Source organism: Euleptes europaea, chromosome 2, assembly GCF_029931775.1.
Source record: "Euleptes europaea isolate rEulEur1 chromosome 2, rEulEur1.hap1, whole genome shotgun sequence".
In the NCBI taxonomy this organism is placed as follows: domain Eukaryota; kingdom Metazoa; phylum Chordata; class Lepidosauria; order Squamata; family Sphaerodactylidae; genus Euleptes; species Euleptes europaea.
The window spans coordinates 113,735,903-113,807,197 of NC_079313.1; the positions used below are offsets into that span (position 1 = coordinate 113,735,903).

At 43.4% G+C, this 71,295-nt stretch overlaps 3 protein-coding genes across 4 annotated transcripts in view; 2 read left to right on the forward strand and 1 right to left on the reverse strand.

Annotated features, from left to right (window-relative positions):
• The first annotated feature begins 11,085 nt into the window (after positions 1-11,085).
• On the forward strand, positions 11,086-42,822 carry RPN2 (ribophorin II). 2 transcript variants are annotated; one of them, XM_056844536.1, is made up of 18 exons: positions 11,086-11,171; positions 13,965-14,158; positions 16,007-16,102; positions 16,684-16,859; positions 18,712-18,787; positions 18,992-19,126; positions 23,776-23,952; positions 25,019-25,137; positions 25,748-25,853; positions 28,175-28,266; positions 29,706-29,820; positions 32,760-32,954; positions 34,679-34,765; positions 35,321-35,416; positions 36,128-36,203; positions 36,995-37,124; positions 40,143-40,229; positions 42,685-42,818. In XM_056844536.1, exons 1-17 carry the CDS (start codon positions 11,159-11,161, stop codon positions 40,192-40,194), a joined length of 1,935 nt encoding a protein of 644 aa, XP_056700514.1. In that variant the 5' UTR covers positions 11,086-11,158; the 3' UTR covers positions 40,195-40,229; positions 42,685-42,818. The 2 variants fall into 2 exon arrangements, with proteins under 2 accessions (XP_056700514.1, XP_056700515.1); XM_056844537.1 differs by lacking the exon at positions 40,143-40,229 and having other exon boundaries at positions 42,685-42,822.
• Positions 42,823-44,671: 1,849 nt separating this feature from the next.
• GHRH (growth hormone releasing hormone) lies at positions 44,672-50,129 on the reverse strand. The gene is made up of 5 exons (XM_056845463.1): positions 50,029-50,129; positions 48,738-48,869; positions 47,543-47,647; positions 46,371-46,502; positions 44,672-44,760 (listed from the first exon to the last, which is right to left on the reverse strand). The coding sequence occupies exons 1-5, from the start codon at positions 50,106-50,108 to the stop codon at positions 44,691-44,693; spliced, it is 519 nt and encodes a 172-aa protein (XP_056701441.1). The 5' UTR covers positions 50,109-50,129; the 3' UTR covers positions 44,672-44,690.
• Positions 50,130-67,861: 17,732 nt separating this feature from the next.
• The window catches only part of MANBAL (mannosidase beta like), an 8,687-nt gene continuing 5,253 nt past the window's right edge, over positions 67,862-71,295 (forward strand). Inside the window, exon 1 of the mRNA XM_056845384.1 lies at positions 67,862-68,030. Coding sequence (XP_056701362.1) covers positions 67,881-68,030 — 150 coding nt within the window. The 5' untranslated portion in view covers positions 67,862-67,880. The remainder of the gene's footprint in view (positions 68,031-71,295) is intronic.

A 71,295-nucleotide genomic window follows, 5' to 3' on the forward strand; every position in this document is an offset into this window, starting at 1 on the left:
GGTCCTTCACATCACCTACTTGCCTAGTCCCTTTAACTGGAGATGCCGGGTGTTAAGTCCTTATACCACTGTTAAGTCTGCGTCGGAGGGACACACGAGGTCGGAGACGGAGTTCAAACAGCAACCGCTTTATTGAAGTACAGAACAGAACTGGGCAACTGTGTAAACCGGCCCCGCTTATATGCCCCCCTGGCCGCCTGCGGCCACTCCCCCCTCCATGAGAGGGGGGGGAACAACCCCCGGGTCGCCAATGGCGCGTCCCGGCTTAGGGCCAATGGGGCGCGCTGGCTGGGGCCAATGGCACGAGCAGGGCCTAGGAGCCTTCGTTGGGGACTCGAGCTCCTATGTTTTCCCCTGCTTACTTGCCTAACTATTGACATACATAACACCGGGGATTGAACCTGGGACCTTCTGCATGCCAAGAAGATGCTCTACCATTGAGCACCAGCCCCTCCCATTGAATAACATGGGAACTTACTTCTGAATAGATCTCCTTAGGATTGGTCCCATGATTTTTGCAATGTGTTTTAACCCCAAAATGATGGTAATAGGCTGAATTTCTCACTGACAGGTGTGATTTTTCAGGGTGTCCATCAAACCACTTAGCACAGCAGATTGAACCAGCATTTAATTAGTGAGGGACCATGGCTCAGTGGTAGTGCCAGAAAGTCCCTGGTTCAATCCCTGGCATCTCCAGTTAAAGGATCAGACAGCAGGTGATGTGGAAGATCACTGCTTGAGACACTGGAGAGCTGCTTCCAGTCTGAGTTGATGGCACTGAACTTAATAGAACAATGGTTTGATTCATTATAAGGCAGCTTCATGCGTGATCAGTGATTTTTAAAATTGTATATAAATACCAGGCTAGCCTGATCTCGTCAGATCTCAGAAGCTGACCAGGGTCAGCCCTGGTTAGTATTTGGATGGGAGACCACCAAGGAAGACCAGGGTTGCTGTGCAGAGGAAGGCACTGGCAAACCACCTCTGTTAGTCTCTTGCCATGAAAACCCCAAAAAGTGGTCACCATAAGTCGGCTGCCACTTTACACACACGCACAGCTGTAACAAAACTATTTATTTTTGAAAAGACCATTAACCAAACCAGTGACTAGTTATGCCTCAAGTCTGTATATGCCGAACAGACTTCATCTGTGTTTATTATCTTAGCAAACTGATGTAAGCCTTTAGAGATGAAAAATATTTAGTTTCTGCGTCAGGAGCCTTGCGCTGTTAAGTGGGCAAAGGCGAAAACAACAACAACATACAATTCCATCACCCTCTGCAGGACAAATCCAGAATTGCAATTAAGAATTGGGTTTTGGTTTGTTGCCGCGCTGGCAGGCACACAAAGATCGAAAAACCCATTTCTCACAGAGATGTTTTATTAAGACGATAAGCCTGTAAGTTTACAATGCTATTAATTTTTAAGTATTATTACATTCACTGAGGCCTTGATACGCGCCAAGTTAAAAAATCTAAGGCCGCAATCACAAGTGCGCTTATTAGGGAAAATGCAAACACAGAGTAGGAGCCAAGCTACATGCTTCGTGGGAGATCCATAATCAGATCTCCCAATGTTTCCTTTAAGACCAAAAGCAGCTGCTTTTTTGGATGGGAGACACATTGCTAAAGGAATGGGATTAATCCCTCCCCCTGCACTGTCTCCTCCAATAGACACCGTCGCCTACCAGAGCTGTTATGAGCTACTCAGGGGGAGAGGAGAAGTAGTACAAACTGGATACCCATCTTTTTTTCTCCACTGAAGCTATTAATGACTTTGATGGTGGGGAGATGGAGGAGGACAATGTCTATCGGGTAAATAGTGTAGGGTAGGGTTGCCAACCTCCAGGTACTTAAGGGAACAAACAGCACCACAGCTCAATTCATAAGAAGCTATTATGTAATAATCATAACATGGGGAAAACAATCAAAGCATACACGCAGGTATGAAGACAGTCCGGAACCCCAAATATAATAGAATAGAACAGGGGTGTGTCCACAGGTAAGTTCCGTTTAGAAACACAGTAGGTGAGAAGACCAGCTGTCTCACTGTCGGGTATCCTCCCGAAACTCCAAAGTAAATAAACACAGGTTACTTCACCGTATTCTAAATGACGAAAAATTATGGATGATGTTTCCAAGATAATTCAAAATAAATGTTCAAATTGAAATGAAACGATCTTTCCGGATAATGGAATCGTTTCGCAGTCAGTCGCTTCTTCAGTCAAAGTCTTTGTATTTTTTCGGGTACAGCGTCCTCTGCAATGAATAATACAACCCCACAATAATCTCTAATAATACAAAAAATTCAAAAAATATTCAAATATCTACAAATATGCGTATATATCTTACCCAGAGGTGACCAGCGACCCATAGGGCTTCTTATTATCTCTGATGGCTGGTACCAAGTCACGCCTGAGTCCTCATTATAACCAAAATAGTCTACCTGCACAGCTGAAACGGATTGAAGCCTTAAAGGAAGCTTGTCAAGTCGAACTCACTATTAAGTCCTAAAGGTGCTAAAGATTTAAATAAGTGGATGTATCTCATCTCCTGTTGGTGTAAAATCTTCATAACGTCTTGATGTTGATATGGGCGAGGTCTATACTGCCAAAGGACAAAAAACAACATATCATTTTCAGAGTGGCCCTGTTGGATGTAGTGCTCAGTGAGCGGAGCCTCCAGAATTTTTGAACGGATCCTTGTTCTATGCTCGCTAATGCGTATTTTTAATTGGCGAGAGGTGGAGCCTATGTAAATTTTTAAACAGGGACATAGGACCGCGTATATAACATTTTTAGAAAGACAATTAGTAAATTGCTGTAAGGAATATTTAAAATTGAAACTGGAGGAACTGACCTCCTTAATGGGCAGACTATACGGGCACATTGCGCACGTGCCGCATTTGTGATGTCCCCGGATATTAACCCTAGGAAGGCTCCTGACTCTGTCGGTTTGAACCAAAAAATTACGTATAGACTTGGTCTTCCTCAGACCAAAAATAGGTTTAGAACAGCCTGGAATATTAAACAAGACGTGCCAGTGGCGTCTGATGATGCGTTGGAGTTCATATGTAAGGTGATTAAATTGTAAAGAGGCAAATACCCCCTTAGATTGCTCATCTGAATGAGAGGAAGATTCCAGGAGCCCCTTTCTGTCCCTGTCTATTACTCTGTCAAGTGCTGAAGCCAGAACAGAGTCTTCATAACCCCTACGCTTTAGCACACCACAAAGCTCCCGTGCTGCCGGGTGAAAGTCCGAAGGGAACGTAGAGTTCCGTTTGAGCCTTAGAAGTTGGCTGAATGGTAGATTGCGGCGCAGGTGCAGAGGATGATTCGAGGTGAAATGCAAACCTGCGCCCACATCAGTGGGTTTACGATAGGGCTTTACAGCAATGGTATCCTCCAGGGTCCTAAAGACCCACATATCTAAGAATGCAACGGCTTGTTTATCACATGAACCAGTGAACTTAAGACTGGAATTCAACGAATTGAGAGTCCTGGACACATTGTCAAAAGAGTCGGCAGAGTCTAATATACAAAATAAATAATCAATATAACGAAAATAGTGAAGAATGTGCCTAGAATAAACCGGATGCTTAGTGTTTCTAAACGGAACTTACCTGTGGACACACCCCTGTTCTATTCTATTATATTTGGGGTTCCGGACTGTCTTCATACCTGCGTGTATGCTTTGAGTTTTTTTCCCATGTTATGATTATTACATAATAGCTTCTTATGAATTGAGCTGTGGTGCTGTTTGTTCCCTTAACCTCCAGGTACTAGCTGGCGATCTCCTGCTATTACAACTGATCTCCAGCTGATAGAGATTAGTTCGCCTGGAGAAAATGGCCACTTTGGCAATTGTACTCTATGGCAATGAAGTCCCTCCCCTCCTCAAACCCTGCCCTCCTCAGGCTCCACCCCACAAGCCTCCCACCAATAGCGAAGAGGGACCCAGCAACCCTAGTATAGGGGAAAGCTAACCCCCCCTTCCCCCAGCACTGTAGCTGTACAGCTTTGTCCACTTAGGATATTGTCACCTGTACAGTAGTGCTGGCAACCAAGATCAAGTTAATTCATGCCATCGTATTCCCTATTGCTATGTACAGGTGTGAAAGTTGGACAATGAAGAAAGCTGATAAGAAGAAATTAGAATCCTTTGAAATGCGGTGTTGGAGGAGAGTGATACGGATACCATGGACTGCCAAAAAAACAAATCAGTGGGTTATAGATCAAATAAAGCCTAAACGGACCCTAAAATAGGATTGCCAACCTCTAGGTACTAATACAACAAAGGGACCTATGCTGAACACAACGTAGTTATAATAACAACAGCACGAGGCTCATAAAGAAGAATTTACTGATATGCAATATTTATAACCAAAGTTTTCTTACAACCACATCAAACCAAAATAATGTACAGTAAAGATACTCAATCAGTCCCCACAGGGAGCTTTCAAATAAAGTCCAAGGTAGATGAAAACCGTAACTAGGAAGTCCAAGTCGCTTTCAGTTTCCGGAAGGTAAGTGGCGTCGGGTTGCGTCACCTCTAGGTACTAGCTGGAGATCTCCTGCAATTACAACTGATCTAGATAGAGTTCAGATCACCTGGAGAAAATGGCCACTTTGGCCATTGGATTCTATGGCTCTGAAGTCCCTCCCCTCCCCAAACCCCACTCTCCCCAGGCTCCACCCCAAAAACCTCCCACCAGTGGTGAAGAGGGACCTTGGTAACCCTACCCTAGAAGCTAAAATGACTAAACTGAGGTTGTCGTTGTGGTCACATTATGAGAAGACAAGAGTCACTGGAAAAGACAGTCATGCTAGGAAAAGCAGAGGGCAGCAGGAAAAGAGGAAGACCCAACAAGAGATGGGTTGACTCTAGAAAGGAAGCCACAGCCCTCAATTTGCAAGACCTGAGCAAGGCTGTTAAAGATAGGACGTTTTGGAGGACATTGATTCATAGGGTTGCCATGAGTCGAAAGCGACTTGACAGTACTTAACACACACGCACACAAACACACAGTAGTACTACATACATTAAAAAATCTGCCTTATTTCACAGTGTGTTTTCAAGTTCTAGATGTTCTAGTACTGTGAAACAATGACTTCTGCCACCCCAAGCAAGAATGTTTTTGTGGGAAATATCCTTCCCCAAGATACTTAAGGAATTTGGCTTAGGGTAGAAATATACACCAAATGCAATGTTGATACATTTTTTTACAGGGTTGCTTAAAGATTAAAGACTAACAAAATCAGTGGTTGCCCTGTCTGCCTTGGGAGTATGTTCCCAAAGTGCTCCACTAAGCTTTAATTCTCCAGTGATCTCTCTCACCCAAAGAAAACTGAACTGTGATGCTACCCCTTAACTTTTCACCTTCAGGAACGTGAGGACCACTTAACAAGTGCCTTTATTGGGACAAACTAAAAATCCCCAAACACTGTAAAATGCCTTTGGCCGTTAGCGCATGGCTCGGTTCTCCTTATTTTGTCCCTGTTAAGTCTCACGTTTTTTGATCCCGCATTCTAAAAACATAACGCATGGTGTGAAGGAGTGCCGATAGGAGCCGGAGCCACTCTGTGCTCCTCCACCCCACTGTCCCCCGGGTGGAGGCGAGGGGAAGCCAGCCGCAGGTAGAGGCAGCAACAACTGGTGGAAGGAGCCACCGCCGCTCCGCTGTCCCCCAGGTGGGGGCGGGTGGAAGCCGGCAGCAGGCGGAAGCATGGGAGAGGGGGAAAGAGAATTAGCAGGGTCTGGGGCGGAAAGGTGCCGCTGCTGCTGCTGCCAGTGGGGCCGGCCAGTCTCCCGGCGGGGAGTCAACTCGGGCACTGAAATGCACCGGCAAACTCTTGGAACTGCCACGAACCTTACTTTTAAATTGGGTCAACGCAGGAATGGGAAAACCTGGAAAAGTTCCGAAAGGAGGTAGGTTGATCATGCGGGCAGGAAACGATCATGCATGTTGACTGCAGAGATTCGCAACATTTGCGGGAGAATCGCCTTACAAAACGGCCATGCGTTTTCGGCCTTTTGAGCTTCACAAAACTCCATTGGTGCCAGCGGAAGTCATGATGGAAGACCACCATGAAATATTCTACAGTCTAGGGACTAAATCAGAAGCATCCTGGAAAATATGCATTCTCAAAGACACATTTGTTGACATAACATGAATTAAAATGGCATTTGCAGGGGATGATCCTCATGATGATGGAGACATTGTCAACTCCTGCTGGGCCTGATTAGAGAGGGTGTTTACTGGAGAGAGCTGGATGGTAGGAAAGGAATTCCTCAGAAATCCTGTTTCCTTTTAACCCGTCATTCCACCTTCAAGATGGTGATTCAGAAAGCTCAGTTTTTGGATGACTTAATAAGGATTAAAATCTATGGAATGTAAAGGGGATTACTTTTGAATAAGCATTGGAAACAGCAAGATTCTAACATAATATAACACTCACCAGACTTTAATCAATTTCAAGAGATTACATATTAGAGAAAACATGTGGAATTAAGATTATAGTCAAAAAAGTAATGCTGCATTTTTAACGCCATCATTTATTTTGTGGTTAACAATGGATGTAAAACAAAACTACCAAAGGGGTGGGAATATACACTGGAAAGCATTAATTGCATTTCTGCATATAGCCTTCTTGCAAGATTTAGAAAAAGCTTCCCACAATCTTCAGTGGAAGTTTCTTGGGAAGGCAAATTATACCGCTGTTTTGGAATGTTACCTCCTGAATGAACCAGAGGATTTTGGTATTACTCTCACTGAATAAAGCCAGGACATTAAGAGCAGGTGTTGTGAAAAGATTTCCAATTCACTAACATTAAGGGAATCCCTGAGGCAGACAACATGTGTGGCCTTTTTCTATCCCAAGCGCATGTAAATTTATCATGCACTGGCCACAAACAATATTATTGCTCTGCTTTGGGGTGGGGGGAGAACTCATTCAAAAACGAAACCAGAGACAACTTGCAAACAATGAATGTATGACTAAAAGTATCTGACTAACAAATGCACAGACCCCCAAGGAATTGCAGAGTTCAGACTGATGATCTCACATGATGTTCCATCTTTTACAGCCCCTATGGCTTGCAGTGAAATGAAGTTACATCAGAATTAAAGGAATTAGTAATCTGTGGTTTGATTCAGAATTTCAGATTGAACTCCCAGTTCCAAATAAGTGAAAGATTTCATCAAACAATACCAGGACAAAGGCTTTTTTTTTTTTAGCACCTTCCTTTAGGAATTTGAACAAATGAAAAGCAGGAGGAAAACTGATACCCTATAAACCCATATGCAGAATGCATCTTGCCCAGCTAGCAATGATCTGTCCTGCAGGTCAACACAATGTTACAGTGAGTGGTCAGAAGACAGTTGTTAGTGTGATTGTGGCCCACTTTCCAGTTTGAGCTCCAAATTCATACCAAAACAGCCTGAACATGAGGAAGCCACCTTCCTTTCACTGTTTTTTTTTTCCACTCTGATTTTGCTGGTTTAAAATTTACACTGGTGCCCAAGTCTGGGCAGTAAATCATGCAGCAGAAGTGTGAAATCTTCAGGACCCCTCTACCAGCTTGGAAAGAATACCGAGAACCGATTAATAGAAACCTTGTTGAGGGGGATAACACTGAGCCGTGGAATTTGCAATCTCAGGCAGTCAACATAATCAATAATAATACCCAATACCAGAAGCCCAGGCATTTTAAGCATCCAAGCGCTGCTCAAGTTACTCTACTCCAGAGGAGAGGGAGAATCAGAGACAGCATGAGAGGGAAAGCAAGAAGACAATGTAGGAATTCCAGGTTCCCCCTTGCCACCGGTGGGGGTAGGGGTAGGGTTGCCAGATCCAAGTTGGGAAACTGCTGGAGATCTGGGGGTGGAGCCTGGGGTGGACAGGGACCTCAGTGGGGTACAATGTCATAGAGTCCAACCTCCAAGGCATCCATTTTCTCGGGGGAACTGATCTCTGTAGTCTGGAGATGAGCAGTAGTTCCAGGGGATCCCCAGGTCCCACCTGGAGGCTGGCATCCCTAGGGGCTGTGGTTCAGAGGCAGAACCTGCACTTTGCATGTAGAGGGTCCCAGGTTCAATTTTCCTGCGTGCAGGGCATATACACTGACACTGCACCATGTACCCACCACACTTAACACTTAGCTAGACCTATCGCAGTGTTCATTGCCATATGCTGCCTGACTGCAGTTTTATATTCTGTACTCCACTAGGAGTCTCAGCAAAAAAAGGCAGACTATAAATAAATAAATCAGATACTGGACTTCCAGGGAATCTTGTCTATGTCATTAATCTTATTGAGAAACCTCCAGCAAGCTTCCAAATAACCAAAGGGTTTCCAGAGTACAATTTGAAAAAACCAATGATGCAAAGAATATCTGGTTGCTATCTCCAAAAGGTGGGATTCAAAACCAAACAAAACATTACATGGCAAACATGTGTAATAGTGTCTTGATTTTTTTAACGTAATGACAAACAGATGCAAGAAGTTGCATGTTTGATCCCAGGAGCAATGGAACAGCAGAAGGTCCTTTCTCCCCAATCCTTGAATCCTTTCTCCCCAATCGAAGTTGCCCTTCCCCGTACTGTTTTGCTCACTGCGGAATCAGGTAGGAGGAACAGTTGTAAAAAGCCTTAGAAAAGTGTAGAATTATGAAGTCTGATACAGGGCGCAATTATACATTTTTGTGTATGTAAGACAGTGTGGTGCAGTGGTTGCAAGTGGTGGACTCTGATCTGGAGAACCGGGTTCGATTCCCCACTCCTCAACATGAAGCCAGCTGGGTGACCTCGGGCTAGTCACAGTTCTCTCAGAACTCTCTCAACCCACACGGAGGCGAGCAACGGCAAACCACCTCCGAACGTCTCTTGCCTTGAAAACCCTACCGGATAGCCGTAAGTCAGCTGTGACTTGACCACACACACAAAGTCTGTTGCTTGGCGTGATTATACGTTTCTGTGCATGTGTGTTAATGGTTGTGTGTGTGTAAAGTGCCTTCAAGTCGCAGCCGACTTATGGCGACCTCTTTTTTGGGGTTTTCATGGCGAGAGACTAACAGAGGTGGTTTGCCAGTGCCTTCCTCTGCACAGCAACCCTGGTCTTCCTTGGTGGTCTCCCATCCAAATACTAACCAGGGCTGACCCTGCTTAGCTTCTGAGATCTGACGAGATCAGGCTAACCTGGGCCATCCAGGTCAGGGTGTTAATGGTTAGCTATCCTTAATATTTAGATGTCCACCCTTCTATACTAGCTTCCTCTGCGCATGCAATGTTTTTTTTTAATGCAAAACAACACTCTGAAGTCCATTCACACCACTTTGTTCTTCTGCATGGAAAAAAGTAGATTGCAAAAAGATACACAGCTGGCTCGGGGCATCGAGGTATTAGGTCTCTGCCTGAGAATCACTCGCCAGCCGCCTCTCACATGAACACATGAAGCTGCCTTATACTGAAACAGACCACCAAAGTCAGTATTGTCTACTCAGACCGGCAGTGGCTCTCCAGGGTCTCAGGCAGAGGTATTTCACATCACCTACCTGCCTAGTCTCTCTTTTTTTAAATAACAATTTTTTATTTTTCTTCATTTAATATATCAACAAAAATAATATAATGACAACAATAAAAAGAAAAACAAATAATATTTCTAGTTTATCAAATGACTTCCCCCTCTGCCATCTAAAATTAAATTGTATAAACTTTTGCTAACAGAACTAATCCCAATATTATTTTAATTAACCTGTTCTTGTCGTATCTAACATTATTAAATCAATACCTAATATAAAAATTAATACAAAGTATGAATAAGGGATTAGATCAAAGAGTATCCTTTAAATGGTCCCGTTAAAAAAAAAAAAATAATTTTCACAGTACATTCTCCAAGCCTCCCATTCCCCCCAAAATTGTACGTTATCATTCTGATTTATCAAAGCTGTAAGCTTCGCCATCTCGGTCAGTTCCAGCATCTTTTTTATCCAGTCCTGCCTTGTCTCTTTAGCTGGAGATGCTGGGGATGGAACCTAGGACCTTCTGCACGCCAAGCAGACGCTCTACCACTGAGCCACGGTCCCTCCATCACTAGGTGAGCTTCCATGGCAGAGTGGGGATTCAAACCTGCGTTTCCCCAGATGTTCGCCTGGAAGTCTAATGACAACATACTCTGTATCAAAGACCATAAGACTCCCAAACCATGTATCTCTCACATGAACACATGGAGCTGCCTTCTACTGAATCAGACCCTGGGTCCATCAAAGTCAGTATTGTCTACTCAGACCGGCAGCGGCTCTCCAGGGTTTCAGATAGTGGTCTTTCACATCACCTACCTGCTTAGTCCCTTTAACTGGAGATGCCGGGGATTGAACCTGGGACCTTCTGAATGCCAAGCAGATGCTCTACCACTGAGCCACAGCCCCTCCCCTAAGCGGCTCTCCAGGGTCTCAGGCAGGGGTCTTTCACATCACCTACTTGCCTAGTCCCTTCAGCTGGAGATGCTGGGGATTGAACCTGGGGCCTTCTGCATGCCGAGCAGAGGCTCTACCACTGAGCCACGGCCCCTCCCCTAAGCGGCTCTCCAGGGTCTCAGGCGGGGGTCTTTCACATCACCTACTTACCTAGTCCCTTTAACTGGAAAGGCCAGGGATTGAACCTGGAACCTTCTGCATGCCAGGCAGATGCTCTGCCACTGAGCCACGGCCCCTCTCCTTCTAAGCAGGGGGAGCTACTCTGCAAACTCCACTCTTTACTACCTAGGGCGCTTTTGCCCCCTTTCTCCTCCACACCACCGTACCCGCCTTTCTCTTTGAATGTGCCCCCTTCCCCATGAATGATTCGGCCCCCAGCCAATCAGAGGAGGCCACATCCGTGCGCGAGACTCTCCCTTCACCCGCGGCATCCGAACTGGAACGTACCACTTGTGCTCGTCGGCGAGGGGGCGGCCCAATCGGGCCCCGGCGCTCCCGTGGGCCTCAGCGTCGCCTCCTTCTGCCTGACGCGCCGTTCCCTCGAGCACGGGGAGAGCCCGTCGATTCGCCGCCGCCGCGGGTCGAGCTTTTACCTTGGGACGGCCTCGGCTCTTGTCGAATGGTACGTCCCGGAGCTCCGGGCGGAAGTGGACCCTTCTCCCCTTGGTGAGGAGGCGAGGGCGACAATGGCGGCTCCGGGTAAGCCGTTGAGGCGGTTGAAGTGTTGAGGCGGCGGCAGCAGCTGGAGCCGCCTGCCGAGCGCGAGCTGTTTCTTGGCCTACCTATGGGGACGGAGGGATAAAAGGGGGGGGGTTCTTGTTCCAGGGCTGGAGAGCGAGGTCCTCCTTAGAGGGGCCTAGGCAGGAGCCTCGCTGGGTCCGCCACGGGCCAGCTGTTCTTCTGCACCACTGTTCATCATAAACGCGAAGTTTTTATGTGGCGTTTCCGAGGATTCAAAGCGTCCCGCGTGCATTGTGTCCTACGGTGTCACGTGTGAAGGCACATGAGGCCGTGTTAAGAGTGTCAAAGCCCCATTCTGCCGTAGACACCGTTATTCTAACCTGCCTCGCATAGAGGGCCCTGACCTGGATAGCCCAGGCTAGCCTGATCTCGTCAGATCTCGGAAGCTAAGCAGGGTCGGCCCTGGTTAGTATTTGGATGGGAGACCACCAAGGAAGACCAGGGTTGCTGTGCAGAGGAAGGCACTGGCAAACCACCTCTGTTAGTCTCTTGCCATGAAAACCCCAAAAAGGGGTCGCCATAAGTCGGCTGCGACTTGACGGCACTTTACACACACACACACCCTCGCATAGAGGAGGGGAGAATGGTGGTCTAACCTGCTAGGGAGAAAAATCAGGTATAAATAAATAAAAAGATGCAGTCGCTTTTTCTGAATCTTGACAAAAGTCAGAACGCCATAGGCTAGGCCAGGTGATGCCCCCCCCCCTCTGAACCCTTCACATATGCTGTCAGGAATTCAATGATTTCAAAAGGATCTAATGTAAATGATGCAAGAAATACAGTAAGTGGGACTGTAAATGATGCACGAAATACAGTAAGTGGGACTGTAAATGATGTAAGAAATACAGTAAGCAGTCCTGACAACAGCCTTGTATGGTAGGCCTGCAGTGCTCTCTCCATGTTGCAGATGGGGGGAGCACTGAGTCATTAGGTTAGCTCAGTGGTTCCCATAGTGGGCAGTACCACCCCCTGGGGGGGATTACCGGGGGGGCACTAAGAGGCAAGGGGGCACTAGAGGTGGGCCCCTTCAACTGTGTTGCTGGGTAGGGTGGGGGGCATTGGGGTTGAGTTTGTGGAACCAAGGAGGCGGCGGCCTGAAACGTTTGGGAACCACTGGGTTAGCTGGTGCCTATAGGGCTCTCTGCAGGCAATCCCTTCCCCTTATGTAAGTTGACTGCATGAAGGTTTGCATGGGGCTAGGGTTTATGGCAGGGGCATACTGGGGGCTTCCTGATTCCCGTCCTGTGTATAGGTTCCACATGTGATTGTATACTGTTATAATTGTTTATCTGTCAGCCCAGGAAAATCAGTGAGGTGAATGATTATGATAGCACAACATCTAAGCATGAGTGGATCCAGTCACTTAGCTGCTAATCTTATCCCTCTCAAGTGGTCGTTTCATCATTCCCAGCATTTTTGGAATATGGGGTTGCCACTTCATTTCTGGCAATGCTTCCATGCCTTATTTGACAGGTAGAACTTCAGCTGCTGAAGCTTTCTGTGACATGTCAACATAACAGGAATAGTGGCTGTTATCGCACTAGGTATTCCCAGCGATGTATTAAGAGTTTGAAACTGTTATAAAAAATACTGTTCGCACTTTGTTTTTCCCCTTCCAACCATTTTTTAGCCGTGGCATCCAAAAACCCTTTTAAAGCGATGTTTTTTATAACATTTCCAAACTCTTGATACATCGCTGGGAATACCTAGTGCGGTAATAGCCAGTGTCGCTTGTTGAAACTGCTTAAGACGGTTTCCAAATTTAAATATATGGCAAGGTTTCAATTGTTCTTGGGTTCTTTCTGATTGTGTAAAAACTGCTCTGTGTTTCAGAAAGCAATTGAAGGTTAACTTTTTGAGGGTATGAAGTGTTATCTGCTGCTGCTTTCATGTTTTTATATTATTTTATTTTATTTTTTCTGCTACCTGCCCCATAGATGGTTATTGTTTTTGTTGATTGGAGTTTTAGATGTTTTACTGATTTATTACAAGCTGCCTTTGACATTTGATAGGAACAGGTAGGACACAAAGCTTTAAAAATAAATACTACACAAGCTTAATTACCACACATTAATTTCTGATTTAATTTAAGATTAACATGTTGATCCTAAACACATGTACTTGGAAATAGTTTTCTTAGTTTCATTGGACACACAGAAATTTACGGTAGTTTAAGGCATGCTGGTTGCCGCTTAGCACGCTTCAGTCACACATGGTGTGTGCCTCTGTATGGGACCTTGTATTGTATGTTAACTGCATATTTATATGTTAATGTGAATTCTAATTCATAAGGATTATGAAATCAGAGTGGCACAGAGGGTGATGATTCTAAATTAATGTATGAGTCAAAAGTATGATCTTGTTCACTGGGCAAGAGAGAAGCAATCAATGTGACTTTTGAATTTGCTTCTTAGGTTACTAGAAAAACATGGAGATTTTAAAAAAAGAGAAACTGACATTAAATTAACATAATTGATTTGGTTTGTGTTAACTTGGTTTTGAGATCTTAAGGTATGTCTTGATTAAAAGGAATTCTGGTAGCCTGCTGAGGTTACGTTTTAATATGAGGTTACTCATATTAAATTGGTAACTTTTCATGCCTAATGGTATGTTTTATTTATCCCATAGTAGGTATTTGCATTTGAAGTGTATAACTGAGGTAGTTTTATATGAATTTGCAAAATATACACTCTATGGAGACATTCATAGAGCATTTATTAAGATCTTTTCCCTTGTCCCTTTAATTTCCAGGTTTTCTTTCACTTTTCATCTTGGCCTTAGTATTGGTAGCCAGCATACAGGCTCTGACTCCTAGCCATTCTCTAACAAAACATGATGTTCAGAGGCTACAAGCTTCCCTGGAGCGTCCATTTGTTGATTTGGAAGGAAGTTATTACTCCGTTGTAGGACTCAGCAAATTAGGAGTGAAAATCACTGATGAACAGGTGAGGACACATCACAGTGAAGTGTTAAGAGATTTCAAAGAACAAGTTGCAACATCACTGACAATGCATCGTAAATAGAATTATACCCTTCTACCATTTAAATCAATGGACTTAGAAAGATGGAGCTCAGGCTAGTACTATCCAGTTCTTCAGCCTGTTGTTTGGTACTTGCTTTAGCTGCATGCTATTTGCCCCGAGGTGAGCACCTGTCCAAAACCTTTTCTCTGCTGTGTGTGTGCAATTTTTTGAATTGCAGTGCTGTCTTTGGACCATGTCCTGGACATTTAAAGCCAAGACTGGGAAATGTAGCCCAGTGCTACGATGATTGCTCTTAGGATTCCCCTGCTAAAACATTGTTTGGTGCCCCTAGGTACTTGCCTATGGATCTTTCCAGGGCAAGAAGGAGGAGGAGCTAGACACAGCCCTGTGCTGTGTTGCATATACATATATTTTTTTCTGAAGGCACGCTGCTGCCTGGACTCAAGCAAGCAGAAGCCGATGCAGTCAGATTCTGCATTGACAGTTCCATTCATTACAGTGATACAGATTTCAGTTCTTTTGTTTTTACATTCCATTTCCTTAAAGCAGATTTTAAGTTAATTCATTAGATGGGTTTTTCTATTTCAAACAGATTATTCTTTTGCTCTACGCTGTTAAAAGGATTTAGCTGCTCATTTTTGTTCTTTTTAAGTGTTGTAAGAGAACTGTTCCAATAGATGGAGCCAAAATGTAACCTGCTGTCTACTTTTTGTTTTGTTCTAAGACAGGCTAACCTGCATGTTATACAAATTATTTTAGTTATGCAGATCACATACATTAATTTGAGATTTTGTTCCAATTGCACTTAGTATATCTGCTGCTGGCAAATAGCAGAAAAAACTGGAGAAGGAGCAGACACTTTGCTGAATGGGATGGCAGGGTATGGCCATTGGAATTTTGCTTCTTCAGAAATGTGCATGGTCACCTTAATTTTCAAGTGAGGTTGCCATCCTATGCACACTTGGAATATGCCCTGCTCAACTCAGTGAGACAGCTTCTCAGTACAACACATAGCATTAAGGCTGTACAAAGAACATTCCTGATGTGAAGGTGAAATTGTGAATGTGCATCAAGCTAATATTTGAAACTTAAATTTGTTTTTAAAAAAATTATGGAGCATGTGAAGTAACAATAAAGATCGTTACAGAATTCATTTTTGTCATCGCTGAGATCTACCTCTTTCCCCTACAGAATTCGTTTTTTAAATAGGTGTAAGTCCTGGCACCCTTTTATAAACTATCACTTACAGTTCTTGATGGCAACAAACTTGTCATTTTTATTAAAATATGTTAATGTGCCCAACCCATCTTATAACACAAAGGTTGAATGTTACCACACAGAAAAAGAAGTCCCCACAAGTAGGGGGGAAAAGCACATGATAGAAGCAGGGTCACCAGTAAAGAGCTGAGGCTCAGCGGTAGAAGACATGCTTGGCACACAGAAGGTCTCAGTTTAACCCATTGAATCTCCAGTTGAAAGGTCTCAGGGAGTTGATGGAAAAGGCCTCTCCCTGATGCTGTTGCCAGTCAGAGAAGGTGGTGGGCCAAGACTCTGACTCTGTATAAAATGGCTTCAGACCACCTCAGACAAGCCAGTCAGTTTGGCGTTGTAGATCTGTTTTAAAGGAGCCAGCCAACCAGAATTGTATCCTCTTGGCCAGCTGCGAGAACTTCAGGTGCGAAGCTAAACCAAATTGCATCTGAGCAGTTTAGCTTGTCATACTGGATTATGCAGCTTCATGGAGTATCAGCCAGGTGGTGATAGGGGTGGCTGATTTGCTTTAATTGATTGTTTCTTTGTTTGCCTTAGGCCGCATGTAACTTCATCAGATCCAAGGTGGACCCCAACAGTGTGGATTCCCTTTTCTATGCTGCACAGGCCAGCCAAGCACTGTCTGGATGTGAGGTGAGCTCAGCCCTTGGTAGAGGAAATTATATGGAACCCTTATAGGAAGAATGCTTTCTGTAGCCACTGTGACACTGGGTTAGTATGAAAATCACTATCCTGCAGGCACTAAGAGTGGCCAAGTGTGCCTACAACTTCTTGTATTTGCTGGATTTCCTGCTAGCGTTAGAGTCAGGAGCCTTTATAGGCTCCATATGAATATTTCTTTTCCCTTAAGATGTTGATCGGTTCTTATCAGAGCCATTGCCTCCCTAGATTTGGGGGCTCATATAAGCGCTGAAACCTGTTCTTTTGCTGCATACATTTGGTAACTCCCGCTACCTCTCCTTGCAAGTTGCCATTAAAGTGTGGGACCAGCCTACACTCCATGGAGGGAAGCTCACACCTCCTGGCTCCTTCTGCATGCTTCTCAAATTGAAGTTACTTATTACTGGATTTGATAAATTTGCCAAGGGTCTTTTGCCCCCATCGGATAGTACTGCTTAAGTGAAATGCTGAGCATTTCTGGTGGTAGTTGATGGAAACTGTATAACTAGGAGAAAAAAATTAAGCCTTACATCCCATCCCTTTTTCTTTCTTAGATTGCCATTTCGAATGAGACCAGGGAGCTGCTGCTTGCCTCTGTCAGTGAGGATTCCTCAGTTACCCAGATCTACCACGCTGTTGGAGCTTTGAATGGTTTTGGGCTCCCCCTTGCTTCCCAAGAAGCTCTCAGTGCCCTCACCTCTCGCCTTAGCAAGGAAGAAAATGTCTTGGCGTAAGTGTTACGGGAAATACCATGATTAACTTAACTGCCTGTATATTTAGTTTCTTTATCATTTATCCGTAAGTGTTTCTCTGCTATTTGATAGTAATTTTTTCTCTGCATATATAATTCCCCCCTCCCCCCACAACTTGGGGATAAAACAACTATTTTGGTAATAATTTGAGCATGGTCTCTTAAAATACCATGGGTTAATGCCAGATATATTTCCAGAACTAGGGTATATGAATTATAGTCATGCATAAGCATCTTTCCACATGATTACTGGTGAAGCAAGCTAGTGCCACTGCCAAAAAAATATTTTGTGAGTTTCATTTAGCACAGCAGGTTGCCCCCTACCTTAACTCAGCCAAACTGGCAACTTGGATCCATGCTATAGTTAGTTCAAGGCTAGACTACTGGAATGTACTCTACATGGGTCTTCCCTTGAAGTCAGCATGGGAACACCACTTGGTACAGAGTGTGGCAGCCTGATTACTATTGGGTGCCAAGCAGAATATGCATGTCACACCCATCCTGCAGTCGCACCATTGGCTTCTGATCAGTTACTGGGCTCAATTCATGGTACAAATCCCTTCATGGCCTGAGACCCACAGGGATTGCCTTTCCGATTGTGCTCTGCCACAGCAGCTATGGTCATTTAAACAGACCCCTCTGATGGTTCCTCACTGCAAATTGGTAAGTTCAGCAAATGTGGTGACTTCCATCTTGTTGAACAGCCTGCTTGAGGAGGTCAGGAAGGTTCCCACAGCACTATCATTCTGCAAAACAGAAATATTCAGGAGGGCATTCTTGTAGTTGGATAGAACGGTTCAGAAGAGTGTCTTAATATGGGAGTGGGTGCTGCATTGCCTTGTGCCTTTGCAATCCCGCATTCTGCAGTGCTCGCATTACATCAGCCAGAGCAGTTTGCTATTCCTAGTGAATGAATGAATGTCTTGATACGGTCTGTTTGACCAGCCAAACGTTGATACAACAACTTGTCAACTTGATAAAACTGTTAAACTAATACAAATTACTAAGTTTAATAAAAATATATTATTAAATATTATTAAAATATGATATATTAGTACATATCACGTGATTAAACTTTTCATCTTAATATTTCTAAAAATATAAGAAGGTCTAACCATTTTTTCCATCCTAATTTTGCATATTTTAATTGCAATAGTGCAAAATTTGGCAGCTGGGAGCAAATAATATGGCGTTTCACCCATCAGGAGCTTCTTAGTCAGGAACTCAACTGGCTTATCGGGGAATCTACTGATCACGGGGTATTCCTAGAGCATTTTTCATTGGATGTCCTATGTATGATTGAAAAATTTTCTTTTTCTGTACTGTGTAATCTGCCTTGAGTCTTAGTGAGAAAGGCAGGATATAAATGAGATAAATAAATAAATAAAACTTGGGTTTGCTGCTTGAGACATAATAACCAACTGTGATTTCAGCACAAATGCAGAAATATCTAATTATCTGGTCATAGATGAGAGGTGGGGGGGAGCATGCAAGCATAAGGATTCCTTCCTTATTCCATTGGAGCCTTTCATCAATGGAAGAGTTGCTTAAGTTGGAGGAAGGCTTCAAACATTGCTCAGTGGAGTGGAAGGATTAAGATCCACTCCAGTTTATAACTTCAGTCCTGCAGCCTCTATTTCTTACAGGAGCTTTTCTGAGGCTTTTTTAATTCCCTGAGTCTACAGACAAGAAATTTTGGAGCCTTCTATTTTATATTCTAGCTCTAAACTGGCTCGTTTGACAAGCTTGAGATTAGTGTTCTGTTCCTAACCCTTAAGATCACGTACTGTTTGCTCATCCTTTTCTCACAATCTAATTTTTCTCGTTTCAGAACAATTCAGGCTTTGCAGACTGCATCATACTTATCCCAGCAGGCAGACCTGAGTGGCATCGTGGAGGAGATAGAGGTACTTATGCAGTCACTTCTTTTATAACTTGTCCTTCAGCTCAAACAGCCCTAGTATGAGTTAGGTGACTCTTTGGAGGAGGTAGGGGGGATAAAGAGAGAAAGAAGCATATGTCTGTCCCAGTTAGATGGACATGGTGACTGTTGTTTCCACTACTGCTAGTGTCTTTGTTATAACCTGGTTTACATCTCCGATTGCTGCTAGGATCTTGTTGCTCGATTGGATGATCTGGGAGGGGTGTATCTACAGTTTGAAGAAGGACTTGAGACCACTGCTCTGTTTGTGGCTGCTACTTACAGACTGTCTGACCATGTAGGGACAGAGCCAGCAATGAAAGAGGTATGCATTGGGTATTTCTCCTATTTTCTGATTGACAGTGCTATAACAGTTTTGGAAGGAAAAATTATATTCATAGCTATAATTGTAGATTTAGAGAAAAATTTAGATCGTAAGGGCCAAATAGATTCCATAAATCTGTCAGAATTACCATTATGTAACATCTGTTCTAGTTAGATGTTGGAACAGGCTGTTCTTAGCCTTATAATAGTAAAATGTCATTGTAACCCTTTTCCAAAAAGAGTAGCCATGTTAGCTTGTAGTAGGAAGTAAATATAAAGAGTTGTAACTGAGAAAAGAGTCGGATGTACATCTACACACATATTGTTCTCCAAATCGGTCCCCTTGTTGGGGCACGTGCATAAGAGCGTTCCCTTCATGTGTAGAACTAAACATAGATACTGGGGGATCTTTTGAGTATGCAAAACTCCAGGCTTCAGTTTGAATAAGTCTCCTACAGAAGGTAAAAAAGAAAGGAGAACAGATGCTTAAACAGAAAGTAGCTTTATTTTCTAACAAGGATACAGAATAGCAAACAAATTAAAATAGTAACAATAAAAGACAGCAAGTCAAACTGTTCATACAAGAGAACCGTGATTAATGTGCTCCAGAGTTCTCATGGCTGCCAGGCTACTTCCTCTTGGCAGATGCCTGAGTTGAAACATACTGTGATAGTGAATCTCTAGTTTGATATCAAAAGATGGATTCCCTGAGAACTGACTGCGCCAAGCCAGAGGATCTTGGGGTGCAGAGGCAGAGCTTCCAATGAAGGAGGGGAGGTCTGTGTGTGTGTTGAGTGCCGTCAAGTCGCTTCCGACTCATGGCGACCCTATGAATGAAAGTCCTCCAAAATATCCTGTCTTTGACAGCCTTGCTCAGATGTTGCAAATTGAAGGCTGTGGCTTCCTTTATTGAGTCAGTCCATCTCTTGTTGGGGCTTCCTCTTTTCCTGCTGCCCTCTGCTTTTCCTAGCATGACTGTCTTTTCCAGTGACTCTTGTCTTCTCATAATGTGACCACAACGACAACCTCAGTTTAGTCATTTTAGCTTCTAGGGTAGGGTTACCAAGGTCCGTCTTCACCACTGGTGGGAGGTTTTTGGGGTGGAGCCTGGGGAGAGTGGGGTTTGGGGAGGGGAGGGACTTCAGAGCCATAGAATCCAATGGCCAAAGTGGCCATTTTCTCCAGGTGATCTGAACTCAACTTTTCCTAGCATGACTGTCTTTTCCAGTGACTCTTGTCGTCTCATGACGTGACCAAAAGGTCTAGGGAAACAATATTGACCCCCACAGTCCACATGTACCTAGTGACTTCTGTCCACATAAAAAGTTTGTGTTTTGTGGTTAGAGGGTTCCCTGGTGACACCCATTTTCATATCCCCATTTAGACATGAAGCTTACTGAATGACCTTTGATCCGTGACTCTGGCCATTTCCACACTGGTTATCTACCCCAAGTTCAATACTTTTGGGAAGAATTTTTCCCCATGTTTCCCCATGGCATTGTGGTGCATTGGTGCATTGAAATCCTGGGGTTTCCCTGGATTTTCTCCGATCTTTCTCAAACCTGGTTTGCTCCACAGTTTTGGGAAAGATTGTAGTAAAGCTTGGATGCCTGCTGTGTGGTGGAAAAATTTTTCCCACAGGCAACCATTTTCCCTAGCTCTGCCCCACAGCAGTTAATTCCTTCCTCTGCTTCTGGGGACTTATTATTATTGTTATTAAAAATAATCACTAGAATATTGTTATATTGATGTAACATTATATCAGTATGTGTACCAGGTTCTCTGAATTCCTAGCTTGCTTTTTTATTTTAAGAATGCAAGTCTGTAACCCTTTCCACTGCCAAGATATAAGTGGAAAGGCGTATATTTGTAGTGGAAAGGGCTAGAGACTTTTTTTAAAAAAAATGAAAACTGGGAATTCAGAGAACCTGGCTCATACATTAGTATAACATTATATTATTGTAACAATATACTAGTGTTGATTTTTTAACAACAACAAAAAGCTTGTGAAAGTCCTGGTTTCCCAAGGGAGGGGAATGACTTCTACTAGGGGACTGGGGCAGGGAAATTGTGGGGAAACCTGCCATGTGAATAACCCCTTGCAGCTGCGCTTTAGCAGCAGCTACATCATCAACAGGGAAGCCACACAAGCCTGGTCTGGTGTGCAACGCAGCCCTCTTTCAGCCTACCCTGCCTCACATGTATAGAATGACAGTAACCATTCCTTTTCATCCCTGAAACACCCAAAAGAACAAAAAGGAAAGCAGATTAAAAACTGGCCCTGAACAGTCTGGAATTATCCAGAAGTGATGGGAAATCCTGCTTACCTGTATATGTGCTCTGTGCTTTTAAAAATCATATTTGAATTTAATTTTAGATGACCACATCAGTGATTTGGGGGACAGAATATGGAAGGAAGTCTAGAAAATTCTGAATTTCTAATCTAAAGCAACCAGCATGTCTAGTTTTTGTGAACCATATCAGTTATTTTAGTGACACAATACAAACTGTTTAGGCTGTTCAAATGCCACATAGGCTTGGGCATCTTAGTGAGATCTAGAATGGGAATAGAAATCTTCACAAAATTAAAAGGAAGGGCTATAACAAGTCTCAGAGACCAAGCCCGGGCTAAACTGTGGTGCCTTGGCAGATTGACGATCAATTGTAGTTATTTATAGAGCTTGTCCAGGTAGGAATGTATGCAGGTCATCTGCTGAGCCATTTTATGTATATGTGGGCGTGTGTGCGCACATAGGTTCATCTCCTAATCACCTAAACTGTATTCCTCTGGATTGCTAATATAAGTAATGCCCAGCGTATCTCATTGTTAGTACAAATGATGATGGACTGGAAGGGCAGCGGGACATGGAAGTGGAGTTCACTCTGACCCTTTTTAGCAGTATTGCTCCGAAACAAATGATGATGAAACATTTTTCACATCACTGTGTTTGACTCGGTCATTCCAGTGAACTTAATGTGATGCATTACAGGCTCCCAGACATCAAAATGATGTATTTAAAACAAAAAACAACAACACCTGAATTAGGCCAATTAAAGATAATTATTCAGAGTTGATTATAAATTAAGTTGTCAGGAACTATGATTTCCCCACTACCTATTTTTAACTGAGTGAGACAGTGCCTTTTCAGCCACATAATGGCTAAAAGTAACACAAATGCTGTGGCCAAACTAGATGTTACTCTGAACATCCAGTTGTCTTGTTTGTTGGCTTCCTGGAGGCACCTGGTTGGCCGCTGTGTGAACAGACTGGAAGAGCCTTGGTCTGATCCAGCATGGCTTTTCTTACGTTCTTATCCAGCAGCCTCCAAAACTGGCATACAGATGATTAGCCCTTCCATATGTATTGATGTCACAAGGTTCTGAGTTTTCCTCTCTGCATCCTTGCTTCACCTCCTTCCTTCCAATGAAAGCCAATGTAGCACTGAGGAAGGTTGAACACATGAAGCTGCCTTATACTGAACCAGACCCTTGGTCCATCAAAGTCAGTATTGTCTACTCCGACTGGCAGCGGCTCTCCAGGGTCTCAGGCAGAGGTCTTTCGCATCACCTACCTTCCTAATCTCTTTAACTGGAGATACCGGGGATTAAACCTGGGACCTTCTGCATGCCGAGCAGGTGCTCTACCACTGAGCCACGACCCCCCCCCCAAGGTTTGAGATGCTATTGGGAGTGGGAGGAGCTAGACACTCCACCGCCAGCTTTTGGCAGTGCCTGAACATGTAGCAAAGAACCTTTTGTGGGGGTGGGGGGGGCTTTACTGTTTGTTCCTAATAAAAGAGCTGGAGCGTGGAGGCTGGCCTGAAAAATGATGAGGAAGCACAAGGCGTGTATGTGAGAACAATTTATTAAGAAGCTGACTTCTGAATTTCCCAACATGTTTCAAATGCAGCTGTGATTCCTTGGTGGGAACTGATCAGTCATACACAGTGAATTCAGTCAGAATACTTAATCTAGGACCTGTCATTGCTCAAGTCAACAAAGCCCTCTGCACTGGTCATGGTAGCATGGATCCTACCACTTACCCTCAGCAAAGTTTGAAGACCTCCTCCAGCTTAAGTGGCTCTTCCTCCAGGATGGGAAAGCTCCTTAGGCTGAAGGAAGTGTTTGAATGGTGCTGAACAGAACAGTGGGATACATGCTAGCAGCTCTTTACAGGGTGTTACAAAAACAGCACGGAGACTTCCCTCTACCAGGCAGTAGGCAAAGCAACCCAACTCAGATTCCAGCTTCAGATCCGAGGCTTCCGCAGATGGAATGAACAATCCTCTGGTGCTCTTAAGCCTCCCCTGGGGGACTTTGCAGTGGTATTTCAGCAGCCCTGGAGAGGAGAGCTTTGGTGCTATATGAGTAAAGGAGGTGTCGGTGAATCCTTCCTCACAACAAGATTGTGCCCCAAAGGGTCTGAAGCTACTAGATGGATCTCAGGAATGTTGGGGAAATGGAGCAATCCAACAAGCTTTTTTCTTCCTTGCTAACTTTCCTCCCCCTTGGCTAGTATCTCCCCTTGTGTCTTTCGCCTTTCCTGCAGGAGATACCCACCCTTGCCATTCTCGCATGTGATGCAGCCGTTTGAGCAGAATCTGGGGGTTTCCTTTGGATTGATTTGCTTTATTTTTCCACCCTTTTCAGGATCAGATCATCCAGCTGGTGAACGCAATTTTCAGCAAGAAGAACTTTGAGATTCTTTCAGAAGCCTTCAGCGTGGCTTGTGCAGCGGCCTCCCTTTCCCAGAATCGGTACCATTTGCCAGTCATTGTAGTCCCTGAAGGGCCTGCAGCTGTGTCTCACCATGAGCCCATTCTTAGGGTGAGTTGCTAGGCTTTTTTTTTTTTTTGCTCTTTATACCCCACTTTTCTCCCCAAGGGGGACCCAAAGTAGCTTACACCATTCTCCTGTCCTCCATTTTATCCTCACAACAGCCCTGTAAAGTAGGATAGGCTGAGAGAGAGTGAATGGCCCTTAGTCACCCAGCCAGCTTCCGTGACAGAGTGGAGATTTGAACCTGGGTCTCCCTGGTCCTAGTCTGACCTAGTCTGACTTTAACCAAGATGGATCTGTTTAATTTATTTGCCTCCTAATCAAACTTCTGCATAGGGAGGGTAATACTAAAAGGAGAAGAAGAGTTGGTTTTTATATGCCGACTTTCTCTACCATTTAAGGAAGAAACAGACTGGCTTACAATCACCTTCCCTTCCCCACAACAGACACCCTGTGAGGTAGGTGGGGCTGAGAGAGCTCTAACAGAGCTGTAACTAGCCCAAGGTCACCCAGCTGGCTTCATGTGTAGGAGTGGGGAAACCAACCCAGTTCACCAGATTAGTGTCCACCGCTCATGTGGAGGAATGGGGAATCAAACCCGGTTTTCCAGATTAGAGTCCACCACAGATCATAAACCAGGGGCTCCCAACATTCTTGGGGACTGAGGCTATTTACCAGGCCAGAGCTGGGGAGGAGGAAGCTAGAATTTTGCTGCACAGTCCAACATATGTGTGGGTGCTCAGAGTTTTTATGGAGGGACAGGGGAGAGATTATGAGTGTTAAAATGCAAGTCACCCTGAGCCTGCCTAATAGGGTAGGCTGAAAATTTAAATAACCATGGTGAAAAAGCACTGTAAAAACAAGAGGTTTGTCTTTGGCAGAGACACTGAAAACAATGGCAATGAACAGAAGACTGCATATGTGGGATTTTTGCCATTAGCCTTAGAACATAAGAAAAGCCGTGCTGGATCAGACCAAGTTCCATCAAGTCCAGCAGTCTGTTCACACAGTGGCCAATTACAGGCTTCTGTGTCTTGCAGGAGTTTTCTCCCAGCCTGATTGCCTTCATATGCTGGAGAGGAAAATAATCTTGCTTTTCCTTCTTGTTCTGTAGCTCCAGGTTACCAATGTTATGTCGCAGCCACTGACTCAGGCGAGCGTGAACTTGGATCATGCAAAATCTACTGCTACTAAAGCCACAGTCCTTCAACAAACTGCCTTTGCCCTGTCCAGGTAAGAATACGTTTTTGTCTTGTTTTGGTATTTCTGTCTTGCAATGCACAGAGGAGGAACCTCTATAATAATCTCTATTTTAAAAATCTTATTATTTTATTAGGGGCTGTTCTCAGTAGCCAGATCTCAACACCTCTAATGTGTCTTGTGTCCGAGGAGATAAGTTAGGACAGAAATATTTTTAATAAATAACCATTCTCTATATTTATTGTGTGCAGTTGTGCCTTTACCATTCCCCTCTCCCCAGATTGCCAGTTTAAAATTGTGAATCTTGGAAATGGTAAATGATGTCACACGGGCATATGTGATTATTGTCCTTACCCTGAATCTAGAATTTGGGATTCCTTAGCAGGAATGTGGGGGCCAGGGAATACACACAACATAATTGTGCTCATATTGTACCAGTTAGTGACTCGGGTTTGTTGTTAGAGTACTCCTTGGCAATGGCATTTGAATCCATGTACCTTTCCTCTCTAGAATGGCATCTGGCCACTTCTCTTTTTGCTGCCGTACTATATTGCATGTGTCCTAGCTCCTAATGTCCTTTAATCATTGTCAGACACAGACCCACCAGTTTTCCTGTGATTTTACTCCTATTTGTCATTAACAGAGATGTCTTTGAGCTGAACTTCATGAGTGTCAAACCTGCCAGCGGCTACTACGATTTTGCAGTCAGCGTTGACGGGGATAGTAGATTTATTGCCAACAAAGTTGAGGTGGGTGTACTCTTTGATTTCACTTTCAGTTTGTGAAGTAGTTGTTTGTTTGAATCCCTTCAGCTGAAAACAGGTCTCCTTGCACTGAGTCCTTGCTTTTTTGCAAAGGAACGTGCTTCTGCCATCTGTGTCAGGATGTACGGTGGCAACATAGGCTTGTCCTCAAATGTGGGCATCCACCTGCCTGCAAAAAGAGTTATCCAGTCCAGGAACTGATTTACAGGGAACAATTAGTAGTTTGCTGTGATATTTCTGATGATACAGAGTTAATGAGGAGCTTGAAGAAAAGTTTTAGTATTGTAGTTCCTGCCTTTGCTACAGAGCTGACTTTGTGGCAGCCAAACAGGAAAACAGTCTACTAAACCTAGGCAGAGCTTGTCCAGACCTCTTCTGAAAAGTCTTATGTCCTCTGTGTTCTGCACTGTTCCCAGCAGGTCTCTTCATCTTGCTATTACCTTACGTCTGCCCTCACTACTAGCCCAGGTCGTGAAATTCTGCACCCCTCTTAGTCTTTTTGGTTCCTACCCTAACAGCTTACATCTGCTTGCTGCCTTTGCATTCTGTAAAGCGCCTGGCGTGCCATTGTGCAAGCATTTGGTAGTAGCAGATGTACTATTCAGGATTGTGTTGGTATATTACCGTTACAAGTAAATGCCTCATTAAGGAAGTATAGAATGAAACTCTTGGCAGTGTGCAGGATACAAGGGTTATCCCTATGAAAAATATGTTTAATTTGGAATTCTTCCTTCCTGTTCAGATTTTAATGGACATGGAGCAAAAACAAGGCAATTTATTTTATGCAAAAGGTGTTTTTTTTAGTAGTTGTATCTTGTTGTACCAAGCAAAAATGCCTGCTCTGTTTATCCTTTGGATTTTGTTTTTTTCCTTTTTCAAACTCATTCCAAAACTCACAGAAATGGCAGCTGGACGCAATTGCTGTTGGTGGTGTTTTTATTTTAAACACTGTTTACTCTAGGTGTTCATGTTTTGCCCCTGATTGACTGTTTAATAGAAAAATTAACATTTAAGTCTTACTTCTCCGTCAGTGGTGAGAAGCTGGGAGGCGGCACTTGTTTACAAGGGCTGACCTTTGCCATGAGTATCAAAGCCAGTGTGGTAATTGGAGTAATAATTTCCCCTAGAACATCAGAAAGGGATTGGTGATGATGTGCAAACCCCCTGGGAGCGAGAGCTGGGGTGGTGGGGGGCATGCATTAATGCTGATGGCCTGGTGTGAACAGGGCCTCTTAATAAGCCAGGTTGTTACTGGGGAAAGCTATCAGGAGAGATGCTTTTTAGAGGCTGCCATTAGCATTAATTGCACTTAATGTTTCCAAGTTTTTGACAGTAATGATCTAAACTGGAGGTTAGAGCTGTGTAGAAAGGCTGTGTTTCCTGACATTGCGCTCGCGCAACAGCACACACACTTGGGCATGTGAGAATGGTGATGCACATGTACACCCTCTGGAAAAAGAAGTTGGCTGGTTCAGCAAGAGAAGGATTTTTGGAGCTGACATGGGTTCCATATCTGTTGTTTCAGGGCTGGAATCAAACTATGTATTTTGTTCTCCTCAGCTGGGACCTCCAGTTGTGGGATTTTAACATTTTGAGCATCTGTCTCTGTATTCAGTGTTTTGCTTCATTTTCCAAGCAAATTCGTGGCTTGACTCTTGGCCTGTTGATATACAGCTTTTGCAATCATTTGAGAGAAGGAAGTTACTCCAACTTGTTGTCAGAAGACTGATTTATTAGTAGAGGATTGTAGTATACCTGATGGACTACTGGTGTGGAGGGAGGCTGTGTGATAGTGACTGCATCTTGAAACCTCAAATTCTGGATTTCGTGTTTTTTGTTAGTGCAGATGAATTTCACATAAAAGGGAAAGAATATCTGAATCCAGACACCAATGTATAAAAGAGAAAAGGGTGTAAACTCTTAAAATAAAGACAGATTTAATCAAGCTACTAAACAGCAACAATACAAATAAAATTTGCATGATGGATTAGTTTGACAATACTGTTTATAGTATCTTTGCATGACAATATCATTTGAACAACGTTTAGATCTTGGCATTTAGGTTATTTTTGTTCTAGTTAGATTTTTGCATAATCCTGTCTTTGTTTAGAGGATACATATAAGAAAATGATTGTTTCTTTAGGTTTTGTGATAGCATAATGGAATGTGTCAGGAGCTGCTGCTAAAAACAGCAAGCAAAAAGCACCTTTGTGGGTCATTCTGTCATCGAGGTGGAATGTGGCACTCAGCACTAGACCAGATGTGGAACTCTTCATCTGTTGATAACTTCTTGTGTTTTACTGCAGTTGAAAGTCAAGGTCTCAACAGAAGTCGGCATTGCAAACGTGGATCTTTTTACAGTGGACAAAGATCAGAGTATTGCACCAAAAACTACCAGGTAGAATACCAACAATTCAATGCAAAATGACAGCCCTGTGAATGGCAGTCGCTTGCTTTCGCACTGAAAAAAAAGAATGGACACAAGTCAGTTCTTCTGCTGGCTTTGTAGCACTTTTTTGTGTTGACAATATATGACAGATACACATACTTAAAACACTTGGTAGATATTTATAGTGTTAGAGAAATCGACCCTGCAGCGTTTTTGACAGGTCAGCTTAGCTGTGTCTTCTAGCAAGGAGCGGCTAGGCTGCTGAAGAGTTGTGGCTTTCATCTCATTCCCCCACCTTTCTTCCTTCCCTCCTTTTTCAAGTGTGCAGAGTGAAAGGGTCAGGTCTCCCTGCTGAATGCCGGGAGGGAGGGCGGCAGTCCTCTTCATGCAGGATACCTAAAGACAGAAGAAAAGTTAGTTTTTACCCACCGCATTTTCTCTACCTTTAAGGAGTCCCAAAGCGGCTTACAATCGCACTTTCTTCCTCTCCCCATAACAGGCACCTTGTGAGGTAGGTGGGGCTGAGAAAGTTCTGAGAGCTGTGACCCAAGGTCACCCAGCAGGCTTCATGTGGAGGAGTGGGGAATCAAACCCAGTTCTCCAGATTAGAGCCTGCCGCTCATGTGGAGGAGTGGGGGGGAAAGCAGTACAGCCTTCTCCACTCAGGCAACTTGTGCATAGAGAGAGGAGATGGAGAGAAATTCCCTTGCAACGGAAGTTCCTTCTTGATTAATTGGGCGCTTCTCCTTCTCCTTTCCTCTCGTTCCTACCTTCCAGCATCCCAGCCAGATCCTGCCCAGCATCTAGATTCTGCTAGCTATTCCCCATCCTACCCCCTTCTTCAGTGTACCCCCAGTTACCTCGCTTTTCCTCTCCCCTCCACTTCATGCCCTTGCTCGCTTTCTTTCATTCCCTCTTTACCTGTTCTGTGTTTAAGATTATCCTGCTGGCTAGTCAACTGATCAGTCAATTAAGGTCTTGCAAGGTTTGTTTGTTTGTTTTTTAAATTATCTAATGTCTGTTTTGGTCAGATCAAAACAGCATTTTCCACTTAGACTAGATTCACACAACTTCCTTCCCAACACCAGCTAGTTATTCTCAGTCATTTGGGACTATGTTGGGCTTCTAGATCCCCTGCTTCCAGCAGACCAGGGCTGCAGGTATATAACAGTGGGGGGACCATGTGCAAGTCCACATGCTTCTTGCTATGATTTGTTGGCCTCCCTTGTGGTGGAGAGAAAACAGGCCTCTCAGCCCATTCTCGGAACCTTAACAGTGCAGTCCTGTGCAGAATTGCCTCTAGTCTAAACCCATTGATTTCCGTGGATTTAGGCTGGAATAACATTGAACTGTAAATTTCTTAATTGATCTGTTGTCACGTGATCAGCATTATTTTCCCTTGCAGGCCATCTTGTCAACAGCAGCCCCGTGTTTTCTTTTTCTTTCAGAGTAACTTACCCAGCCAAAGCCAAAGGCTCCTTCACAGCTGACAGCCATCAGAATTTCGCCTTGTCCTTCCAGCTGGTAGACGTGAACACTGGAGCAGAACTCATCCCTCACCAGGTCAGCCTGATCGTGTAATTATCTTGTCGTCTGGTTGATAACCACAGAGACGTCTTTGGCAGCGTGCCTTTAGGGGGAAAGGTTTCTGAGGTTTTAAAAACCATCTGATGGATTCGTTCTAAATTGGATGGAGGCAGGAAAATTACAGATGAATGTCTTACTCCCCACCACCACCACCCAAGTATATGGAGACAGGGAATGCAATTTATTGTTCTTTTATATTGTGCTATATCAAAGTTTTACTATGCATGGCATAGTTGGGGCAAAACAGACAGCTGCTTTACATAGGAAGATTCCTCATCCATGCCTTTTTTTTTACTCTTTTTTAGGCATAATCTCTGCAAGGGCTCAGAGGGGAGGTCTTTTCTCAGTCATTGCTGTCCTTATTTTACTTATTTGGCTGGCTGGCTCATTGCTGTGACTGCCTTCCCCCCTCCCCCATGGCACTCAAAGCAGTTAACAATTTAAAAAAAACCTGTAAAATCACAATATTGAAAGTCAGTAGAACAAACTGTGACTAGCCCAAGGTCACCCAGCTGGCTTCATGTATAGGAATGTGGAAACCAACCCGGTTCACCAGATTACAGTCTGCTGCTCATGTGGAGGAGTGGGGAATCAAATTCGGTTCTCCAGATTAGAGTCTACCGCTCCTAACCACTACACTGCATAGGTGATGGCAAACCACCTCTGCTCCTTTCTTGCCTTGAAAACTCCATGAGGGGTCACAATGAGTCGGTTGCAACTTGACAGCACCGAATAATTATTCAATTATGTATATAATATGGCTGCTGCTTTGGAATTCAATTGTTCTATTGCATTTCAATGTTGTGATTTTACAGGGTTTTTAAAAATTGTTAACTGCTTTGAGTGCCATGGGGGAGGGGGGGATGCAGTCACAGAAATGAGCCAGCCAGCCAAATAAGTAAAATAAAGGCAGCAATGACTTGAGAAAAGACCTCCCTCTGAGGCCTTGCAGAGATGATGCCTGAAAAACGGTCTCAGCCCTACCTTCCTCACAAGGTGTCTGTTGTGGGGAGGAGAAGAGAAGGAGATTGTAAGCCGGTTTGATTCTCCTTAAAAGGTAGAGAAAGTCAGCCTATAAAAACCAACTCTTCTTCTTTCCCTGCATAGTAACCCTGGTCTTCCTCAATGCTCTGGTCTCCCATCCAAGTTCTGACCATGGCTGATCCAGCTTAGCTTCCAAGCTCTGATGAGCTCACTCTAGTTCGGGCTATTCGGGCTGTTTCATTATATTCATACAGCCTGTTAAACAAGAGCAATGGGTGCAGAAATTTAAAACCTCCTGCAAAGGCATTCTAGAGCAAAAATGTCTTTCATTTGCTCTGTGAAGCTTCCTCCTTCTCTGGGAAGAAGTTCCATAGCTTGGGAACGATTGCTGAAAAAGCCCCCTTTTGAGAGTCCCAGCTTGTTAGGTTGTACAAGTTCATGCGGGGAGGCCCCATCCACAGTTTTCGAGGCTTGAACAGGTTGGGGTGGATGAAGGGCAGTCCTTCAGGGGCACCAGACCCAGGCCAACTCTTTGAATTGGGCCAAGAAACAAACTGGCATGCAGTATATATAGTTGGAAAAGCACAGGAAATTACGTCCATTCTACTGGGTTCCTGTTAGACCTCTAGCATTTGAACCAGCTGGGCCATCTACAGTCATTTTACCTAAAGGTGCCTCCTGCATACAAATCCTGTGCTCTTCTGCCGCCAACCCCAATACTGGGTGTGGTATTAAAAGAGCATTGTGACCGGAGTACAAATTATTCCGAAAACTTTTCAATTCATGATGCAGGCTCTGATAATTTATTTTTCAGAACTCCAGGTCTTATTCCTGCATAATGTTGGAGACCTAATGGCTTTCCAAAGTAATTTTGTGTATGCTTATACATGGAGAAATTCTGCGACGGTCTTCTTATCCACAGTAACCTTCCTGTGGATGTTCCCTTCATTTGGGTCCTAGATCAGCGCCAGAACCTGCTCACAGATTCCTCTCTGGAAAAGTGGATATGCAATAAGTTTTACTAGCATGATACTCAAAGAGTGGAATATAAAACATCGGTCGTTTATGCATGGGTACATTCACTCATGTTTGCCCCCGGCCTGTCTCGGTTGTTCCTTGGAGTTATGCATGAGTTTTCTGTCCATTAGAGATGACCTCACTGCCAGCCCTCGCAATGTCTGGGTCTTCCCATTCCTCCGTTAACCCGACTCTTCCATCTTCCCTGACCAAAGCCTGGGTGAAATTCCCATGCATAAGGCAAAGTGCAGGGCATGCAAGCTTAGTTTCACTCACAGCCAATTGCAAAGCAGCATGCCCAGAGGCGGGGATTTGAAATACTTCTTGCTTCCTCAGAGCTCTTTCTGAGCAGAAGAAAATATTTTTAAAACTGTGGCTTGGATTTCGCCCCCCACCCTTTCAGATTTTTATGTTGTTCTTAAAATGGTTTTTTATGTGTCGGTTGGGGAGGGGAGGGGGCGGGAATTTTCTCTCACAGTAAGCACTACAATTAAGCCAATTACAAAGCAGCATTTAAAGGGGTGGGGACTTGATTTGAGCTGGGAGACTGCTGGTGAATAGATTCCCAACAGGAAAGTGTGGGTCCAGAGAGCAACGAACCTCAAGCAAAACTCCCATGCATACATGACCATAGCATGCTTACAATTACCCTTGCAGTTTTTATTTCTGTAGTTAGGTTGTTAGAGGAAAGACCATTCATTAGGGAAGGTACGGGTCCTCCAAAATGCACATCTGCCATTTTGCCTTAAGCAACACATTTATTTACATAAGAAATGTAAATCTGCCTTTCCTTGCTGAAGGAGACCTCAAGGCAGCTTACAATATGCCACACTCTGTGCTTTACACCAGCTGCAAAGTCTCGTGTTGCTGTGATGAAGGACAGCAAAGATTACTTTAATTGTGTCTCCCTCTAGACATTTGTGCGGCTCCACAATCAGAAGACTGGACAAGAAGTGGTGTTTGTTGCAGAACCAGACAGCAAAAACATCTACAAGTTTGAACTGGATACTTCTGAGAGAAAGACGGAGTTTGATTCAGCCTCTGGGACCTACACCCTTTATTTGATCATCGGCGATGCTACTCTGGAAAACCCAATCCTCTGGAATGTGGTAAGCTACTCCAGCTGCGCCATGCCAAGCCTTCGAAATCTGTGATGCATAGGGAGATAGGGTTACCGTGTTGGGCGTTAGATTGCCGCATCAAGTGTTATCTTCAAGGAGCTAGTCTGACCCAAATCTGAATAAGATGGGATTCCTTTTTAAAATGCATATGTGACTCACCATTTCACGGGTGCCTGTCAAGGTTGATGGAGCCACTCCCATAGCGACTAGAAGTGCCTTTAACTGCATTGGAAGTGACATCATCAGTAGACATCCAGGAACTGATGGTATTTCTGAGAGGGCAGTTGGGGAGTGGCCTGGAAGCCACATGGGAAGACTCAGCTACAGCAGCGAGGAGGTTCACCCCTGTTGCCGTGGATAAAAGAAATACAATACCAAAAAGGGAGTGGTACCTAGAGCACACCTATACAAAAAATACCACTAATCCCCTGAATATGATGGTTTAACGAAAGAGAGGCTTGTGCACAAACAACATGGTCTACCCATTTAAATATAATTAATCTGCTTGGCAACAGGAGCAAAATCAGATTTTCCTGTACAGCAGGAATGAGCAACTGACTTCTGATGAAGCTAGTGCAATTAGCAAAACAAGGATAAGAGTTGTGAAACCTTGTCAACTTGTATAGATTGTTTTGTTGCCTATCTTGAATTATTTGTGGAAATCACGGTTTTGAAATTATATAAACCATCAAGTTCAGTGGATTAGTGGCATTTTTTTGTATATGTGTGGATAAAAGAAAGGCAGTGAGAGAAGGAAATTTTGGACACTTGAGGGTGCTGAAGCAAGAAGTTAAGAAACTGAGCCAGAGCTCCTGGAAGAAAGGTGTGAAGCAGCATCCTGTTCCATGAGGGGATTAACATGCTCACAGCCAGTGATTAGGTGACACCATGCCCCCTTTGGGGAATGGGATGTGGGCACCTGCCAGGCAAAAGCCTAGCGCTTCAGGATCTGCGAGACCTTGGCATGACATTACCCCAACTGCTCTTTACTTTTTGGAATATTTATTTATTTGAAACATTTCTATGCCACCTTTCCACCCAACTCAGGGTCCCCCAAGATGATATGGTGAGGCCTTGGCCTTGCCAAAGGGGTGAGGGGTAATTTCTTCCTGTCTTGAAACAATGGATCAGCATGAAGTGTTACGATGATTAAAATTCCGTCTAGGCAAGTCCAACACGATTAATCATATTAAGTTGATTGAAAATGCAGCATTCAACATAAGCTGGATGACGAGTGGTAAAGCCTTACGTGGTTTTCTTGTTAATTTTCCTTCGGTCTGTACATGCGACATAGTATTACTTCCCAGCTTGGGGAAAGTTAAGAACCAGTGAGTAAGTAAGTCTGTCGCTTGGAATTGTTCCTCTTATCACAGGCTTGGATTATTAGTCTATTGATAGGTTGATCACAATGGAAGCATTGCCTGTAAAGAGCCCATCAGCATTTGAATTGTATGGTTTAGCTGGCTTTTTTTTTTTTTGCTTAACCACCTTTGAATTTGAATTAAGTTTAATGAATAAATCATCTCTCCTCTTTCTCATTAATGGCAAGGAGTTAGTCAACCCCAGTTGATGTAGGGGTTGGAGGAATGCTTCTCAAAGGGGAATGGGACTGCTGTGGTCTCTTTCATTATCTGGCCAGGAATCTCTTTTATCAACCAGGTATAAATAACCTACATACAACAAATTCCTCTGACCCCTAATAATCATTTCAGGCTGATGTTGTCATAAAGTTCCCAGAAGAAGATGCTCCATCTGCAGTCCAGTCAAAGAGCCTTTTTGTTCCAAAACCAGAGATACAGGTAACATCCCAGCTGATGAAAAGTTGGCTGTATTTTTCTCTGTGGATGCACGTGCCACTAAAGAAGCCTTCCTATTTGTAAACTAGAGTCACACAATCGTCACAGTAGTGCTGTATTTCCCCCCCCCCTCCCCTTGGGATGCGCAGATGCTCAGCCAGCCTCACGTCTGAGCAATTGGGGCACCTCCTGCTGGCTTCGAGTGCAGTTTCTCTTTCTGACATGTAGAGACAAAAGAAAATTGCCAATACCTCGAAGTGTCTCCCACGCCCACTCCCTTCTGGAGAGGTTCCCGGATTAGCATTGCGTAGGAGGATGTCTGGTAATTCCCTGTGACACATGAAGAAAAGCCATCACAGCAGGCGGTGGGGGGGAAAGCAGTTGGGTTAAACAGCAGGTGCTGTTAAACACTGATATTGTGGTTTCTGCACTGCAGAATGAGGGATGGGTAGCTGTGATCAAAGTGATGGGAGGATATAACGACCCAGATTTTTTGGGCTTGAGACCAGGTACCTTTCTGATATTCCCTCTCACCCCTCCCCCGGAATTCTTTTATAGCACCTGTTCAGGGAACCCGAGAAGAGACCACCCACTGTGGTCTCGAACACATTCACCGCCATGATACTCTCCCCGCTGCTTTTGCTGTTCATCCTGGTAAGTTTTTCAGTTCCAAATGAATTGCCAACATCTGAACACAAACAAGGATGGATCTTATTTATTTATTCATTCATTGATTTTGTATTCCATCTTTCTCCCTATTCAGGGATTCGAGGCAAATCCCAAACATTTAAAAAAACGGTAGAATTACAATCCATCCTTATTTAAAACCATGAAACGTGGCAATCTAGAATACCATTAGGTTTTACCCACTGGTGCCTATAATTTATCGGCTTCTAAAAGCTGAGCCATCATAACAGAGATTGCTACAGCCAGATTTCAAAGAAACTGTTTCATAAGAACATAAGAAAGTCCCTGCTGGATCAGACCAAGGCCCATCAAGTCCAGCAGTCTGTTCACACAGTGAACAGTTTCAGTATTTTGCAGTGTGGCCTCGCTGCCAGGGTGCCATAGATTCCCTAATCTACCCACCGTGCATTCACATTTCTTCCCTCTACCCTGCACACACATGCACAAATTTCCCCTCCCTGTGAGAGTCCCCAGTTTCGTCTGGCCTTCACTTTGACAATCCAAACTGATTGCCATATGTACAGAAATCTTTAAAAAAGCTTGGATGCTTGTTTTGCAATCTGTGCTGTCCTTTTTTTATATATATCTGAAGAACATCATAATGACAAGGGGTCTGTGTGAAGTGGGGTTTGGTGTCATCTGGCATTATCATCCGATACACATTTTGTCACCTTTCAGTGGATCAAGATTGGAGCCAACATTTCCAACTTCAGCTTTGCTCCGAGCACCCTCATCTTTCACCTGGGCCATGCAGGTAAGTGCCAGACAGCTCCTTCTCCCCAGTTCGACGTTTTCACATGGCTTTGCAAGCATGAGCCTGACGACAAATGGCTTGCAGTCTGTTAACTATAATGGCCATAAAAGCATTGCATTCCTCTCTTCTCTTCCCCCCCTTTCTGTCTTTTAGAATTATTCCCCTGCAGCTAAACATGTGCTGCCCATCAGTTTTAACAACTATCATTATACTCAACTTCCCTTGCTTGCCTTTTAGATATATTTGATAGCCCATCATGTCCGGCATTTCAGTTATAATTTCTGTTCTTGCTAATTTGGCTGAGGAAAACTATGTGAATTATGTCCTCCTTGTACTTCCTGATGTTTTTTGGGGGGAGTCTGTTGTTTACCTCTGTAGTACTAACTCATCTAGCACAGAAGCATTAAAAAATGGCAGTTCCCAATTTCCAGGAACACATCTTCTACAGTCCCCAAAAGGCTAGTGCCTTTAATCCCTTTCCATGCAAAACCTTCATAGTTTCCTGATGAAACTGGAAATTAGTGTTGCTTTTTAGATAGCCAACTAGTTATTTTTAAGTTGCATTTAAACCTTGTGAGGTCCCCCCACCCCCCAGCATAGGTGTTTGGAGCAAATGGTAACTGCAGTGAAGTTTGTTTGGAAGCTTGGCTTGTTCTTTCCATAGTCCAGGTGCTGGTGGAAATTTGTCATTGACCATAAGTATGCATTGATGCTACACTGTCCATTGCTGTGAATTTAACTCTCTTCCTCCTTTTCAAACAACAGCTTACCAGCTTGATATTTCTTTACAGCAATGTTGGGGCTCATGTATGTCTACTGGACTCAGCTCAACATGTTCCAGACCTTGAAGTACCTGGCCATCCTGGGCAGTATCACCTTCCTAGCAGGCAACAGGATGCTGGCTCATAAAGCAGTGAAAAGGTAAAAGAAAAGACCTTTGCTGAAAGGGAGCAGACAGGAAGTGACCGATCAAACTCCCTGCATGGGAGAATAGGAAGCAGTCTAGTGATTAACATCTTGTGGTCCTCTCTAGATTCTTCCAATGTGTCTCCTCTTAAATTAGAGGATTCTTAAGGTCATTAATGGAGGGGCTTGTAACACAAATGCAGTGAGGAGATCAGGCAATACATTGTTTGCAGGAGAGATTTGTTTTACACTAACTGCATGCAGAACTCTTCTAAAGCTGTTGCTTAACTGCTGAAGATCCAGCAAGCAGCTCAGATTTGAACCATTCCTCTCCTGACAAGCTGTTTGGGTGTCTTCGTGGACCACCTGTGAAGAAATATTTGCACTCCCTCTCAGAAAATCCCAACACTAAAAGTGTTATTTGGAAATGTTGCTAGTTGCTACAGGATTAATGCTGTGAAGCTTGGTGTGGTAAACCCTAAGGGCACATCTTGAAAAGAACTGCTTTAAGATAATTTTATACTTGGTATTAAAGTTCCCCCTGCCCCCGAGTGTGATTCTCCCGAAGAGGGATTTTCCTCTGCCTTTGTCCATCCAGTTCTCATTGGTGGTAGAAAAACGTGGACTTCTCAAAGTTAGAAGGAATCTGTCATGGTATTGTAAGTCTCTGTTAATTATCTTTGTAGAGTTTCCCCTCCCTTTTCACATATCTGTAGAGGACCATTGAGGGCAAGTTAATATCAAGCATGTTGACTTCCCCTACATTTCCTAGCCTCTACCAAACATGTTTTCTTTTTGCTTAGGCAACCTGTCCTTGTAACATCTGTTGCACTAGGCATAGCCTCTGATGCTTTATCTGGATCAGTAGATCTTTGACCCCATTTAATATTTTTTGTAGTATGGGACTCCAGTCACACGGTTAGATCTACTTCCCATAGGATGATTTTCAGTCACACTGTAGAAGTCACTTCCATGGTGACAGATTTCATACACAGGGTAGCTTACAAGTCAAGCGGGGCAAACCAAGATTCTATGGCCCATGTCTAACCTGCATATCAATATACAACTTTCTGGACAAGGTTTTCTGCAGTGAAGAAGAGTTGGTTTTTATATGCCGACTTTCTCTACCACTTAAGGAAGAATCAAGCCAGTTTACAATCACCTCCCCCCCCCCAAAAACAGACATGCTGTGAGGTAGGTGGGGCTGAGAGAGCTGTGATTAGCCCAAGGTCACCAAGCTGGCTTCTTGTGTAGGAGTGGAGAAACCAGCCCAGTTCACTAGATTAGTGTCCGCCGCTCATGTGGAGGGGTGGGGAATCAAACCCAGTTCTTCGGATTAGAGTCCAGCGCTCCAAACCACCACTTAACCACTATACTACGCTGGCTTTCCTTCTCAGCCAGTTATAAGCTGCCACTGCCACCATTCATTCACTGTTTTAGTAGGGATGATTTCAAAATCCTGTCTTGGCAGATTTTGCAATCAAATCTTACCCCCCCCCCCTTAGACTGTTCTTCCAGTTGTTCTCCAAGGGGGCCAGTCTACAAGCCCAAAATTCAGTGATCTCAGAATAAGCACACTAGTGTGTTGCAAAAGAGAAATAAACCCCTTTCTGTGCTAAAATTCATATTTTAGCTTCCTTATTTTGGCATACAAAACATTAGTTTTGAAGGGTCTTCTCTTTTTTAAAAATTTGTTTCTGGTTTGCAGAAGTACCCTAATTGTGCTCTTCTGTAATATAGAAACAAACATAAATTGAAGCCATTCCCAAATTGGCCCTTTACAAGTTTCATTTGTGGTATTTTCGCATTTTTTGGCAAACAAGGGGCAACTGTTTTTGTTTTATGTTGCAACGCGCAGATGTACTTCAGATCCCCAGTTCTAGGAGCTGCAGAAGTGAATGCCTGTGGGACAGAGTTCTTTTCCCCCTTTTGTCCGCCGGGAAATACAGAGGAGCATTCTCTCTCTAATCTGTTTGTTCTGCTCCTCATAGTTCCGTGAAAATTGGCACACAAACCCTCTGGATTAGAGGTGGACCAGTTTGTAATCAGTGCCGAGCTGGAGAAACCACCCATTCCCTACTTTTAATCCAGGGAATCATTGCAAGATCAGTTCTAGCATTGCACCATGGACAGCACCCCTTAGATGCCTTTAGGATGGCATTTTCTGCCTCTTAATTCATTACATCTGTGTGTTCTTTTTCAGAGGTGGTAGGAATAAGCCAGAAACTGATAGTCTGCCCTGTAAACTCTCCACACTTCTTATTCTTAATACAGTGAACCAGTAAGGGAAGTGCGTGAAGGGCCCCTTGTTATATTACAGATGCCACATGGACTCAGTGAGAACCTGTTAGAAAGCTGTTCAGAGCGGCAGTTCTTTTGTGCTTTCCCTTTACAATGTAGACTGGCCTCTGTACTGCCACTAGGCATTTCTTTTAATGGCTTGTTGTGGCATGAAAGCAGAGCATAGGGTGGGGATCAGTCATAACACACTAACGGAGACAAAATAGCTTGCTGTACAGAGAGCAGCCACTGTTTCAAGGTAAGTTCCGATATCCTCCAGGTGACTGAGATGCAGGCCTGAGTTACTATTTCACTTCTAAACGGGGCTTTTAGTGGCATAAACTGATAGCCGGAACATTTTTTTGCTACTATTAGTTGGTTCATTGAGATTGTTATTCAAAGGCCAAAATTAAAACAGCACATTTACCTCTCGAGTCCCAGAGCAGTCTCCAAATCTAGTGAAATACTGAAAGGAGCACCCTGGTAAAATCACTTCTGGTGTGGCTTTGCCAGCATCAGCATTGGCCAAGCCAGTGGTTTCAAATCCAACTTGCCCATTGGCATATGTTTTCCGTGAATGTGGTTTGGAAGACCGGCATCCCTCGATGCTTACCTATATCTCAATAAGAGTTTCTGGAATGCCCGAGTTTGCTCTTCGTGTGTTTCTTTTCTATGTGTTGTCCGTTCCTGGAGCAGCCTTACTCTCTGCCTCACTGTCCTCTCTGAACTTTTATCCCTCTCTCCTTTTGGCAGGATCGCTGCAGAACAGAGCAGTAGGTTGGCAAAGTATAGAACGCTGCGGTAAAAGGGTTTTTTGCTAGTGACCAGCTCTTCCTAGAAGTAAGGGTCTTTGGATGTTGCCTTCCCTGGGCATGCTGGATGCTTCATTTCATGCTTACCATTCATCTCCTCCAGGGCCAAAAGAAATCTTAGCATGAAGCCTCTTTCAATCTGCTGTGTACACTTTTAGAACCTGGCAGGGGGTACATGGCTCATATTATAGCCAGTGAGATGTTGTCTTATCACTCAAAACTGCCTCCATGATGCCTCCATTATTTTCCAAGCCTGTGTAATATATTAATGGAAAGCTCCACATGCATCTTTGCTTCCAAGGGCTGTTGACCAATCACAGCATGACTGTTTGTTTCATTCCTCTGCCTTTTAGTGGATTAATCAGTTACATTGAAATAGATCTGCATATTATCAAAGCTTCAGTCAAGTGCTTGAAGGACGTGTGTGAGAACTTGCAGTTGAGTAAACAAAGGCAATCACTCATTGCTAGCCAGGGAAAAAATGGTCTTTAATGTTTTCTTTCTCATTCCAGTTGTACACATACCAGAACTAAAATAGCCTTAAAAAGTAAGCAAATGATCTGTTAGGGTTTAAAGCCAAACAACAGTGCTGGAAAGCCCAAAACAGCATCAGAACTCATGACAGCAGATCCAAATTGCTTCTGAATTCACTTGAGAGTAACTTTCCTAGTTCCACGTTTTACTGAACAAAGTCTGGCCATTTCTGCTCCCAGTTTTTGTAGCCTGGGTGTTTTCATTCCAGAAGTTGCTCTACAATTGTACTCTCTCAAAGGGAATTTCAGTTCTCTCTTTTTGCAGAGAAATTATTGGCAGCCTTTTGTTTGCCTTCATTCTTTTTTTAATATTGGAATCCTTGTTTTCTGGCATTTTCACAACTGCTGCATCTGCATGAGATCCTCTTTGCTGTTCTTCCCTCTCCCCTCCAGTCAGGATGATTCCATTAATTTTGCAAAAAAATAAGGAATGTTGCATAGTTATTTAGATTGCAGAAGCTGAGGGATTTAAAAACTCAGTCTTGGCACAGGATTGTGGCTTTAAACACCTGATGTTAGGTCCAGAGATGCCTTTCTGTGAGCAGAGGGATTTTAAGTCCTAATTAACAAAGGATAGCTTTGGGTTCGAACCTAAGTGTTCTGCAATTCAGGATCATCCAGATGCTGAATGAGAGACCATGTCCATCTCTACACTGGGATAATCTTCTCCATTCAACTGCCCAGCACACTGCCTGAATTTGTGTTTTATTTCCCTGTATATGTTTAACACTGTTATTCCTTATACATTACTGTTCAATTCTAGTTTTCGAAAAAGGTCTCAGCAAGCCTGAGGAGAGATCAGAGCTGCCTAAACCTTTGCAGAGCACACAACAGCTAAACGCCCCTCAAACGTCTGTGAGTGTGCTCTGACATGAATTCACCAGCTAGACCCCCTGATCACTGTGTTTCCTCAGCTCAATACAACTGCAAATTCTTCACTACAGAAATCAGAATTAATTGCTCGTTCCATTTTAATATTGTAGTGGTTTGTTTTTTAATGCTGTGAAATTTTGAAGGGAGGCAGCTAAGGGAGGAGTAGGATTATTTAGAATGCATGTGAAAAGCCTTGCATACTCTGGGAGTGTCATATAATTATGATGTGTTAGTAATTATTGTTATTTTGGAGGCAGTTAGCACAAAGGCCTCTTGCCCAGGGAAAGATTTGAAGCTTTGTGGTGAGAGGTATCCCCGTGTGATAAAATAGGTAAAAAGCAGCAATCAGTTCCTGTGTACTTTGCCCTAAGGAAATCATTTAAAATAAATATTTGTATGGCATTTTCCTTTGCCAGAAAAGTTGCAGCGCAACAAGAGCGCATCTGTATTTCATTTATATTTTAGTTGTCTGATGCCACTGGGTTATCAGACGTTGGGTCCCAAGGGCTTTAGATCCTCACTGTCTTAGCTGAACACAAAACACCCTTTAGATTCAAATGTTTCTCCTCCGCTTTAAGCCTCTGAACCTTGAGACGGTCTGCGCCATCCTAAGCAGGTCTACTCAGAATCCGACTCGGGTCTGTTCAATAGGTCTTACTCCCAGCAAAGTGTTCTTAGGATTGCACTGAATATTAATGTTCTTTTCCACGCTGGGGAAAAAAAATCCCTTCAAAGTTTTGCCTTGTGTCTTTTAACTGGGTAAGCCGTTCTAAGTTTTAAGTGCTGAATTAACAGCACAGTCCTGTGCAGGCTTTCTCCACGTTGCAGTAGACATGTGAATCCAGCTCTGCATAGGACTGCACTATCAGTTTTCTTTAAAATGTTCCCTGGGAGACATAATTTCAGTGCATGTTCTTTGTAGTCTTCAAGTCTGGCCATCCACGATCCAGACTTTATATAACGGTATTGTAATATATTGCTTTGTCATTCCCCAGAGGGATATATGCTTAAAACAGGAAGAGTTGCTCTTCTGCATCCTAAATTTAACATCAGGGACATTTCTTTGTCTCCTTCCAGAACACATTAATATCAGAAGAAAGGGAAGAACTGAAAGAGAACCAGTATAAGCTCCAAGGCGAAGGAGTCCCAAGAAGAGTTCAAAGGCCAGAAACTGCAATGTGGAAAAGTATTGCCTGTAAAATTGAAAAAGATGGTTGTTTTTGTTAAAGGAAAGTTTTTTTAAAAAATAATTCCTACATCTCATGGCTAGTGAATGTCCAATCACTTTAAGTTATGGCAATAGCATCTTGTCTGCCTCCAGAGTATTTTTTTTTTAACTGATGGGCTCTGCCTGTCTCTTTTTGTGGAATAAAGATGACGAGAGAGAAGGAAGAGTCAAGCTGTTGTTGGTGATTGTTTTTGCAGTCGCTCCATCTGTTCCAAAGTGAAAACATGTAGCTGTGCCTCTGATTCCCATGTTTGGAAAACTGCAGTCTCCATCCTGTTGGACAAGCTACTTGGGATGAGGGGGAGAGCTCAGAAGCAGGAGTAACGGCATTTCACATTGCAGTCTGGGAAGCTGGTGGTAGGAAAAGACACCCCTATTCTTTGCACTTGCCTGTAGGGCTTCCCTGGCTTATACCCCTGAGCTTTTCAATAGGCATGGCAATGCAAGAGGAAGTTCAAGAGGAGAGGCCATTGCTCAGTGACAGGTTCAATTCCCAGCATCTCCAGTTAAAAGAGTCAAGTATTAGGCGGCGCAAAAGACCTCTACCCCGAGACCCTGGAGAGCCGCTGCCAGTCGGAGTAGAAAATGCTAACCTTGATAGATCAATGGTCTGATTCAGTACAAGGCAGTTCCCATATATTTCAGATATTAATCATTCCCTGCATGGGGAAAATTAACAGTGTGTTAAGTGATAAATTAGAACCTTTCTCCTTCCTGTGCTTTTTTAAATTTGCTGGGTTTTTTTTTTTTTTTTTTTTTTACAAGGGTGAGCGTTATTAATCTGTTCCCCACCACCATCAGTATGAAGTGATACCGGCCATTCGGCCACCTCATTCTGCTGGGCCTGTGGGCTAGGCATCTGACTTCCGACATTTTAGATATTACTTTGGTTATTCTCCTGATGTGATTGTTTTGGGTGTGTCCTTTTCCTTGACTGAAATAAGTGACTAGCAGGGTCAGTTTCAGCAATCCACAACAAAACCATATGTCCATAGTGCTGAACTTGGAAGCTAGGCAAACGCTTCCCATTAAACCCAAAGGACAACTACCTTTTAATCTGCAGAAGCCCCATTGCTAACTTGGCCAAGCACCTTAGATGGTTGTGTGTGATACAAGTGTTCCAAGTGCGGCATTAGGTGACCAGGATCCTGGCCTAGGCTGATATTCTTCTCAGTCGACAAAAATGATATTGGAGGTGGAGAGTTTTGGAACTGTGGAAAAATAAAACAATATTTTGGTATTTTTTTCTAGTTTTTACACACTCCTCTGACTTATGCAGCAGCATTCCACTTAAAAGAACAGTCCCCATCTAGGAGACTTCCTATTCATTAGGAATCAAAACAGTCACTGTCTAGGAGCCAGCGTGGTATAGTGGTTAAGAGTGGCGGACTCTAATCTGGAGAACCGGGTTTGATTCCCCACTCCTCCACATAAAGCCTGCTGGGTGGTCTTGGGCTAGTCACAGTTCTCTCCAAACTCTCTCAGCCCCACCTACCTCACAGGGTGTCTGTTGTGGGGAGGGGATGGAAAGGTAATTGTAAGCTGCTTTGAGACTCCTTAAAGGTAGAGAAAAGCACGTTACAAAAACCAACTCTTCTCCTTTTCCGTATGAAGTGGGGCTTATTGTGAGTTTCAGCAATCTGATTTTATAACTGGGCAGCATAAGTCTGATTTTGTGTTTCTTTATTTATGATAACTTTCAGTGTAAAGAAAGGGCATTCCAGACATAATATGTGTAGTAAGATGACAGTTTATTTCACCACACCGCTTGCAAAGCAGGAAGAACTGCAAAAAAAAAAAAAGACACTCGGAGAATGATACTGACCAGGACAAGATGGGAAGAAAGGAAGCTTATTTACAATTCCATGAGTTTTGTCAGGACTCTAATAAAATTCTCTAAATGGTCACTGTTGACATCTTGAGACCTGAAGGGGAAAAAAAAAGAAGAGGCAATAGTCACAGATTGCTGTTTCTTCCTTAGATGGATAGGAAGGGTTGGATCCACATGGGTTTTGTAGTGGATACAATCAGTGTGGTATCATAGTTCAAGTATTAGACTAAGACAGGCGAAACCTCAGTTCTATTCCCCACACAGCTGTGATGTTCACTGGATGCCTGAGGCCCAGTCATTGAGCCTCACGTACTTCACAGGGTTGCTATAAGGATAAAATGGGGAGGAGAGGATCCTGTGTTGACTGACTTCTAAGGTGGTAAAAAAGGTAAAGGTCCCCTGTGCAAGCGCCAGGTCATTCCTGACCCATGGGGTGATGTCACATCCCGACGTTTCCAAGGCAGACTTTGTTTGCAGGGTGGTTTGCCAGTGCCTTCCCCAGTCATCTTCCCTTTACCCCCAGCAAGCTGGGTACTCATTTTACCGACCTCGGAAGGAGGGAAGGCTGAGTCAACCTTGAGCCGGCTACCTGAAACCGACTTCTGTCGTGATCGAACTCAGGTCGTGAGCAGAGCTTTTGACTGCAGTACTGCAGCTTAACACTCTGCCCCACGGGGCTCCTTCTAAGGTGGTACAGACCTTAAACTGGAGAGGAAAAGAAAGGAGAGCTTGTGAATCCAAGAAAATGTTAAACTTAAGAGAAGCACTGTAAACAAAATGAGCTCAAACCATGATTGACAAGAGAAGAGAGGATCACAACCTATCAGAAGAAGAAAGAGCGAAAATTTGTAGACAGCCATGTAAGAGATCCAGAAGGAACTGATACACATAGGATGCTAATCATAGCATAGGGGGAATATATAAGGGACCAAAAACCTTAAGGCATAACAGAAGAGTGCACTGACCATTGTCCTCTCAACATATGCACTTGCTGTGTTGTGTGGATTGGCAATCCATGTATTTAGCATGTGTTTTGAAGACCATATGGTTAAAAAGTGGGCTCTAAATCAGATAATTACATAAATGCTTGAGTACTCCAATATGCTTAACTGGCTCAGAGCTGAGCCAGGAAGACAGACTTTGGAAACCGCAGCAGCAGCCAGGGCAGCTAGAATAGTGGATAGGGAAGATGTCACCTAATCCCCCTTCTGCTGCTATGGAGAGATGTATTTTCAGCAACAATAGTAGCAGTGGCAGAATAGTAGAGGTGCCATTTTAATGTGGCACTTCCTGGTTTCCTGGCAACTATTTCTGGTCCTGAGAGGTTGTAAACTGCCAACTTAGTGCCAACCCAATACGATCTTGGGGACCTAAAATAACCAGGACATTTCTAGATGATTTGATGCTTGGATTGTATTTGTTAATTCTCTTATGAGCAGCCTTGAGTGTTTTTCATGGGGGAAGTGTTAGTTTCTCACATTACAGTTTTCCTGCTCAGAATCTCTGGGCGAGGCAATAATAAATACCATTTTATGCATTATATATAGTTTTTCTCCAAGCATACACTTAATAGGGAGCTGTAGACTATCATACTTAAGTCCATAGCTGTATGGTACATGTTTACTGTATTCAAGCTTTATATTTTAGGTGTACATGTAAAAATGGAATGTGTGTGATCTATGTCCTTATGTTCTCCTTACTGACCTGTCATTCTGCAACATGGCTCCCAGAAAGTTCCTCAGTACCATCTGCTGGTGGTAGCCACTGTCCATAAGGATGCTATCGGACTGGCGTCTGGTCAAGAATTCATGTTCCACATCTCCTGTGCGGCCTTCACTGCAAAGTAAAGGAAACCAGTGTGGTGCAGAGGATCAACCTGTATCAGAGAGACCAGTTTCAAGTTCCTGCTCAGTCATGAAGCTCTCAAGATGACCTAGGTTCAGGTCACTCTCAGCCTAACGTTCCCAAAAGGGTTGTTGTAAAAAAGTAAAGGGGGGTAACACTGGTAATTCTTAACAAGCTTCTAGGAGGAGGGGTAAAGATGCAAATATCATTGATAACACTGAAAGATGTGCCGTTGTGGACTAGGACAGTTTAAATTGCTTTCAGAATGATGGTGAAATGAAGGAACAGCATGACCTAGTTATTTTCAATCACAGGCTTAAATGGAGAGGGGGGAACACAAAATGCAATGTTAAAAAGTACAGAAAAGGCACATTGTAACCTCTGTCTTCTTGGACTGCCCCTTCAAAATGATGATTTAAATACTTCCTCTTTGTGTGTTTTCTTTAGAGAGTTCTCCCTGCACGTGGAAAACTAGCATTTTTGTGCGTTCATCACATATCCTGCCCTTCCCTCCCAAGGAGATCAGAATGACACACACAGATGGGAGTGATCCTATTCCCTCCCCCTTAACAACCATGTGAGCCTGGTTAGGCTTAGAGAGAATAACTGGGCCAAGGGCATTCAGTAAACTGCACTTCTCCAGCAGGGATCGGAATCCAAATCTTCCCTATCTACCGGTATTACACCATTCTTGCATTTTATCATAATGCACAAAAAAGATTTCTGCACATTTGAATCCATCCTTATTATGGCAAGAGTTTGAAATGTCCTAACTGGTTGCACCTAAACATGGTATTTCTTCCATCTTTAACTAAAGTGTTATTGCACAACGGCATTAGCTATTTGTGACCCTTGGTTCTATGAAGGACATCTGCTTCCTAGCCCTGAAGATGGGAAGATGTGATAGGGGTGTCGTTCTGGGGTTTCCCAAGGGCCAACTTAGATCTGTAGTCCTTACGTTTGACAGACCTGCATTAAGTAAAAGTAGGGGCTATCACAATAATTGAAATTATGATAAAAGCTCTACTTACCCATGTCTTTTGCCAAAAATTGCCTGTAAGGCCTTCCGGGCTGAGATCTTGCCCTGGACTTTCCGGAAATTGTTGGTAAATATGGCATCTGCATGACGCTGCATCCTAACAACAACACATAGGCAAATTCACCCTGATGCAATTGCTCATTGCACCCACGGGACCCCAAACAACTACTTTGGGGCCCCTCGCGATGCACCACTTCCACGTGTAAACTGGAAGTGACGCGTGATCCCCTCTGCTCTGCTCCAAAAGCCTCCCGCCAGAGGAGAGGGGGGACCTGGCAGCCCCAAAGAGAGTTCTCAAACCCAGGGAGAGGGAAGGTAACTCAGGTGTATTGAGGGATCCCTAAAGGGTTGAGGAGAATCATTCTCTTGAGTCCAGAGCGAACCCAGTCCAGTTTAAGGAGTAAACTGGTGAAGTGAATTGTGTAGCTCCTTACTCCAGAAAACTGGAGCAACCTTGTGTTTTAAGTAAACTCAAGTTTAATCTGAACAGCTGATAAGCTAAAGCAAGCCTCTCCGTGAAAACAAGAATCCAGCATTTCGAAGTGAATTTAATGTTACCTTCTGAAAACAACCAATCCTCTCTTGTACATATATTTAAGTACGAAGTGCCTGCCCTTTATTGGTTTATGACCAACCTATTACCGTTCTGAAACCAAGTTTGCCTGCTTAAATCCTCATCCTATGTTGCTGTTATTAATAAAGCCTGTTTTGAACTTTTACCTCCCCAAGCCTCTGCGTGCCATCAATTTTGGACAGACGTATGTTTGCTGAAAGATAACTCTCCCCCTTGATCTGTGACAAGGGGCTAGAAAAGGCATGGACTCGTGGCTACTTTTTCAGGTGGTAATGTCTCACTCTTTTTTTATTTTGGGGGTAGAATGTTCTTTAATGTCTAAGGAGCTCTGCTCTGCAAATGAAACTCTTAGAATCATAGAGTTGGAAGGGACCACCAGGGTCATCTAGCCAACCCCCTGCACAATGCAGGAAATTCACAACTACCTCCCAGCCCCCGACACCCCCAGTGACTCCTACTCCATGCCCAGAAGATGGACAAGATGCCCTCCCTCTCATCATCTGCTTAAGTGTTTGGGTCCAATGAATGATGTCATGAGCTGTATTTGAGTTGCTGTTGCTGCTTTGAAAACGACTACCTTGGAGTGCTGGAGTGGGGAAACAAACATACCCACCTTTTCTCAGCGGGGTCAGTGAGGAAGTTCTCCTCCTCCTGTTCTTCCACTGAGAGATTGTGGCTCTGCGCGGGACCGCTTTCCTGGAGTTGAAAGCTCACTGCCTTGCCTGAGATGGGCAGTGGAGTATACCTAAAGACAAATGGGTCAAAACAGCACTGGAAACACCCAGAACACAAACACTGGCTTTCTCCTTCCATATCCATGAGCGATTAAGACGACAACAGCTAGAGAATCCTACATTTTTGCAGGATTCTGTTTTTACAGAGGCAACCAGTCTCCTTTCATTACAAAGCGGAGACTTCTGCAGCTGCATCAAGTTTGAAACTTTTAATAATTTTTATGTTGTCGTTTTATTTTTAACCATGTTTTACTTCATAAGCTGCCTCAAGCAGGGTTTCCAGAGAGGAGGCATATAGATATTCTAAATAAATACAGTATTAGGCTTGGTAAACAGATGGGTTTGGAGTGTGCTTAATTCTGTGTAGGACTACAAAGAGCCCCCTGTTGGTAAGGCTGGGGAATTGCTACAGGTCCTAAAGTGGAGCAGAAATACCTTTGGATTGTAGGAAGGGATAAGGGCCACCATTACAACTGGGCATGCTAAAGTGGCTCAATGATAGTGTCAGATTTTGGGGCACCTTTAAAGAGCAGCAAAATTATCCAATGAATTGCCATGAACGGGTGCGCCCTTTGGATTTTCTGCTCAGGCTCCAAAAAGCAATGGGCCATCTCTGGGGCAGGGGAAACCGTCAGTTTTGAATTTGGGAAGAAGGAAACTGGTCAGGATTTCTGGTGCTTACAGCCAAGAAGCAGCATTGGGAAACTACAAAGTATGGTGTGGCTGACGGCTACTGACTTGTGGAGGAGTCTGCTTGCTCCTGTGTATTTAAACATGCCTGCCCCTGTTTTCTCCCCGGTGGGGACCAAAGCAGCTTACAACATCGTGCTGCCCTTTATCCTCACAACAACCCTGTGAGGAAGATTAGGCTGAGTGTGTGACTGGCTCAAAGTCACCCAGTGAGCTTCCTTGGCAAAGTGGGGATTCGAACCTGGGTCTTCCAGATCCTAGTCTAACACACTACACCATGCTGACTTGCTATTCTCCCTTGTTTGACCTATATTTTGTTAACAAACTGATGGGGACAAAAACAGTGCCCATCTCAAGTACACATTCCTCATGAGGAAAATGACTGTTTAAGAAACACACTTGGATTTCCTACAGGCTGAGAAATGGAAAGTCTGAAACTATTTGAACTAGGGGAGAAAGTGGGGGGAAAAACCCACCCACCTGAGTGATGGATAGAGAGGAGAAGAGAGAGAGCACATGACAAAATGGAGGACCAAGAGGAGAAGCGCCCTGTCCAGCATCGTTCACCCTTCTGGTACAGTCTGTTAAAAAAAAGAGAGAGAGAGGTTAACATGAAATAGGTTAAAGTGAAACCCACCCAGCTGGGGGAGGAAGCATTAAAAATCTGGAAGCCCAGTCAGAAGTGTGAAAGCCATGGTCTCGGAACGGGAAGCCAATGGAATGAAATCTGCTTTGACCAGCCTCTGTTTTCAAAGTTCCTGCAGGCTTTCATTCCAGGGAAGGGTATGCCAAGGTAACTCGAGTGACTGTATAACCTAGTTTGTCTCATGTGTTTTATTTTTTGTTCTTCTATAATACCATGTAGTGTTTTGATATAGCTTTCCGGAGATTGCATTTGGTAAATAAATCATTTTTTTTTTCTTTTTTAAAGATCTCAGACTGTAGTCAAAAATCTCACCTATGCGCTTGACTGCTCATCCCATGTATACATCAGTAACTCCTTACTGAACTACAGCCAGGTTGCTGGCCAGGGGGTGAGGGATGTGGGAGACAGTATGTGCACACATTAAATGCACACTGCCCCTATCCATGACTCAAGCTGGGATTAGAAAGAGGAATGGCACAGCATGAGCGATTGGCAAGCCCTTCTTGACAGCAGGAAGGGAAGGGGTTACATGACACAAGCAACCTCTCCCCCCAACACACACATAGATTCTCCTCTGCCTCTTGGGCAAAGATAGAGGAAAGGAAGGGGAGAAGGGGAGCTCTTTCACTGCTGTCACAATAACTGCGTGAGAACAAAGTGGCAAAAAAAAGAGGGAGAGAGAGGTGCTGGTTCTCTTCCATAACCATTGCAAGCAGGACACTGAGCATTGCAAAATAAGTAGCTTGAAGGGCACAACCTTGGAAGAGAAAACAATTCTGAATGTTTTAAAATGTTGAGAGATGGGGAGCTGGTCACACTATTAATGTGAAGCTTTCCTCCACTAAGAGATGCTTTCTTCAGCTGAAGAGGCTCTTCTTCTGCAGGAAGGCTTCTGGCACTGTAAGAGGACTCCACTCTTCGCTAAGTGGAGTATAATAGTCAATCCACTATTTTGAATGTTGCCCCCAATTGGGGGGGGGGGCTGCTTGCAAGCTAAAATCGTATCAGAGAAAAGTTTCTAACTCATCTTGTTCCAGAGTCTTTTATGATGTGAGCCCCGGCTACGATTTGAAGTGGTTCAGTCTGTTCTACCACCACAGTGGTTCAGTCTGTTCTCCACCATTCTCATTTCCACCTCATTCTGCTTGCACACATAGATCACAAGCTGTGTTGCAGAATCATGGGCTGCTGCCTCTCTCCATCCCACCACTTCCCTTCATTCTAATTCCCTACTTTAGGCAGCTGGTCCATGGGAACAGTCTGGGATTGTCTGTTCCTCTTACACTAGAGAAGCTAAGGTGGTGAGATCTATCATGACAGTTATATCTGGTAGTGAGATCTGAATAGGTGCCTGGATGAAAGACCACTGACAGCTCCACAGAAGCCACTCTAGACTTTTTAGAGGAAGAGTAGTAATAATCGCAATAATGATGCCTCTTCTGTTAGACAACTAAGTTTGTGTCCAGCATCCTGATGTTCTAGAGAAGATTTTTAAGGTACTTCCTCTGTGCAGAGCTGATTTGACAGCCGTGCAAAGCCTTATCTTGTTTCTGAAACTGAAAAGCATTTCATCTTGGCTTTCAGAAAGGAGAGAGATGTAGGGTGCAGAGGAGAATTTAAAAGAATTGCAAAGTACTCTTGCAAAGTAATAACTTTTAGTCTGCTCCCAAAAGACAAATTTACCCAAGTTACTTGGTAGCACTTCTGAAAACTTCCTCTACACTAATGTAATAAAGCTGGGGGGAAACAGAGAGAAGCTTATTTATTGTGCCATAGGGTGTGTATTTAGGGTGTTTTTTTATTTGTTTGGGGGGGTTTTTGTTTGTTTTTTGCTAACCTATCTTGAAATTGCACAAAAAGGATGGAATTTAGATCTACTAGGGAATTTAATCACATAGATTTAAAAAAATTATGCCGTGCATGTCAGATGAAGATAGCAATCCTAAACATACTTAATTTGAAGTAAATCTCACTCAGATCCATTAGACTTACCTTGATTAAATTGTAGCAACACATCAACAATGTGTCATACACAAAATAAGAAAGAAACAATTCCAGTAGGGTAACTAGGTTAGCAAGATCAACACAAAGTTTAATGCAGATGAAATTAGTCTTTTGGGGTTTTACTTAAAGAAACCCTCTGACCATTTCAAAAATTTACACATTCAGACAGAAAGATTCTTCAGCAAGATGTCAAAACTCCTGTCTCCTCTCCTGTCTAGAAAATCAGACACCTTTGCAACTTCTTCCATTTCTCTATAACCAGATTTGTAGCTAGCGTTGTATAAATAACTGATCTCTGTCAAAGATTTTTTAAAAAGAATAAAATATCAGCAGAGTTTTTACACCATTTAAAACACACACACATACAACACTCAAGCCCAAATTGGGTATCTGGGCAAGTCGATGTCCAGATTCTTTGGTAGGTTTATGATGATAGAATTCTATGCTGTTGATGCTCAGTTATGAATAGGACTGTAACATATAGCCCAATCCTATGCATATTTCCTGAGAAATAAATCCCACTGAGTTTTATTCCCAAGCAAGTATACATAGGATTGCATTCTTAGCCAGTCAACAAAGTTCCATGTGGTCAGGGAAGTATAACTGATTTACTCCCATTTTTCCACCATGAAGCACCAATTCAGTAATAAAATTTCTATGCATGGCACCAAACTTACGGTTCCCTTCAAGAATGGTATTCGCGCAAGTCTGCAAACTCTTCCTTCCTGTCTTGTCTGATGGTCAATTTTTTTTCCCTACTTCTTGCCAAGTGTCCTAGGAAAACAGAGAGAACTCTTCCTAGTTACTCCTAATTAGAGTCGCTGGTCTCTCACTGATGTGGGTATCGCCTCCTTCTCTTTTATACCTTCTCTCCCACAGGGAACCTGCAAGCTTTTGAACGTCAGAGGATCAATTACCTTTCAGTCATTCAAAGGGCTGTGCTTAGCATCCCCTGCATGGCAAAATGAGGGTGCAGGCAGGCGTGGAGAGCTTGCGCTATCCGACTGAGGGTGGCTGGCATACAAATAATAATAATTAATAATTAGGCAGACCAAAGGTCGAATTTGCTTTGTTAGGTAAACAAGTTTCTGAAAAATAGCAATTTTTGAAACACGAAAGCCAACAATGGGGGCAGCGTTAACCATTAATATCATCTCCTGTCTTTTCATGGAAAGGATTCTCTCCATGGCATACTCTATATTCTCGATTATCAGCATTTCCTTCCTTTGCTTTTGTGGCTCACACCTGCTGGTGCTAGTCAGGCAGTTCATGCTTCAGTCTTCTGCAAACAGTGACAGACAAATACAACACCTGGAGAGCGTATCTGTGGGTCGCTTCCTGGGCAAAGGCCTTGTTCAGTCAGTTGCACATAAAAATCAGTAAAACTGTCACGTTCAGTGAGTCAGTGGGGTGTAGTGGTTAGAGTATTGGACTAGGATCTGGGAGACCCAGGTGTGAATGCCTGCTCTGCCATGGAAGCTCACTGGATGACAGTGGGCCAGCCACTCTCTCTCAGCCTAGCCTGCCTTACAGGGCCATTGTTGTGAGGATAAAATAGAGGAGCAAAGTACAGTGTTGTAAGCTGCTTTGGTCCCCATTGGGGAGTAAAGTGGGTCATAAATATCTAAATCAATCAGCCAATCAATCTGTGGCAGCAGGGTCTGATGGAGCTACACATCCCATTAGAGTTGCAGGATTTTCTAAGCTCCTGACGTTGCCTGTTTAAATTATTGTCTTTATTCATGTATGTCCTGCTTTCCTCGCCAATGAGGTGCCCATATGCCACACAGCAAGACATTCAAGACCATAGGATTGGCTCTGGCTTACAAGCCTTAGTGTATCCACACTAGCATCTAATAAGAATTAGTTGCTGCATGGCTTTGTATTAGTGGTATATGATTTAACTGGGCCATCGCTTTTTTTGTCCTGCCCTTCTTGCACAAAAATTCAGCTTACTGTTCATGGTACCATTCAGTCACCTCCTTCATGGGAGTTTGCATTCCAGATGACAAGAATTGAGGCTGGTGTGCATGGTCCCATTGAATCGGCTGCAGTGGTACCATCTGAGATCTTGACTTAGCAGCTACACTTCTGTTAGAGTTACTTCTTAGTTGTATTTTCCCCAGGTTCATAAACCAATAGCAGGACTCGACACTGGTAATCTACCACTGATCCATAATTCCCCACATTTTCTTTTAATTCACCCAATGTTGAATTCTTCTCAGACTTATTCACACCTTTTTTTAAAAAATCCTATATTTATACTAGATTTGTATGCAGATAAACCAGTTTGAATATAAAATACTCAACTATAACAGCTTTTCATTGCTGCCTCTAAAGGCCACTGCCAAATTCCATCTCCCATCCCCCTCCCCCAAATTGAATTTTTTTTCTCATCTTCAGGCTTCCATTTTGTATGGTTCTGTAGTTCCCCAGCCAATGACACTGAAGTGTCTTATCATTTATTATGGTCAAATAATGTGGGGAAATGTGCTGATATATTAAAACTGGCAATTACACATTCCCCTATGCACACGTTTTGTGTTTGTAGCGGGCTTAACATGGGAGAATTTGAATTTAGCTACATTTACTTTCCTTGTGCTGGATTTTACTTGGAGAAACTTGAGGTGTTTGGCTGCTTCCACAGGTGGGTTTTTCCCCCGCACAGAGAGAAAAAGAAGCCCCCACATTTCAAGGGAACATCCACACCGACTCGTTCTCATTCTCAGCATGACTCATGAGCTTCACCGTTTAAACTGGATCAAAGATAAACACTTTGGATCTGGTTCAAAGGGGCAACTGTGGGATGGCTGCAGGTGGATCATCCGTGTAGTTGCTCCACCCATAGCCAATATTGGGAGGGGGCAGGGCTGCTTTCAAAGTACAAGAGGCTACTCACTGCTGTATGTGTGCACCACTCCCCCCACCCCTTTTAACACTTTCCCAGCCCAGCCACACTGTACAGTTATGGGCCGGGGAGGGTGTACAGTTGCCGCTGTGCTGTGTTTTTATACCCATGCGATGAAAGATTAGGGAGGAGCAGGGTGGGTGCTGTAGCAGCAGTAGGAGGAACTAGTATGAATGCACGTGGACCCCATCCTCACCCGCTCCTACCTTGCTTGCTGCTGTTACTGTATCCGGGGCACGTTTATACTCCCCAATGTAGCTGCAACCTGTAGTCCTGAAATCCAGGTTTGGTAGAATATGCAAACATTTGGAGGTCTTTGTTCGATTGTTCTGAAGATGAGAAAGTCACCAAATACTCAATGTCTTTTCAGTGTTGTATCTTGAGTGATTCAGTGACCACTTTCAATGACGGCCCCCACTGAAGGGAATAAATAAGCAAAACCTGCTGGTCGCAGCCAGCCTCTGGTCCTACAGACTAGATGATAAATATTAAGGTGCTTGCAAGTTTCTGTCTAGCGATCCAACCCTTTTTTAAATCCAACCCTTTCTGTAAGAAAGTCATGGCGGCAGATGTGGTTCACCCTCCCATTTCATCCTCACAACAGTCTTGTGAGATAGGCTAGACTGATGGGCAGGGAATGACTGCCAAGGTCACCCAGTGAGTTTTACAGCTGAGCAGGGACAGCAGAATGGCACCCTTGTAGTATGCTGGAAGAATACCTCTTCTACTATTCTTGTTACATCAAAATGCAAACTAGGTCAGCTTGACCCAGTCTACCACACTCAAGTCATATCTAGTATTATAACAGTGTGTGCATTAGTGGATATTATTAGTGGAGCCAGGTTGGTGCAGTGGTTAGGAGCAGTGTTTTGGAGCGGTGGACTCGAATCTAGAGAACCAGGTTTGATTCCCCACTCTTCCACATGAGCAGCCGACTCTAATCTGGTGAACTGGGTTGGTTTCCCCACTCCTACTCATGAAGCCAGCTGGAAGACCTTGGGCTAGTCACAGCTCTCTCAGAACTCTCTCAGCCCCACCTACCTCACAAGGTGTCTGTTGTGGGGAAGGATAAGGGAAGGTGATTGTAAGCCAGTTTGATTCTTCCTTAAGTGGTAGGGAAAGTCGGCATATAAAAACCAACTCTTCTTATTGTGACAGAAGCTTTCATGGTCCAGGCTAGCCTGATCTTGTCAGATCTCAAAAGCTAAGCAGGGTCAGCCCTGGTATGTGGATGGGAGACCATCAAGGAAACCCACAGTTGCTACACAGAGGCAGGCAATGGCAAACCACTTCTGAACATTTTTTGCCTTGAAAGTCCCTACAGGATTGCCATAAGTCAGCTGCGACTTAACGGCACTTTCTACCACCACCAAGCTTTCATGAGCCAGATGCCGCTTCTTCAGATGAACTAAAATAATGGCCAGCATGCCCAACCCATTGTACTGGTGACTAAATGAAATTATACCACTGCTTACCGACAGATGTCACTGTTTAACAATCTTTTTTACTTCAGCTACTCCAGCCTTTTTGCATATTTCCCAGCGCACAGGTTCAGTCCAGGATCTCCACCCTGTCTCCTGGGTAACAGTCAGGTGTGCGTTGTGGGTTTTCCTCAATTTCCATGCACACCATGCCTGAATCAGGTAGCGACTGTGGCCTACTTGAAGAAGGGCTTTTCAGCTTTCCCTTGTGCTGATTTCCTGACCTGCAGGGTGCTATTTGGCCCATTGGGGAAACCCATGAGTCCACATGTGGGTTTTCCCAGTGGGTCAAATAGTGCTGCTAGGGCTATTTCAAGTCAGGAAAATGACACTGGGGGAGGAAGTACAAACCCATATGTTCCCTGAAGATATCCCCAAATCCAGTTGCCACTTGAACAGCCCCAAAATAAGGATCACATTGTGAAATGTTAAAAAAGAGAGATGTATTTGGTATGTGAGAACATTGTGCCACTTCATATTATATGCATTAAATTAAAGGTTTGTGAGGGATGCTGATATGGTGCATCTCTTCTTTTCCAGAGAAGCATCATATCTAATAATTGTTTCAATTATTAGACAACAGAGCTTTTCTAGAGATTTAAGCTGCCACCAACCCCACTTCTGGATCCATGTGCACCACATATAAGCACATGTGGCTTTCCCCATTGAATCAGCCCATTGAAATAAATAGGCTGTAGCTGATATACAGAATACATAGTAATCGCATATGAAGCTTTCTTGTACTTAATCAGCCCATCAGTCTATCAAAGTCAGTATTGTCTACTCTGGCGGGCAGCAGCTCTCCAGAGACTCAAGTAGAGGCCTTTCACCTTACCTGAAACCTTTAAATGGAAGATACCAGAGATTAAACCCACGACCTTCTGTGTGCAAAGCAGCTCCTTTACCAAAGACCTATGATCCCTCCCCAAGCAAATATCAATACAGCACTCTCCACCTGGTGAACAAATTCATGCAGATGGTGACTATGATGGTCCTGGTTAATGAAGGTTATTTCATTAGGCTTGTTCAGAATGTGTGCACTTAATATTTTAAACATTGATTTGATGGGATTCTTGTTACCTAAAGAAGCGAAGCACCTTTCCCAAAATGTCTGCCAAGAAAACCATGCAGAATGGGTTTAACATAAACCTAAGCAGGGCTCAGAGGGGTTTGAGTTTCCACGGGAAGACCAGAAACACGAAAAAGAAACAGGTTGTCTGTTGTGCCTCAAGTCAAATCCCATATGGAATATGTTGCTCAGTACTAAGAAAGCAGATTGCGGAAATAAATTTAGATGACAGCTACCACTGCAGTACCGCTCAGAGTTGCATGCATGTGAGCTCCACGGGGTTTCCAAGGGTGTGTAGCATTTAGTTGAGTAATTCAGGACAGGACAGTGGATTAAATGGTGCTCCCGGTTTAATGGGCAGCAGTTTTTTGTTTTAAATTGTTAACTACAAGCTGGGGGCCTGCAAGAAATTGCAGGGTGTGTAGAAAATTGGGAAATCCCCACCCAATCTCTCCCTCCAGGAGTCTGTAAAAACACTCAGTGACTGGAGCAGGCTGATTTCTCATTCCTCAGCCCTTTTCCTTTTAACTGACATTCAGCTGTTCTCCAGTGCTTCATCCCTTCTGGAGCATAATTATTTCTCATCAGGTTGTTTTTAAATAAGGTTTTTTTCTCCCCACTTTTTCTTTTGGTTAAATCACAACATCATTTTTCTGCCAATCTGAGGAGTCCCTTAAATATGTACAGATCCTGGTCTGGATCCAGCCAGCTTTTTAATTCAATCTCATCCCATTATGCTTCTCGCTACAGTTACTGTCCTACATAGCTTTTGTTCATGCAGGTCCCACGAGCCACAGCCTAACCTTTTTGGGTGGGCATAAAGGATGCCTTCTCCCTTTTTCACCAGTGAAAAAACTGTTTGGATCTAACACACACACCCCAGGCTAATAGGGTTGCCAGCTCTGGGTTGGGAAAAACCTGGAGATTTGAGGGGTGGAGCCTGGGGAGTAGGGTTGCCAGGTCCCTCTTTGCCACTGGTGGGAGGTTTTTGGGGCAGAGCCTGAGGAAGGCGGGGTTTGGGGAGGGACTTCAATGCCATAGAGTCCAATTGCCAAAGCATCCATTTTCTCCAGGTGAACTGATCTCTATCAGCTGGAGATCAGTTGTAATAGCAGGAGATCAACTAGTAGTACATAGAGGTTGGCAACCCTACTGGGGAGGGCACGGTTTGGGGAGAGGATGGACAGAATGGCTGGCAGGGTGTAGGCTTCCTCCATGCCTGGAGCAGGCTGGTAGGCTAGGAAACATTCAGGGAAAGTCAGCTAAAGGTAATTAGCTCTCCTGGCTGCTAGATAGTAAAGAGATTTTGCACTCAGGAAGACTTGCATTTGCTGTTGAAATTACCTTGATAGACCAAGGTGGATGCCTTGATTTGCAAACCCTTGTGGCAATGGGTGGGCATGCAGATGTCCCATTAGTGAATCAGTCTCCCTCCCAAGGTTTTGGTCACTCAGAGTGGGGAGAGCCTTGACCTCTCCTTCTCCAAAGCAAGGCATTGCTAGCTCCTAACACAGCTGCCACCCTGACCTGGATAGCCCAGGCTAGCCTGATTTCGTCAGATCTCAGAAGCTGAGCAGGGTCAACCTTGGCAAGTATTTGGACGGAAGACTTCCAAGGAATACCAGGGCCATGACGCGGAGGTAGGCAATGGCAAACCACCTCTGAACATCTCTTTCCTTGAAACCCCCACCGGGGGTTACCATAAGTCAGGCGTGACTTGAGGGGCAAAAACAAACAAACCATGGCTGCCAAGGCAAATTTTGCCAGGATGGAATCAGGGCAGGCAGCGCACATTTAAGTAGAAAGGGGTCCCTTGGTAACACTCCCACACACCCATGACTAAAGATAAAATGGAGATGGGACCATTTCTTTCTCTAAGGCAGGGCTATCAGGACATAGTAATAATGCAATTATTAGTAGCCTATCTGTGAAGGCAAACCATAATATTCTTAGTCCATTACTTACATCAGATAGTTTCAGAGGGTAGCTGTCTTGGTCTGCAGTAGAACAGCTGGATTGGAGTCCAGTAGCACCTTAGAGACCAACAAGATTTTTGGGGTACAAAATGTTCAGAGTCGATGCAGCTCCCTTTGTCAGATACCAATGAAGGAAGCTTTGACTCTTGAAAGCGCCAAATCTTGTTGGTCTCTAAGGTGCTATTAGATTTGAATCTAGGAGTTTGTGTTGCAGACTACAGGAATGGCATTCTTCAGTCCAACCACTGAGGCCTCCTGATTTGCCAGAGGGATTGATCTTTCCCTTCCCCCTTCCAAGCCCTTTCTCTTTCTCTATCGTTTCTTCACAAGCAGTACTATCAACTGAAGGTCCCCTCATAGGGTTGCCAACCTCCAGGTCGTGCCTGGAGATCTCTCGCTATTACAACTGATCTCCAGGCGATAGAGAAAATGGCTGCTTTGTCAATTGGACTCTACGGCATTGAAGTCCCTCCCTTCCCCAAACCCTGCCCTCCTCATTCAATCTTGGAGAATGAAGTTTGAACCCACTGAGGTCTTGATGGAAGGTTTATTTTTCCAGGGGACAGTCTGTGAACTGCTTTAAACCATAACGGACAGCTGAAGACCATAGAAAAGCTGGAATTATTTAGAATCCGCGTCCTCTTTTGGATCAGGTCCGCTGAGCCGGACTGAGTTTGTGCTCCATTGGATTGCTTCCGCGTGTCGGATTGGGGCCATTCCTGCATTGCCGGACTGAGTTGAGCATTTTCACGCTGCCTGTAATTTTGCATTGGTTGTAATTGATTGCACTTTTGTTCTTGTGCATATGTCTATTTCATGTGTACTCCACCTGCACTTGTATGTGTATATATAGAGAACTTTAGTATTTACTCACTAATATAATGTATGCTTGTTGTAAGCATTTCATCCTTCTGTCCAGTTTTCAGTATCATATATAACACAACTGGGGAGACAAAGTTATTTGTGTTTTCTATGAGATGTGTCTAGAGTTGCCAGATCTCTCTTCGCCACCGGTGGGAGGTTTTTTGGGGCAGAGCCAGTGGAGGGTGGGACTCCAATGCCATAGAGTCCAATTGCCAGAGCGGCCATTTTCTCCAGGGGGACTGATTTCTATCGGCTGGAGATCAGTTGTAATAGCGAGAGATCTCCAGCTACCACCTGGAGGTTGAGTAATCAAAAACTGGCTCCAAGTACACAAGGAAGGCAAGGAATCAAAATAATGCACTTGTATAGCTAACAAAGCTCAGACTCAAACTGAAATGCAATTAGGTCTATTCAAAGGAACAACCTTACTTATAAGAATAAATACGTGCTCAAAGAGCAAAAGACAAAAATCAAACAAAATTCACAGTTACAGTATCCCAAAGGTAAGTATAAGTATTCAATTTCTCTAAAAGGTAAGTCAAGGTATAATAGGCCAAAAGTCCAAACATTGCATTTTCCCTTTTGGCTTTTAGGTTATTGGCACACAGAAACATTTGAAGCTTGAAAAAAGAATATGAAATGGGGACTTTACCGGAAGCCCATTGCGGTTTATAACTACTCCGTTGCCTGTGCATACTTACCAGTTGGATGTTTGGACTTTTGGCCTATTATACCTCGACTTACCTTTTAGAGAAATTGTATACTTATACTTACCTTTGGGATACTGTAACTGTGAATTTTGTTTGATTTTTGTCTTTTGCTCTTTGAGCACGTATTTATTCTTATAAGTAAGGTTGTTCCTTTGAATAGACCTAATTGCATTTCAGTTGGAGTCTGAGCTTTGTTAGCTATACAAGTGCATTATTTTGATTCCTTACCACCTGGAGGTTGGCAACCCTAAATGTGTCGCTATTACAAAAATGGTATTTCCGCAGGGGAGAGATGTGAGAGGGACTTTGCACATGCACCACGCATGATCCATATTTCAAAACAGAAATTGGGTCCCTTAACAAAATGACATAAACCTGCACATATTCAATAGGGTTGCCAGCTCCGGGTTGGGAGACACCTGGAGATTTTTGGGGTGGAGCCTGAGGAGGGTGGGGTTTGGGGAAGGGAGGGACTTCAATGCCATAGAGTACAATTGTCAAAGCAGCCATTTTCTCCAGGTGAACCGATCTCTATCAGCTGGAGATCATCAGTTGTAATAGCAGGAGATCTCCAGCTAGTACCTGGAGGCAGTGGCGGACCTACATTTTTGGGGCCCTGAGCTTGAACTATTATGGGGGGCCCTTCGCAACCAGCAACAATAGGGCAACGTCCAACAAGGTCCAAAGGCCGAAATGCTGGAGAACAGGGGGGTGGGGTGGAGTCCTTGAAAATGGGCCATACAGTGACGAAATAAAACTACAAAACTATTAAGCCGTGCACCAACGAAGGGTTTGAGGATCCAGCTGCCGAATTGTAGGCTGTGAATAGATTCTGGTGAGCTCAGTGAGCCCTTACAGCTGGGGGTTCACGTGCTGCAAGCCCCCCCAATTTTATTGAAATTTGACCAATTACTGGGACATTTTCAGGCCATATGAAATAGGTATTAGAGTATATTCTAAAGTCAATTTTTAGTACTTTAACCCATTGGCTTATGATTCTATCACTAAAAAACTTGATCGATTTTGTTGAGAAAATTTAAGAAAGCCAAAATAATACCAATTTGATTCTTAATTGGGAAAGGGAGAAGTAGAAGAAAAATGATATCAACTTTTTTTTTTTTTTACTTGGGGTATATAAAGTTTTTTAAGATCTAATCCATTGTATATGACAGAGAGGAGTGACTGGAGAAAATTATGATAATGTGTTTTGCTATGTCTCTGTTTTTTATTTTTAAATGATTTTCTCTCTCTCTCTTTATTATTAATATTCTATTATTATTGCTTATCGAAATATATTCAATAAGGGGAAAGCATAACATTAAAATAATGACTTATAAGGATTAGAAAATATTAATACCAAGGAGACACCAGATATTTGTAGGGAGGGAGGAAGTCGGTGGGGAAGTCAATTATTACTAATGACATTTAATACTGAAGACATGCACCTAATAATTTTTTTAATTTTTTATTGAGTCAAAGATTGGTATATAGGATGCATTGTCAAATGATATGTATAGCAATTATTGAAAAATAATATATTTTTCAATAATTGAAAAATAAATATTATTGAAAAATAATTGAAAAATAAATATTATTTTTCAATAATTGCTATACATCTCATTTGACAATGCATCCTATATACCAGTCTTTATATATATAAAAGATTGTGTTGAGAAATTCACTCATTAAAAAAAGTTGCTTCAGGGGGCCCCTCTGGGATTAGGGGCCCTGAAGCTTAAGCTTCATCAGTTTCACAGTAGATCCGCCTCTGCCTGGAGGTTGGCAACCCTCATGTCCCAGGCACAATTTAGCCTTCGAGTGTGATTGTGACTGTGGTTGCATGAAAAGAGAGAAGCCGGGCCGAGTAATCTACTTGCACTCTGCGCTTGCTCAGAGGTACCGTGGGTAAAACGCCACCGCTGCTGAGCAAGCTAGCCTCGCTACGCCGGCGGAAGGAACGGGAGCCTCCTTGGCAACGCCGGCCGTTGCTAGGGCAGCAGCAGGAGGAAGCAGTTCCCGGGCAGGTCAGAAGCACTTCCGGGCGACGAGGTCTGGCTTTGGCTGGAAGAGCGGGGAGGTAAGAGATGCCTTGGAGTGGGACAAAGGGGGGTTGCATCACAGTGTTGCAAGGTCCAATGCATATGTATTCCTAAAGAAGTATGTATCGCAGCGTTAGGCGCCATATATATATATATATATCAACTTCTGCATGCAACTGTGGGTGAGATCGGTCAACTCCACCCCTGTTTTTCCCCCATTGCAGATCACCCTACACCCTCGTCCAGGTGCAGAACAAGCCACAAAAGCATCTTCGCCTGTTCTTATTTTACAGTGGGAAGCCGTGTTTGTCTGTCTGCAGTAGTAGAAAAGGGCAAGAGTCCAGGAGCACCTTCAAGACTAACAAAAATATTTTCTGGCAGGGGATGAGCTTTCTGAAGAAGTGAGCTGTGGCTCACGAAAGCTCATCCCCTGCCAGAAAATATTTTTGTTAGTCTTGAAGGTGCTCCTGGACTCTTGCCCTGTTCTTATTTTAATAGACTTCGCCTCGGGTTTCTGAATCCCCACCCCTTTTCCTAAATGCGTTTAAAATAACGTGTTACCCGCTCACAGTGTAATAAGCAATTAGTCTAGTTCTCTCCCAGCGGGCCAGAGAAAGAAAGTAGGTTAGGTCATGTTATCTTTCGGTTCAACCTCAAAAATATAACCTCTGAAAATTAGCAGTGGGTTTAGGAACGTGTGTTATTTTACGGAGAGGCAAACGGGACCCGGAAAATTAGATGAAAAGGTTTATGGAGGCTTTAAAGCATATTTTAAAGAAAACCTTTTTGAGGGCAAATAGAATTATGATGCAAATTCTAAACAGTGTTACATCTTCTAAGTCCATTGAGTTTAATGGGTAACATATTAAAACTAAGGATAGCGATTGCCCATAGACAATACATGGTTGCCAATAGAGAATGCATGATTGCCATAGGGAACGATGGAGAGCACACTTGCCCATAGGGAAAAAGGGAGAGCATTGTCTCCCTTATTCTCTAAGAGCAAGCGAGGTCTCCCTTATTCCCTATGGGCAATCATGTATTGTCTATGTATTGTCTATGGGCAGTCGTGGTCTATTGTTTTAGTAAGTCCCGTTCAATGAGCTTAGAATGGTATAACCGTGTAGAATCACAGCTTAGGGCTATTTAGCTTGGAAAGAAGGCGGCTAAGGGGAGACATAATAGAGGTCTATAAAATTATGCATGGTTTGGAGAGAGTGGACGGAGAAGGTTTTTCTCTCTCTCCCATAATATTAGAACACGGGGTCATCTGCTAAAGCTGGAGGGTGAGAGATTCAAAACAGATAAAAGGAAGTATTTTTTCACACAACGCATAGTTAAATTGTGCAACTCCCTGCCCCAGGATGTGGTGATGGCTGCCAGCTTGGAGGGCTTTAAGAGGGGAGTGGACATATTCATGGAGGAAAGGGGTATGCATGGCTATTAGTTAGAATCAATACTAGTCATGCTGCACACCTATTCTCTCCAGGATCAGAGGAGCATGCCTATTATTTTGGATGCAGTGGAACACAGGCAGGATGGTGCTGCTGCACTCGTCTTGTTTGTGGCTTCCTAGAGGCACCTGGTTGGCCACTATGTGAACAGACTGCTGGACTTGATGGGTCTTGGTCTGATCCAGCAGGGCCTTTCTTATGTTCTTATTGGTTCAAGCGGGTTTTATGCTGTGAGAAGGGTTTCCAACTGCCTGGAGAAGAATTGTCCTATCTCTTTAATGGAGCCTTAAAGGGATGTTGATTTATTTCCATGCTGTGAAAACTTTTAACTGTTCACATTACGCATCTATTAAAGATATTTTCCTCCAGGCCTGCTGGCAACCCTAGCACTCATGTGGTGTTTTTTTTTGGGGGGGGGGTTTGCACAGAAAATGAGCTTGTGGTTAGGATTGCTAACAGGTCTGGAGAAAAAAATGCCCTGCCCTTTAATGGAGACATAACATGTACAAATGGAAAGCTGAAGCTTTCCATGGTATGGAGGTACATAACATCACCAGGTAAATGACACCTGTGTTAAAGGGATAGTAATTGGCAACCCTACTTGTGGGACTTCTCAGTATGTGGATCCAGCATCCATGCTTGACTGGATCAAGATTTTTGTATTTAGCAAATTTAATCCCTGTTTTACATGTGTTGTGCCTGAGAGAAAGATGGTGAAATATGCATTGCTGTTTGTTGGAAAGAAGATTTAGGCTCAGTTTTTCACCATGTTATGATTGTTATTTGTATTGTAAAGGCCATTACACAGAATTGAACTATTTTCTTGCACAGTTTTAAAGCAGCACTTCAAAGCTAATCACCAGCAATGCAGACTAGTGAAGCAACTATTGTCTCTTGCATGGCCTGCTTACCCTATGTTGCAGTATTTATTTATGTTATGCTTGTAAGTAGGGTTGCCAACAGCCTAGAGAAAAGGGGGGGGGGGTCCTGTCCCTTTAATAGAGGCTTCATGGGATGTTATTTATCAACTGATGTTATTTACCTTCGTGCCATGAGAAGCTTCAGCTGCTAATTTCCTAACATTATGCCTCTACTAAACTGAGGCTGTCATACTTTGGTCACATTATGAGAAGACAAGAGTCACTGGAAAAGACCCTAATGTTAGGATATGTTGAAGGCAACAGGAAAAGAGGAAGAACCAACAAGAGATGGATTGGCTCTGTAAAGGAAGCCACAGCCCTCAATTTGAGCTGTTAAGGATAGGACGTTTTGGAGGACATTGATTCTTAGGGTCGCCATGAGTTCGAAGCGACTTGATGGCACTTAACACACACAGAAAGGGGCAGGACTTTTTTTTTTCTCTAGGTTGCTGGCAACTCTGCATTTCTCCCCTAAGGGACCCAAAATGGCTAACAAAATTTGAAACTCCGGTAAATAACCACAGACTAAAACTTAATTAAGAGCATTATTAAAAAGAAAACAAATTAACAACTCCCCAAACAACCTTCCTATCAGGTGTACAATTGTTCTTAACAACCTTAATTGTACCAGCTCAGTGAATATCATGAAAGGCTTGCTGGAACAACTTTGCCTTACTGCTTTTTTTAAATGCTAGGAGATTTGGGGCAAAATGCAGGGCTTCTTGCAGGCTATTCTATAGTGCCAGAACCACCACTAAAAATTTATGAGAAGGGAGAGGGACAGTCTGTGCAGGTTGAACAGAGCATGGGGGCCTTGGGTTCATATCAGGAGTAGCAGGTATGGGGGCACTATCCTGGGCTTAAAGGTTAAAATCAGTATCTTAAATTGGACCTGGAAACAAACAGCTGATATAAAGTTTGAATCAACATAGTAATCATTGTCGAAGGCTTTCACAGTCAGAGTTCATTGGTTCTTGTAGGTTATCCGGGCTGTGTGACTGTGGTCTTGGTATTTTCTTTTCTGACGTTTCTCCTACAAAATTTTCTTGGTGGGTTTAAACACTACAAACAGTGTTTAAACCCACCAAGAAAATACAACAGATGCTACGATCAGCAAAAGACAAAAGAGACCCCCTCACCTCTGCAGGAGTATATCGTATACCTTGCAGTTGTGGACAAGTTTACATCGGGACCACAAAACGCAGCATACAAAAGGATAAAAGAACATGAAAGATACTGCAGACTTGGCCAACCTGAGAAATCAGCAGTGGCTGAACATGGACTGACACAAACAGGACACAGGGTCTTATTCCAAGACACTGAAAGACTGGACAATTCTACCAACTATTTTGTCAGATTGCACAGAGAAGCCATTGAAATTCATAAACATCAGCACAACTTTAACAGAAAAGAAGAGAGTTTAAGAATGAATAAGGCTTGGCTTTCTGTCCTGAAAACCTCCAGACTAACAAAGACTACAGTCCACAATAGCCATGCGGATTAGCTTTGGATTTCACACATTATCAGATCACTTCAGGATACAATGGTTCCATATTAACATACCACACCCTCATTAGCACATTCTCTTGATACTTACAGGACAATGATTAGCACATTACCTTTGATACTTTTTGCAGGACAATGATTCAGCTCAAACCCAACCCCTTTCTGACTATATTTTACTCTTCCTGCACACTTGACACTGAGAGACACTGTCCTTTAGTGTTACTCCTCTGAAGATGACTGCCACAGCTGCTGGCGAAACGTCAGGAAAGAAAATACCAAGACCACAGTCACACAGCCCGGATAACCTGCAAGAACCAATAGTAATCATTGTTTCAGTGTGCTGTTGGAAGTGATAATATTCCAAACTGTGGCTGTATCTGTCATGCCTTAAGTTTTAAGTGCCTCTGCCCTGCAGATTATTCAAGTAAAATTACCCTGAAATCTTGGGTTTCCCAGTTTTATCCCAATTATCTATCCCAGTTTTATGGCAACATGAGTATTGTATTTTACAATGTCTCGTGCTTCTCCATAGCCATCCAGATGAACTTGTTTGTTTAAAGGTTTTCTGGTCTTTGGAATACAAGGGATTCATCTCCTGCTTGGCCTTTGAACTTGAAAATAGTCATGGTACTACTATATATAACTATGTTGCTTTGATTACTTTTATGAAAAATCATAGAAAATGTATGTTAACAAAATGTTCTTTTCATTGCAAAAAGAAGAGGTCGCTGGAGACACAGCTGGAGATTTCTGCCATGGCAACTGAGCTGGAGTTCACACCACCGGAAATCCCAGAGCCAACCTTCATGGAGAACATCCTACACTATGGCCTGTTCTTTGGAGCCATTTTCCAGCTCATCTGTGTATTGGCCATAATCCTTCCCATTCCAAAGTTGCATAAAACCGTAAGCAGTTCTTACTACCTGTAGAAAAACAGTGAGGTTGCAGGGGAGGGGCTGTGGCTCAGTGGTAGAGCATCTGCTTGGCATGCAGAAGGTCCCAGGTTCCATCCCTGGCATCTCCAGTTAAAGCGACTAGGCAAGTCGGTGATGTGAAAGATCCCTACCTGAGACCCTGGAGAGCCGCTGCTGGTCTGAGTAGACAATACTGACTTTGATGGACTTCAGTAGAAGGCAGCTTCATGTGTTCATGTGATCAAATCTTGTAAATCATGGTTAAATCCTGATGTTGATTCCAGTAGTACCTCAAAGACCAACAAGATTTTTAGGTTATAAGCTTCTGAGAGTCAGAGAGAAGAAGAAAAATAAGAATAGTTGGTTTTTATATGTTGATTTTCTCTACCTTTTAAGGAGAATCAAACCAGCTTACAATCCCCTTCCCATCATCTCCCCACAACAGACACCTTGTGAGGTAGATGAGGCTGAGAGAGCTCTAAGAGAACTGTGATTAGTTCAAGGTCACCCAGCTGGCTTCATGTGTAGGAGTGGGGAAACAAACCCAGTTTTCCAGATTAGAGTGCACTACTCCTAACCACTACACCACCCTGGCTCTCAAGAAGGAAACTTTGACTCTCAAAAGCTTATACCCCCAAAATCTTGTTGGTCTCTAAGGTGCTACTGGACTCTAATCTAACTAATATTGATTGACAGTTTTGCAACATTGTTATGAGACTTTCTTACAAGTCTGCTATTTCTTCATCTTACTGAGATCCACAGGTAAATAGCTTGATATGGCCTATGGATTTTAGGGAAGGGCTGTGGCTTGGTAGCACATATTTTTGCATGCAGAAGGTCCCAGATTCAATCGCTGGGATTTCCAGTTAAAGGGATCAAATAGCAGGTAATATGAAAGATCTCCGCCTGAGACCCTGGAGAACTGCTGCCAGTAGACTATACTGACCTTGATAGACCAGTATTCAAACTCAGTAGCCTTGTTCACACTTTACTGTGAATGTACATACATCTTTTACATAAGTTGCTAAGAAAGAGCCAATGCATGTTCGCCTTACAAATAAAATTGGAGATCAATACCTGGGTAAATGTGGATTTAAATCATATGTTCAGTTGTATATGCACTGAATTACATCATTATTCAACACACATATAAATAAAAAGTGTGCACATGATTGTAAATGTGTTCACCATAACTTGTGAACTAGGGTACTGCAAAGCAGCTTCATGTGTTCACCGAATTCTTTCTCCTGGAAAGGCGTTTTTTCCTAAAATGACTGGTCCACAGCTTTCTGTAGTCTTGGAGAAAGGCCCTGGTAAGATTGAGGACAATATGTTTCCTTTTCTCTGTTCAGGAGGTCTCGTGGCAATAACAGTACCAGTAGTCAAGACTGTGTGCATGTATTTTGTGGGTTTGTAGGTTTCTCCTGCAGAGGATTTGGCATCCTGACAATCCCAGCTTTTCCCTTTCATGCTTTTAAAGCATGTTTGTAGCTCTCTTGGCTGTGAGCAGTACTGCGGGTAGATCAGCAGGTGAGATTTTAGTAGGCTGCACGGTTGCCTTTCTCACTGCTGCGGTTAGATGGGAAGCAAACTGACAAATGTGTCTGCCCAGGAGATCTCTTTATATTATAGCTTCAGCTTCTTGCTTGGCAGTTATACAGCAAAGAGCCTCAGAAGGGGAGGGCAATTCATACTGGCATTTTATTCTTGGCTTGCCTGAAACCAGCGCCGGAAATCTATCTTGGCCCAGAAGAACCATTAGACTGATGCTCCTGTGGGCCGTCTCTTTGAGATTCTGAATGTGTTTCTTTTTCCCCAGTGTGTGAATAAATCCCAGAACTATCTGAGTTTTAAATCACGCCAAAACAGAAAGTTTCTAGTGCTTTGCTGTATTTCTAAATGAGCACATTACAGAACATAAAACAGGTGGTTATGAATGAAATGAGAATAATGTCAAAACCTTACAAATGGAATATGCTTTTAAGCAAAGACATATTTCTGTATTTTTTTTTCATTAAACAAAGAGTGCCTCATATATCAGGAAGACAATAAAACCCATTCCCAGAAAAGGGATACAATTGAAACAATAAAAATAGGAGTCGATAAAAACAAGAAATATCAACATAGCCATTTAAGGCTATTGATAAGTCGTCTTGTTGTTAGGACAACCTAATAAGGTTTTTAGCTAGATTAGAGATTAAAATGGCTTCCTATCAAGCTGGCCAAGGTTGTTCAATGCACAACTGGTATTAATGACAACCTGTAGTAGTTATTTTAAGTTGGGTCAGAAGGGGCTGCTTTGCTGTTCTGTCATCCATTGTTTGAACACACAAGACCACTGATGAAAGATTCAGGTTTGATTATGGCATTCCTCTAATGGTTCCAAAATAGTTTTGTGGGTTTGGTGTTACCTGCAACTGCATCCATAACAGGTGATAACCTTTGCCCCAAAATAGACATGAATGCTTCTTTTTCCAGTCCATTGACTGGCTTCAAATATCTTTGGTATAACTGATCTTTCTTCAATGTTTTGCCCGGAGTTGACATAGGGTGCTAGTAAACCAACTATGGTACCTTGGGTAACAGTGGAAACCACTCCCCTTTTGAACAGGAGCTATTTCACCTTCTGAAGGGAGACTCTTCCTCTCCTGTTAGCACTTCCATTTGCACCAGATCTATGGTTTTCAATGAGTCCAAATGGAAGGGCTAGCAGAACAGGAAGGGAGTTCTGTGGCAGAAGCTGTCTAGTGTGCGCAGAACTTGTTCATAGGATCCAAGCCTCAATTTTCAGCACATTACAGATGCTCTGTAACATCTGTCTTGAATCTGGTCTTGCATCTTAGGCCTCGATCTTTCCTCAGAGCAGACCAACATATACAACAGACATCATGAGGATATTCATATGCTTTTTTTCAATAGTCTTTTTAATATTGCGAGGTGGGAGGAGAGAACAGGTCCTTTGTGCTCCTTCTGTGGTTAACTTGAGAATCATGATAATCTGTTTTGTTAGTTATATGGTAGCCACCTTAAGGGAAGGTCGAATATAAATATTTTAATAAATACAATACTTGAAATATATGCTCCAGGAAACACTTTTTCATGCAGGAACCAAAAACCTTCCCATTTATTTATTTATTTCGGTTACAATCTGAGGCAAGATTCTGGAGTAGATGAACCACTTGTCTGATCCAGCAGGGCTCTTCTTATGTTCTTAACCTTTCTTGTTGAGACTCAAGGTGGATTACTACTAAAAACA

Excerpts from the sequence above, each read along its gene's own strand:
- RPN2 (XM_056844536.1), top strand. Across the intron at positions 19,127-23,775 it reads CAGAGCCAGCAATGAAAGAG|GATCAGATCATCCAGCTGGT; the intron begins GTATGCATTGGG and ends CACCCTTTTCAG. Across the intron at positions 28,267-29,705 it reads ATTGCACCAAAAACTACCAG|AGTAACTTACCCAGCCAAAG; the intron begins GTAGAATACCAA and ends TTTTTCTTTCAG.
- GHRH (XM_056845463.1), bottom strand. The coding sequence starts at position 50,108 with ATGCTGGACAGGGCGCTTCTCCTCTTGGTCCTCCATTTTGTCATGTGC. Across the intron at positions 46,503-47,542 it reads ATTTTTGGCAAAAGACATGG|TGAAGGCCGCACAGGAGATG; the intron begins GTAAGTAGAGCT and ends TTTACTTTGCAG. Across the intron at positions 44,761-46,370 it reads GCCATGTTGCAGAATGACAG|GTCTCAAGATGTCAACAGTG; the intron begins GTCAGTAAGGAG and ends TTTCCCCTTCAG.